At 29.3% G+C, this 72,089-nt stretch overlaps 2 protein-coding genes across 2 annotated transcripts; both read left to right on the top strand.

Moving 5' to 3' along the window:
- Nucleotides 1-53,311: 53,311 nt before the first annotated feature.
- LOC122503626 lies at nt 53,312-55,407 on the top strand. Its single transcript, XM_043614244.1, has 7 exons — nt 53,312-53,435; nt 53,522-53,735; nt 53,824-54,032; nt 54,113-54,294; nt 54,374-54,536; nt 54,839-54,978; nt 55,049-55,407. Exons 1-7 carry the CDS (start codon nt 53,348-53,350, stop codon nt 55,391-55,393), a joined length of 1,341 nt encoding a protein of 446 aa, XP_043470179.1. The 5' UTR covers nt 53,312-53,347; the 3' UTR covers nt 55,394-55,407.
- A 224-nt stretch (nt 55,408-55,631) lies between these two features.
- On the top strand, nt 55,632-57,165 carry LOC122503625. Its single transcript, XM_043614243.1, has 2 exons — nt 55,632-57,026; nt 57,059-57,165. Exons 1-2 carry the CDS (start codon nt 55,632-55,634, stop codon nt 57,083-57,085), a joined length of 1,422 nt encoding a protein of 473 aa, XP_043470178.1. The 3' UTR covers nt 57,086-57,165.
- Nucleotides 57,166-72,089: the final 14,924 nt, after the last annotated feature.

The following is a 72,089-nucleotide window of genomic DNA, read 5'->3' as shown; positions in this document are numbered from 1 at the left end:
TTTTCACAAGTACCAATAGGTCAAAAATTTAACTACATTTTTTTAAAACCTTTATCTTACAGTGGTACAAATTTCAACAAATTGGTAATGTTAATTCTATTTGCGAAAGAACCTCCTTATCATCTTGAAGAAGATCTGTAATTGCCTTAACGTTTTATAAACATTTTACAAAATAGAATAGTTTATACGAGTTTAAAAAAAGGCATCTTTTGTAACTGACTTTCAAATTTTTTTCGCTGATAACGAATTCTTGAAATAATACAGTTTTCCAGAAAACTGACAAAATAAGGTCTTGAGTATCATAAGATAGAAACAGAAATATCGTGCGCGTAGCTCTGCTAGTTATAAAATAAAATTCATTTTCTACTTAGGGGAGTTTGCTGCGAGTTGGTCACTACTGCGAGTTGGACACCCCTTGATATTTCGAGAATACATATATTATATATATATATAATATATATATATATATAAATATGGCAATTTATTATTATTAATATTATATATTATATATTATATATTATATTATTATTATTATATATATATATATATTATATATATATATATATATATATATATATATATATATATTCCTTGAAGGGCTTTAAGCCCTAGGAATTCTTCTACATTAACATTCGCGTTGATAAATCCGATAATATTCAAGGGCGAGAAATTGATTCCCGCGTACGACCCGCTGTTATGACACTTACTCAATTCATAATTATAAAAATTGCGAAAATACACATTTTCTTTTAATAACGAAATCGGACAACCGTTGTCGATTAAATCTTCAAAAAAATACTTATTATGTGACTCGTTGTTCAGGAGGACTGTATATATTCGTGGTACTCGGCTCGTTCAGCGCTTGACGTTTTATTGATGATTGACACTGAATTTTCTCTGGAACTCGTAGTTGATTATCTCTCATTACTTCCCGGTGGTCTCAATGTTTCCCTAGACACCCTCTGGCTTGGTGACCCGTCTACCCACATTTGAAACATGCGGCCCTTTCCTTTGCTGGATTCTTGCACTCCGTAGACACATGCCCAAACTCATAACAATTATAACACCTTATTCGTGGTGTCGTATATTTCTGGTCATCAGTATTGTCACTCCATTTCGATTGTCTCGATGATGAAGGAAAAGATCTATTCGGTTTTGGACCCATTCCTTTCTTGATATCCATTCTCGGTTCATTTCGTGTTATCCGCTGCATTCCATCTAGGAGATCAACTAAATTTCGATAGTTTCCCGCACGCGCGTGTGATTCAGTTAACGTTTTCCCCACTAACCCGAGGGTATTGTTATACCAGTCAATAGCACGTTTTTTAGTCGACGCTTTAGGATTGCATTTTGATCATAGTATCAGAAACAGCGTATGCTTCTCCAATCTCATCCACTCGACGGATCCTATTTCACTTGGACTAGCATTGTTGTTCGTAATTGGTACTGCTTCATATATGTTTTCTCGATGTTCTCTATTAGCGTTTGTCTTGTCATCTAACCTCATTGTAATCTAACCTTCTTGTATATCCACCACAATTGCTACTCGATGAGTTCTATTCGCATCATCTGAGCCGGCATCACTGATATGGTCGTCATCCCCTAGATCTTGAACTACACTATTGTTTTCATGATCACCTCCATTCAGATTATTAGCGTCGAGTCCTCGGTGATTTCCCACGCCATCACATACACCGTTAGCCATTTTACACTCCCCGAAATCTTCCAATAGAAATCTTCACACAACGCGGATTGAATTCACAGTTTACTTGGTAACACTGCACTCAAATAGACGCTTACCTGATTTCTCAGAAATGGTCCCACGCAGCGACGCTTCTGGAAATTTCGTTAACAATTTTTCTCGAGAAATATCACACGAAGCGTTTCCCTTGCTTCGCAAACCTTTATCAATTTGGAGATTTGTCTTGTAATTTTCTCTTTATCAACTCGCGACCCGTATCTTCAGTTCCCTTATCCCACTTCTATAACTGTAAGAAATTCACAGAAGGGAAAAAGAGATAATTTCTAGAAATTTGTAAAGACTAAATAATATGTGTTTATTCAGTGGCGGTTCTTTACAGACTGTCCTTACGACAACGCACCGTGCTTCGAAGGGTTAAGACCAGCCTCCTTTTGGGTTAGAATATTTAGATGCTCAGGTGATTTTTTTGAATTATTTGTATCAATGTCTACAAAACTGTTCTCGACGACACTATCGGCACACATTAGACCCATCTTCCTGATGACTTAATCATAATCACCTTCAAATATAAATATTTAAAGTTATAATATAATAACAAATAATCACAACTAAGAAGTTTGGTATTGGTATTTTTTTGAGACTGAAAACTTTATTTAAGAGGTACTTACAAGCTTCTTTAATGACTTCAATATGCAATTCTTTCCATGTAGACTCGGGGGTACTTTCTTTTTTATCCACTCTTCCAATTGGAGATAATTTTTCTCATCCGGTTATTTACATATTTTTCTATCTTCTGAAGCCCAAGAAATATGAATAACGTCAACGCATGTTTTCAAAGGACGTTTTTATTTCTTTTTTATGGTCTGCATAGAATTCGATTAGTAAAAACCTTGCTTTTAATTTTATTTTTTCTGTCATCTAAAAACATTTTAATTGATGAAAATCAGCCAATTCAATATATGTCGTCAATATCGTTGCTGACTGATTTTGAAAAAATACGATATTTTGTAAGAATGATTTAATATGTTTCTAAAATACAATGAAGTAAAATAATTTAAAAAAATTGTTGCCAGTTTTACAAAAATTATTTTAATGCATTTTCAACATATTTAAAGATAATTAAAATCTATTCAGAAATTTGTTTTCTAAAATGAAACTTTCGATCAATTATATTTGAATGAAAATATGTAAGTGGGCTTTTAAAAAAAAATTTATTTCTATTACAGAAAAATAAAATTTTCTTCAATTTTTAAAATAATTTAATAGTAATTAATAATAAATCATCTAAATAATTTGTTTTAAAAACTTAGTATTTCACATTTAATCTTGCTGAAAAAGAGCCAAAATTTGCCCATGAGGAAATTGAAAACCATATTAGTTCCTAATAGTTTGAACCCTGCTGAAACCGAAAATAATACACGGTGGGCTTAGACTAACTTTAACCTAAAAGTATTGGCCCATCTCTGTTCTTTTCAGATAATTATTCTACTCTATTTTCTGAGTAAATTAACCCCAAAATGAAAAAAATCGGTAGAGGGGTATTCGAACAAACTCGATTTTTGTGAATCTTGCTTCTTTATAAGGATGCTTTGCATTCCTCACAATTTTGAATTTTTCAAAAGAAGGTTATGTTGACTCATTTTTATATAAAATACATATAGGTATGTGAAGTATTGAACAAATGTCCCGATCTTTTTTATATCCAACAAATTTTTAATACAAAATTTGAAAAATTGTTTTCGTATTTTTTAAAATAACTTTTTTTTATTTAGAAATTGTAACTAATTTTTGTTGTTCATTTCGTGATCATTTAACTTCTTCATTATGATAAATAAATTTCTTCTTGAGAAAGAAAATATTACACAGCCACACAAAAAAAAAGTTCTGATCTAGGGGTCTCACTATGTAGACTTTATGTTTTTTGGGTCGCTGAATCCGAATCCGAGGTCCATTTAACCTCATCAGATCAGGATTTTGACATAACCTCAAAAAACCAATATGGCGGACACATTTTTGAAAAGTTCATTGGATTCGCTTGAAATTCGTTACTCGGGGGTTTTTGGGGTCGCTGATTACGAATTTGAAGTCTGATTTCAAAAATTCAAAATGGCGGATCCAATATGGCGGACACGTTTTTGAAAAATTCATCGGATTCGCTTGAAATTCGTTACTCTGGGGTTTTTGGGGTCGCTGATTACGAATCTGATGTCGGTTTTTCAAAATTCAAAATGGCGGATCCAATATGGCTGACACAGACATATTGGATCCGCCATTTTGAATTTTTGAAATCTGACTTCAAATTCGTAATCAGCGACCCCAAAAACCCCAGAGTAACGAATTTCAAGCGAATCCGATGAATTTTTCAAAAACGTGTCTGCCATATTGGATCCGCCATTTTGAATTTTTGAAATCAGACTTCAAATTCGTAATCAGCGACCCCAAAAACCCCCGAGTAACGAATTTCAAGCGAATCCAATGAACTTTTCAAAAATGTGTCCGCCATATTGGTTTTTTGAGGTTATGTCAAAATCCTGATCTGATGAGGTTAAATGGACCTCGGATTCGGATTCAGCGACCCAAAAAACATAAAGTCTACATAGTGAGACCCCTAGATCAGAACTTTTTTTTTTGTGTGGCTGTGTTATTCATGAAATGATTATAATTTTTAAATTGTTGTATGAATATATGGTAAAATTTAAACTTTTTATATGACAACTGCATAATCTTTTATTGTAGAATAATTATTTCAAATTGTTAATAAGATAAGTTTTTAAAATTTCAAAATTTTAATTTTTTTTCAATATAAAATAGCTATTCAACTATATAAATATTGGTAAACTGTCTACTTTATGTAACCAATCGACTTTTTTTGTAGCAGGAATATAATTCTGACAAAAATTAGTTACAATTTCTGAAAAGGAAAAAGTTATTTCAAAAAATACAAAAAACAATTTTTCAAATTTTGAAAAATTTATAAAAAAATTTTGTGGATATATTTAGAAATTCTTCTGTTAGATTCTAGATATTTACTGACAAAAGAGTATAAAATTTTAAAACAATCTGTAAAAACGTGTCAGATAATTTGTACACAACATTTTATGACACACACACACAAACACATGCATAGATCTGGACATTTGATCAGAACTTCACATGCCTAGAGTAGAGGGAGGTAATGTAGTATAGGGGGTAATGTAGTGAACTGGCCTTACCGACTAAACGAATGAATTGAATTACCTGCGGTTGGTATGGTAGGTTTAAAGTATCAAAATATATTAATGTATACCATTTTGGCTTGATTGTGCTTCTTCTAAAAGAAGTTGTGGCGTCACTTCAAAAACACTAGATTAAGAAACCATACTTCCGTTTTTTAGTGAATTAAAGAAAATGTAAGGTTCGTTAAAAAAATATCAGGAAAGTGATTTTTCCATGTAAAATTTACTTCTGAACACAAATTTAGTATTGTTTTGACGCTTAATTTTGTTTTTATTGAGATATTGAAGTCAACGTGAAGAAAGTGCTTGGGGGCATTGTAATGCACAGGGTTGGGGGCAATGTAGTGCAATTATACAGAGTACCGTAAATATGTATTATTTAACCATGTTTTCTTTCTGTAAATTTTTGCAGTTTTCTTTTAGTTTTATTTAACAGAGGACCAAAGAAATCTCTAGTTTATAGTTCTGTTTACGAGACGAGATGATACCATGCAAAGTCTCAATCTCGTCTCGGTTTTTACATGCAAAGTCTCGTCTTGTGGGCATCACTACTAGTTTATAGTTTTTTAAGTTTCTTATGTTCCTAATATTATATCTAATAAAATAAAATCGTTTATAATACATTCTCTGCTTTTTATTTCACTAATAAAGTGGTGCACCACATTGCCCCACAAATTTTAGAATGTCGAAAAAAGTGCCTTCAGTTTTTTGGATATAGAAAAGCTCTATCTACATCAACAAAAAAATAATGTACACCATAAATGTAGCTAAAAGCATTGTCTTTCCAACGAGTCCTGATTGATCAAAATTGGTTGAAAATTGCGACCACAGGAGTCTTCGAAAGAAATGTGCACTACATTACCCCCTTCTACTCTATATGTATTTTAGATCAAAATAAGTCGATATAACCTTCTTTTTAAAAATTCAAAATTGTCAGGAATGCAAAGCATCTTTATGAAAAGCAAGATTCACAAAAATCGAGTTTGTTCAAAAATCCCTCTACCGATTTTTTTTTATTTTGGGCTCAAATTACTCAGAAAATAGAGTAGAATAATTTTCTGAAGAGAACCCAAATGGGCCAAAACTTTTAGGGGATAAAAACTACACCTAAGTCTGCAATTCCAATAATTCATGAAAATTAATAACATTATAAAAATAAACCAAAAGATTCCAGGTCATTTCTCCGAATACAATTTTCCGAATAGACAGTTTTCCGAAGAAACTTTCTTCCGAAAGACAGAGTTCCGATTTCAAATTTCCGAATTTATTTTACCGAATGTTATTCTTTCCGAATTAAAAAAAATTTTTAATTAAAAATCTTACATCAAATGACAATATTGTCTCTTGATCGAATGTTTAAGAATTTCCGCATCTGCTTCTTCCCGATTCGGTGGATGAGAATGAGGAGACTTTTCAGGACCTTTTACAACAACTATATCTTCTCTATCATATATGGTGATAGCTCGCGCTTTACATTCTTTATTTGTGGACGTCGGAAAAAACCATTCGGAAAAAGACTTTCGGAAAAAAAGCTTTTCGGATAATAAACATATTCGGAAATTTTAATTCGGAAAATTGTTTTCGGAAAAATGTCTGGGAACCAAACCAAAATCGATTAAAACTTGTTACTCGGAGGTTTTCGGGGTCTCTGATTACAAATTGATATTAGTTTTTCAAAATTCAAAATGGCGGATCCAATATGGCGGACGACGTTTTTAAAAAATAATGGAATTCGCCTAAAAGTTGTTATTCGGGGGTTTTCTGGGTCGCTGATTACGAATTTGACGTTAGTTTTGAAAAATTAAGGATGGCGGGTCAGATATGTAAAAAAATTAAAGCGAATCCATTTGTTTTTAAAAATAGACTGTTATGTTCGATCAGCCATTTTGAATTTTTGAAAACTATCATATCGGATTCGTGATCAAGTAAGAAATCTCCCAACACGGTGGTCTTCAAGCACTTTTAGGTTTACCTAAAATGAGTCAAAATTGTGATAACGCAGTTTTATCTGGAATCGGTCCAAGATTCCAAATTTTCATTTCCGAAAATCCTAGCTCATTCTTTTTTCGAAAAAAACCAAAAAAACATATATACATATAAATATATATGGGCAATTCCACGAAAGATTTTAGTCGACCTGTTAAAATCGGCCAAAAATATTTTTTTTCTATTCTGTATCGAAAAAAAACAGATACGTATTCTAATTGTAGACCTATATTTTGTAGCTTATAAGTCCGAAAATATTGAGTTTAGAAAAAAGTTGTCAAAGAATTAAAGTTTTAGTTTTCTTTCGACTTTCAAAAAATGTTAACAAAAATTTTTTTAAAATTTTTTATTAAAAAAAATCTTTTTTAAAAATAAATTAATTTTTTTTAACTTTGGCCAGGATATTTTTATTTTTTTCAAATTTATTTATTCCTTATAATATAGAGAAGATTTTTTAAAAAATCCCGAGGTGGGACTGATGTGTTAAATGAGTTTTAAAACATTTTCAAAAATCGTAAAAGATGTTATTTAGTTTTTTTAAAAAATCAATCCACATTTATTCAAACAATTATTTATGTCAAATGTGAAGCTTTTCGTCCATCGACGATGGACCTCTTCAGACAATATATGGAAAGTGCAAATTATTATTATTTAAATTATTTTATTATTTTATTTTTGAATTATTTTATTTTTATTATATTTAAATTATTATTTAAATATATTTATTTTCAAAAATCACTTGCAAGCATCACAGTGGGATTTTTTTACAATTAACTTCTAAATCTGTCTATAGCGTAGATCCTTTGATTTAAAAAAATGACCACTCAAATAGATTAAAAATTATACGCTGTAGACAGTTTTAGAAGTTAATTGTAAACAAAATCCCACTGTGATACTTGCAAGTGATTTTTGAAAATGTTTTAGAACTCATTCAGCACATCAGTTTCACCACGTGATTTTTTTGGAAAATCTTCTCTATATTATAAGGAATAAATAAATTTCAAAAAAATATAAAAAATCCAAAGGTTTAAAAAAAATAATTTGTTTATAAAAAAAAATTTTTAAACAAATTTTTTGTTTACATTTCTTGAAAGTCTAAAGAAAACTAAAACTTTCATTCTCTGACAACTTTTTCCTAAACTCAATATTTTCGGTCTTATATGAGGCATTATTCCTGAACTGCCCCAAAAAGAAAAAAAAGTTCTTGGATTTCCTTTATACTTTGGAAATATGTTACCCTAGTAGGTACAAGTTACTACACCAATTTACAGGTCCAACCCCCCACCCCAATCAAAAGGGTGGGGGGTTGAAATTTCAGCTTCAACTCGAACATGCATTCTTTAAACATTTGTAGTTTCTACTTAAATTATTCAATTAAAAAAAGTAAGTAGTGTTTTAGAAAGGTTTTTTTGTGTACTTTTAAAATATTTTATTTATATAATAAAAAAATTTTTTTTAAATAAATAGTTTTTTGCAATTTTGTGCAAGTTCGGTAGTTTTTATTTTCTTTTTAATAATCTCAAATGAAAGCTTGGGAATTCCCCTAAAAGAAGATATAAGTCTGAAAATGGGCCGAAAGAATTTGCCAAAGATATAGTGTAATAAGTAAAATTTGTCCGTCCGCTCGCGCACTCCAGCGCGATGAACAGTGGGATTTTTTTTCAACTTACTATTGAAAATTGTCTAGAAACTACAAATTTTATCGGATGTTGATGTTCTTGATTTAAAATTACTAAGAGATCCATCAAAGTCGATTTTTCAATTTTTAATTGTTTATTTTTTTCTTGTTACTCAAAAATTTGACAAATTACAATATTTTTAGAAAAAATCATGTTAGTTTTTTTATTTTTCCATTACACATGATCGAAATCAATTTAAATTAGTCTAGTATGACCACCGGACAATTAATAAAGCATAATACAATTTATTTAAATTGTTGCAAACAATGTTAATTAACAAATAGATTACTTCGGACCTTCTTCATAAAAAAAAATTGGTTTTTTTGCAGACAAGTTTAAATTTATGTCTAATTTAGTAAAAAACTATTTTACAGTTAAAAATTATCATTAATATTAACAATTATATAAACAATAATCAACTTCCTTTTGTATTTGTAAACATTTTCGTCATTTTTCAAACTTTAAATATTTATATCATATGTACATTCTTTCAAAAACTTAAAAAATTTATTTGCTTAAACAATTACATTTGTTATAAACAAATTTTTCATTTTTAAACAAATAATTAGCTTTTTTCATCGAACAAAATTTTTCCTTTTTTATATTTACTATCATAAAAAAGAACCCCTTAATGAAATGGGAATACTATAAATTATTCATTTAATTCTAACGAACATTATAAGTTAACAAATATTTAACTTTGTTCCTTTTTCACAGAAAAAATATATTTTATTATAAATTTTATTTTATTATAATTTTTATTTTATTATATTATTTTTTTATATTTTATACATTATAAGTTAACAAATATTTAACTTTGTTCTTTTTTCACAGAAAAAAGATATTTATTTATAATAAATATATTTATTATAAATAAATATATTTTTTCTGTGAAAAAAGAACAAAGTTAAATATTTGTTAACTTATAATGTTCGTTAGAATTAAATGAATAATTTATAGTATTCCCATTTCATTAAGGGGTTCTTTTTTATGATAGTAAATATAAAAAAGGAAAAATTTTGTTTGATGAAAAAAGCTAATTATTTGTTTAAAAATGAAAAATTTGTTTATAACAAATGTAATTGTTTAAGCAAATAAATTTTTTAATTATAATTTTTTTTTAATTATAATTTAAAATACGAAAACTTGATAGAAAAATTAATATTAATCACCTATAAACAACAAAAATTTAGATGACTTGAAATTTCACCGGTTCCTTCCCTTAAGTTAGTAAAACGTGCATAATGCAGCGCGCGTATAACTTCCACGCCAAAATAAAAATTTATTTTAACCATCAAATTAACATTTTGAAAACTATTTTTATCATTGCCAGCTATGTTTTTCTTTAAAAAAATTTTTTTTTAAATTTCCAAATTAAAAAAAAATTAAATTGTTTATAAATTTTTTTTATTTTTTCAAGAAAACTTAAAAAAAAATTTTTTTAACAGAATTTAAAAGTTGAACAAAAACTGAACGTTTTTTGTCGAAACAAAATTTTTGTAAATTCAATAATTTTCAAGTTGTAGGCCATTTAAAAAATGTCTACTTTTTAAAAGTCAAATTTTCAAAAATTCGTAACTCGGAAATTTGGCCACCAAAAAAAAATAAAAAAATATGTATCCATTTTTTTCACTAAAGAATGAAAAAAAATTGTTTTGGCCAAATTTAAAATGTGAACTGAAATCTGACCTGGAATTGCCCATATATATATATATAAGGGGCGAAATTTCTGAAGTGGACCACTTTAAAAAAAAGTTGTGGGATTGATTTGGTATTTCAGTAATTTGTTCTCCTATATAAGAGCAACAAATTCCCAAAATATTTGAAAAAAAATTGTAGAAAGTAGGGGGGGGGGGTAAAACTTTCACATTTTAGAGAACATTGACATTTTGAAATCCCTATAAGTTGGATAAAACTTTATGGATTTTAATTTGTTAATAACGGATTTTAAAGCATTTTTCATGCAACTTCTGATGCTTTCAATAAAATTTTCAAAAAAAAATTTTTAACTTCTTTTTTTTTCAAAAATAATTTTGATTTTTGATTTTTGACTGCTTTAGGTATTTTTTTAAAATAATTTCATCGGAAAGCTGAGATTTTTTCCAATGAGCAATGTAATTTTCAGAGTGGGATAGAAAATAGTTTAAAAGAAATTTAATAACATTGTAGACGTTGCGCGCGCGCGGCACGCGCTTTTGGTGCACCCGTCAGACCTGCGGGTTCTGACTGCACCTAAGTAAATTCTGTAATAGCTCTCTGCATTCTTCAGGGTTGAGACTGTCATTATACAATAATGCCTGCATTACTGTTACTGAAAAAAATTTAGAATAACCTGTTTTGAAAATTGATTAAAATTAAAAATTATTACACTATTACTAGCCGAAAAATACTTTTTTATTTAATTGTTACGAGGAAAGATTCAATAATAAATTTCTAATAGAAATAAATAAATATATAGAAATATTTACGGTGAATTTAAGTAATATTCCATACTAAAAATTTTCATGTGAGTACAAAAAAATAAATAATTTTAAAAGTTTTATGCTTTTGGTTTTTTCTTCCAAAAAGAATAAGAAAATTTTCTACAAAAATTGTAATTATAAAATAGGAATTAGCCAAATATTTTTCTCCAACAATTTTTAACAAACTTTTTTTTATTCAAAAGAAATTAAATAAATTTGTCTATATGTTAATTGTTGTTTATACTCATCTATATGTTAATTACAATTTTTGTTACAAAATTTTAATTTGTTTTTTAAAAAGGAAAAAAGTAATAATATTTTGTTTTTAGTAAAATAATAATTAGAAATTCAAATGAACATTTTTTTATTTACATAATTATTAATTATAATAATCGTGGTATTCTCTCTTTCTGTCTACATCTGAAGTTGTAGTTTGTGAATATTTTTGTTTGTCGTTAAGCTTTTATAGATTATATTATAATTATTTTATAGTAAATTAAAAAAAATTTTTTAATCGCTTGAAAAAAATATTTATTGAATTTATTTTTTAATTATTATTTTACTAAAACCAAAATATTATTAATTTTTTCCTTTTTAAGAAACCAATTAAAATTTTGTAACAAAAATTGTAATTAACATATAGATGAGTTAATACAAATTTATTTCATTTCCTTTGAATAAAAAAAAGTTTTGTTAAAAATTATTGAAGAAAAATATTTGCATAATTCTTATTTTATAATCACAATTTTTGTAGAAAATTTTCTTATTCTTCTTGGAAGAAAAAACCAAAAGCATAAAACTTTCAAAATTATTTATTATCTTTTTGTACTCACATGAAAATTTTTAGTATGGAATATTACTTAAATTCACCGTAAATATTTCTTTATATTTATTTATTTCTATTAGAAATTTATTATTGAATCTTTCCTCGTGACAAAAAAAAATAAAAAAAAATATATAATAATAATAATAATAATAATAATAATTTTCAAAACAGGTTATTCTAAGTTTTTTTTAGTAACAGTAATGCAGGCATTATTGTATAATAACAGTCTCAACCCTGAAGAATGCAGAGAGCTATTACTAAATTATTTAGGTGCAGTCAGAACCCGCAGGTCTGACGGGTGCACCAAAAGCGCGCGCAACGTTTACATTGTTATTAAATTTTTTTAAAACTATTTTCTGTCCCACTCTGAAAATTACATGGCTTATTAAAAAACCTCAGAAAGAACATGAAAAATGCTTTAAAATCCGTTATTCACAAATTAAAATCCATAAGTGGTCAGAGCAGTCTACCGGCAATAGAAAGGTCGTGGGCTCGTATCCCACCATGCTACCGTTTTTTTCTGGAATCTTTGATAATTTTGAAATTATTAATTAATTTCGAAAATATTTTTCAGATTAAGCAGGTTTCTGTATTCGGGCAGCTGTGCTGTCCTCCGGGCAAACACTGCCTAATACCTTCTTGCGATAATTTAGTCATGAGAAATTTGTTATCTCGGTGTGGGATTTGATAAATAGGAGAAAAGTTGTTACATTTTGTAAATGCAGAATAAGGATGCCACCATCCTCACATTTTCATATTGTGCTCTAGGTGTGAAAGCAACGTCATCTGCGAGGAAGTTTTGTCAAATTAATAGAATATCAATTCTCAAAATACAAATAAATTATCGTTGTCATCCTGATCTTTTCCTTTTGTATTTTAGGTTAGAAATAAACGTCATCTTCGAAGAATTTTTATTGAAGTACAATAATTTTACACTTTTAAGTGGAAATTAATTATCACCGTCATTCCGACCACTTTCGATGGTGTTCTAGGTTAGACAACAACGTCATCTTCAAGGAAATTTTTGTAAAATAAGAAAATTTTACCCCTTCAACTGCAAATAATACAAAAAATTTGTATAAATAGAAAATGATTATTATTAATTTTTGCAAATGTTGTGTAATAAACATAATATTTAAAAGTTTTTGTTTAACAATTACAAAACGTTGAATAAATCTAAATTACTTTATAAAAGAGTTTTTTATTTATTTGAAATTTTACTTTGTTTAATTTTTTATACATATACACGGAAAAAACTGAATTGTCATACTTATTAGATGGAATTAAGAAATATAAGGTTATTTTTCATTTTTAAATAGGTATTAAAATGATTTGTGGTTTATATAACGATAACCAAGATTTTGCGGTGAAAAGGATGTAAATTCTCTAAACTTCCCCAAAGATGGCGTTTTCTAACCAAAATCACCATAGTAAGTGATCAGGATGACGGCGACCTTTTGCTTTTATTTGGAGTTGTAAGATTCTGTTATTTTATACAAAGTTTTTCGAAGATGACGTTGTTTTCTAACCTAGAGCGCAATAAAAAGCGGTCAGGATGACGACAATCATCTACTTACTCTTAAAAGGGTATAATTCTCTTAATTTGACAAAACTTCTTTGTAGATGACGTTGTTTTTATACCTAGAGCACAATACGAAAAGGTTAGAATGTGGCATCCTCATTTTGTATTTTCAAACGGTAAAAATTATTCTTATTATTAAAACCCTTTCAGAGATAATACCTTTTAAGTGAACAAATTATGGTAAGAATGGGTTAATATTTTTCCCGGAGGTTAGAAATTACACAAATTTTTTCATTATAATAATTAAATTAATAAACATAATATTATTTTACCTCTTAAATATTAATAATAGTATTATTTACGCTCTCGGTTATGTTTCCTATAACAACCAGACAACCAAGGCGGCGAATAAGGACGCCGAGTAATGTTTGGATAAATAATTATTAAATTTGTAATCGTCAGGAAAAAGTGCGGCGCAAGGTTTCAAAACTCAGATGGGACATGAATGGCTTTCACATATGGCCCATGGGCATTCTTCTTCAATTGAAGAAAATTGCTATGTTCATTGTCGTCGAAGAAATAATAATAAAGCGTATAAACGACCAAATGGATTTACTGTTGATAATTCTATTGTTGTTCCGTATTGCCCTAAACTTTCAGAAATATTTAATTGCCATATTAATGTAGAAATAGTTTCGAGTATCAAGTCTGTTAAATATTTATATAAATATATTCTCAAAGGGCATGATGCGTTAATCGCTTACTCATACATTTGCCAAATGAACAGAATGTTATTATTCGAGAAGAAAAAGATAGTAACGGCATTTCTTTCGACTTAAATAAAAATACAAAACTTCTGGATTATTTTAAACTTAACCAACGAGATAGTAATGCTCAAAAGTAATATTATTCAGAAATACCAGAGCATTATACATAGGTAACAAAATCTTTTGAATGGAAACTAGAGCTGTGCAAAATTCGAACCGAACCGAGTTTTGTTCGGTTTTGAGGCGCCGAAATGTCGAATGTCGAAAATTCGACATTCGAACTGGGCTAGTTCGGATGTCGAATATTCGAAATTCGAACTAGGCTAACTCGAATGTCGAAATTCGACATTCGAACTAAGCGAAAAAATTCGAACAGTTCGGTTCGAATTGTTTTGCACAGCTCTAATGGAAACAAAGAATTCGTAAAGAAAAAGTATTGGGAAGAATGTATTTAGTTAATCCACGTCAATTGGAATTATTTCACCTTAGATTAATGTTGCTTACAGTAAAAGGAGCAACTTCTTTTGAAAGTTTGAGAACTGTTAATGGATTTCTTTATGAATCTTTTACAACTGCTTGTTTGGCATTAGGACTTGTAGAAGATGATAGTGAGTGGATTAGGACAATGGAAGAAGCTGCATTATGGATGATGCCTCATTCACTTCGCCAATTATTCACAAGAATTTTAATTCATTGTCATCCTGTACATTCGAATAAACTATGGGAACAATTTAAGGGTCAAATGTCAGAAGATTATTAAAAAATTGACGACATTGAAGCTGAACAAAGGGCTTATAGAAATATTAAAACAATGTTATTTAACGAAGGATATAATTTAACTGACTTTCAGGGCTTATTAGATATACAAGATAAAATGTTTACGGAACAAGTTAATGATACAAATATTGCAGAATATATTAACATAGGAGAACAGAATTATGCTAAATTAAATGTAAAACAAAAACTTGTAGTAGATTATGTACTTGATGCCCTAAAGGATTCTTCTGTTGATGGTTCTAAGTGTTTATATGTTGATGGTTTTGGAGGATCTAGAAAAACATTTTTATACATTACGCTATGGCATTTGTTAAGAAATAGAGGAATAAATGTTTGCAACATGGCATTTACAGGTATAGCTGCGACTTTGCTTCCTAATGGAAAAACTGTTCATAAAGTTTTAGACTTACCCATTCCATTATACAGTGATTCATCTTCAGACATGAAAGTTTAATCTAAAGAAGGCCTCTTTTTAAAAAATATAGATGTTTTTATTTGGGATGAAGCACCAATGGCTCCAAAATATGCTTTAGAAATTATGGATTATCTATTAAGAGATATAATGATTTCCAACGAACCTTTTGGTGGTAAAATTGTAATTCTAGGCGGAGATTTTCGACAAACTTTACCCATTAAAGAACAGGGTACTAGATCAGAAATAGTAAATTTATCAATAAAAAAAAGTAAACTATGGAAATATTTCAAAAAATACACATTAACAAATAATATGAGAGCTTTACCACAAGAAACAGAATTTGTAGATTTTTTACTTAAAGTTGGCAATGGTGAATTAAATGATGCAGATGATAATGTTATATTAGGTACCAGAACATATTATTCAAAAAGGGAATAGGTATACACAAAACAAAATTTTATCCTTTAAAGACAATTTAGGTATACCAAATTTAAAACAAAATTTAATTCTTTAAAGATGAAATGTTTTTAATAACTATGTGTGTATCTTTAGAGTAACATTAGAAACTTTTCGGTGTAAAAACATTTCCATTTTTAATAGCAGTAAAAAAGGGGGCGTGCGTAGCGCGCAAAATAAGTGACTAGTATGGATGATATTGATAAGCACCCCCCTCAAAACCACCTCTATTTCATAACAAGATTCAGGCGAATCTAATAAATTTCTTTTGTCCGCCATATTGGATCCGCCATTTTGAATTTTTAAAAACTGACATCGGATTCGTAATAAGCGACCCCAAAAGCCCCCGAGAAACAAATTTTAGGCGAATTTAGTAGATTTTTAAATTTATCGTCCGCCATGTTGGATCCGCCATTTTGAATTTTTGAAAACTGACATCGGATTTGTAATCAGCGACTCCAATATGACAGATGACAAATGTAAAAATTTATTGGATTGTCACGAAACTTGTTCCTCGGAGGTTGTTGCAGTCCCTGCTTACCAATCTTCAGTCTATTTTTAAATTTCGATTGTGAATTAATAATTGGCAGAGAAATTTTAAAAATTAATAAACTAGAATATGTTTATTAAAAAACTCCCACTAATTTTACAACAAAAATTTCTAATTAGTCAGCAACTCAGTTTTTTCAATTATCCAATTGATCTTCGATTTTTAAAAAGCATTAACTCTTGAAAGTAAATATCAAGCAAATCTGAATGAATTTTGAAAAATCTCATCAATCATATTGCAAACTTTATTTTGAATTTGAAAAAACTACCACCGAATTTGTAATCAGTGACCGGGGTTCAACCGAGAACCAACTTTTTGGTCAATTGGATCAATTTTGTAAAAAGTCATCCGCCATTTTTAATTTTTAAAAACTAATATCAGATTCGTCATCAGCGATCCCTAAAACCCCCGAGTGACAAGTTTTAGGTAAATCTAAACAATTTTTAAAAAATCATCCGCGATATTGGGTCCGCTGTTTTGAATTTTTAAATACTAACATCAGATTCGTAATCAGCGACCATAGAAACCCCCGAGTAAACATTTTCAAGCAAATACGATTAATTAAAAAAAATTGTCCGCCATATTGAATCCGACATTTTGAATTTTTAAAAACTAACTTCAAATTCGTAATCAGCGACCCCAAAAATATTAAGACATAAGATGTAAAAAAATCCGTTTATATGAATAATGTGCCCCTCAAAGGGTTAACAAATTTTCTTCAGACGACTACAAATTTCTTGATCAATAAGCTTCGTTTTCCTTATATAATTATACACCATTATGTATATCAATCCAAAAAGAACAATTAACCATTTTTTTGTAACCCCGCGCTCTCCTTGAAAAGATTGAGCTAGCGTAATTTTAATTAATTAATTAGTTTGGATATTTTTCCATAAAATATCTCTGGCGTTCGGGCAATAAATTCTTTCTACATAAATAACGTGTGTTTTCTGTAATTTATTAATTCTAAATTAGATAAAATTAAATTCTTGAATAAAATAATATTATTATTGGACTGGAGAAGAATGACCTTTCTTCTTATATAACTATTTTCGATCGAGTAATAAATTCATACTTATAAAGATATAATTATTAGGTACCTACTATTTTCTTTATTTTTTAGGCACATTGACACTTTTAGAACCCTGGATAATTAAAACGTTTAATTTAAATTACAATTCTTTAGGCTTCTATATGGTTATATGAGGCATTATTCCTGAACTGCCCCAAAAATAAAAAAAAGTTCTTGGATTTCCTTTATACTTTGGAAATATGTTACCCTAGTAGGTACAAGTTACTACACCAATTTACAGGTCCAACCCCCCACCCCAATCAAAAGGGTGGGGGGTTGAAATTTCAGCTTCAACTCGAACATGCATTCTTTAAACATTTGTAGTTTCTACTTAAATTATTCAATTAAAAAAAGTAAGTAGTGTTTTAGAAAGGTTTTTTTGTGTACTTTTAAAATATTTTATTTATATAATAAAAAAAAAAAATTTTTTGCAAAAATTTTTTAAAATAAATAGTTTTTTGCAATTTTGTGCAAGTTCGGTAGTTTTTATTTTCTTTTTAATAATCTCAAATGAAAGCTTATGAATTCCCCTAAAAGAAGATATAAGTCTGAAAATGGGCCGAAACAATTTGCCAAAGATATAGTGTAATAATTAAAATTTGTCCGTCCGCTCGCGCACTCCAGCGCGATGAACAGTGGGATTTTTTTTCAACTTACTATTGAAAATTGTCTAGAAACTACAAATTTTATCGGATGTTGATGTTCTTGATTTAAAATTACTAAGAGATCCATCAAAGTCGATTTTTGAATTTTTAATTGTTTATTTTTTTCTTGTTACTCAAAAATTTGACAAATTACAATATTTTTAGAAAAAATCATGTTAGTTTTTTTATTTTTCCATTACACATGATCGAAATCAATTTAAATTAGTCTAGTATGACCACCGGACAATTAATAAAGCATAATACAATTTATTTAAATTGTTGCAAACAATGTTAATTAACAAATAGATTACTTCGGACCTTCTTCATAGAAAAAATTGGTTTTTTTGCAGACAAGTTTAAATTTATGTCTAATTTAGTAAAAAACTATTTTACAGTTAAAAATTATCATTAATATTAACAATTATATAAACAATAATCAACTTCCTTTTGTATTTGTAAACATTTTCGTCATTTTTCATACTTTAAATATTTATATCATATGTACATTCTTTCAAAAACATAAAAACTTTATTAGCTTAAACAATTACATTTGTTATAAACAAACTTTTCATTTTTAAACAAATAAGTAGCTTTTTTCATCAAACAAAATTTTTTCCTTTTTTTTATATTTACTATCATAAAAAAGAACTCCTTAATGAAATGGGAATACTGTAAATTATTCATTTAATTCTAACGAACATTATAAGTTAAGAAATATTTATATTTTTAATGAAGTAAACCATTATTCAGTTAAAACAGTTTACATTTAAATGCATATAAATAAATATATTTTTTCTGTGAATAAAGAACGAAGTTAAATATTTGTTAACTTATAATGTTTATTAAAATTAAATGAATAATTTATAGTATTCCCATTTCATTAAGGAGTTCTTTTTTATGATAGTAAATATAAAAAAGGGAAAAATTTTGTTTAATGAAAAAAGCTAATTATTTGTTTAAAAATGAAAAATTTGTTTATAACAAATGTAATTGTTTAAGCAAATAAATTTTTTAAGTTTTTGAAAGAATGTACATATGATATAAATATTTAAAGTTTGAAAAATGACGAAAATGTTTACAAATACAAAAGGAAGTTGATTATTGTTTATATAATTGTTAATATTAATGATAATTTTTAACTGTAAAATAGTTTTTTACTAAATTAGACATAAATTTAAACTTGTCTGCAAAAAAACCAATTTTTTTTATGAAGAAGTTCCGAAGTAATCTATTTGTTAATTAACATTGTTTGCAACAATTTAAATAAATTATATTATGCTTTATTAATTGTCCGGTGGTCATACTAGACTAATTTAAATTGATTTCGATCATGTGTAATAGAAAAATAAAAAAACTAACATGATTTTTTCTAAAAATATTGTAATTTGTCAAATTTTTGAGTAACAAGAAAAAAATAAACAATTAAAAATTCAAAAATCGACTTTGATGGATCTCTTAGTAATTTTAAATCAAGAACATCAACATCAGATAAAATTTGTAGTTTCTAGACAATTTTCAATAGTAAGTTGAAAAAAAATCCCACTGTTCATCGCGCTGGAGTGCGCGAGCGGACGGACAAATTTTACTTATTACACTATATCTTTGGCAAATTGTTTCGGCCTATTTTCAGACTTATATCTTCTTTTAGGGGAATTCCCAAGCTTTCATTTGAGATTATTAAAAAGAAAATAAAAACTACCGAACTTGCACAAAATTGCAAAAAACTATTTATTTTAAAAAATTTTTGCAACAAAAAATTTTTTTTTATTATATAAATAAAATATTTTGAAAGTACACAAAAAAACCTTTCTAAAACACTACTTACTTTTTTTAATTGAATAATTTAAGTAGAAACTACAAATGTTTAAAGAATGCATGTTCGAGTTGAAGCTGAAATTTCAACCCCCCACCCTTTCGATTGGGGTGGGGGGTTGGACCTGTAAATTGGTGTAGTAACTTGTACCTACTAGGGTAACATATTTCCAAAGTATAAAGGAAATCCAAGAACTTTTTTTTATTTTTGGGGCAGTTCAGGAATAATGCCTCATATATGGGTGATTTGCACGTAACTGTAATATTTGGCGGCGTCACAGAAAACACATTCAAAATAAAAAATTTTTGCTTGGGTATGGATACATTTCACATGTATATATAAAACCTATTCGTAACTACAAATATGTACAAATAGATATTATATTTTTTGATAAATTGTGGAATTCCCTCCAAAATTTCAGCTCCGTCGCGTGTCCGTTTTTTAAAATTTTAAGTTAAAATTCAGAAATTTTATTGAAAACGCCGAAACTGAAAACGAGAATTTTTGTAATATGAATTGTGTATATAGGTGAACAATTTTTACATATAATGCATCTTCTAATACTTCTTATAAAATTATAAAATGTAAAATAGTTTTGTCCACAAATTTTTTCAATTTTGTAATAAGATTTTTTCCCCTATAATTTAACTTTTTATTTTGCTCAAATCATGATTTATTCAAAATTAACAACCTTTCTTCAAATTTTATATTACTCAGAAAATAAATAACACTTTTTCCTTTTAAAAAAACATTTTACAATAATACATTATGATAATTATAAAACTATCATTTAAACACATGTAAATAACTTTGAATCATCATTTTAATAGGAGCTTTTTTAAACGTTTTGAATATGATATTTTTCAAAAACTTGAAATTAATATTTTAAGGTTAAATGGATAACAATATAATATGTAATACACTTTTCAAGTTATTAGAGAAACGAGAGAAATAGTTTTAAAACTAATTTGAAAAACTTATAAATATCAATTAAAGTTAATTTTTTGCCGTTATGTTGCTCACCGGTTGAAGTTTTAAGGATTTTAATTAACTTATTTATGGTTCTTTGACAAAGAGGTACTTTTTAATAATTTTATTTATTAAATACCTCGCGTACATAAAATAGCCCCAGTTGAGCAGTATATAGTTCAATGCATAGGGTGGTCCTGGTCAGCTCCGTGGCAATAATATAACAATAATATAAATAATATAACAATCCATATAACAATAATTTAAATGGATTTTAACTAATATAAGATTTCAAATCTTGTACGTGTACTTTAAATCGTTTAGTAGAGTCAAAATTTATGATTTCGTAAACAGTAGTAGACAATATTTTAGAAATTTTATATGGACCAACAAATTTTTGTATTTAATTTATGTGATATAGTTCTACTGTTTTTGAAATGCTTTATTTAAATTGTTAATGATCAAGTCTTTCATTGTTTGTATTTCTCGCAATTCGTTCGTTGCATAATTCAACAGATTTGTCTTTTACATTTAAATCTAAGTCAGTTTTAATTTTGCGCAACATATTTGTAAGTTTCGGATGTCGGCCTAAATTAATAAGAGATGGAGTAGTTTTAATAGAAGAGTGGTGTACCATGTTATAGGCGAATCTAAAATCGGATAAGTGTTCATTTTAAGTTCAACGGTCGTTATTTATGAAGGTAACTATAATGGTTTTCAAATCCCTATTAAAGGGTTAGGCCACTGTAGAAGGTTACAAAATTAACGTATATTTGCGATTTTTTTTGTAAAAAGAAAAGTTGGAGAGTAATAACATTTAAGGATTTTTTTAGGCATCTCTTAAAGTTTCCAAAAAAATTTTTTTTATTAAAAAATAATGCAAAATAGTGCTCTGAGAGATGTTCGCGTAAAACACTTTTTCCTTTAGGACCTTAATTGCACGCAGTCTACGCTTTCAAAGATAAAATTCAAATTTTCGACCAAAAAATGGGTACTTATTTGTATGCCAAAAATAGAAATTTTAGCTTATCGAAAATCGGCTACGTATTTCTCTGCGGAATCTTATTCTCAAAAAGTGATAAAAATTTAAAGTAAAAAAATGAAAATTGTACGAGTTATGCTGCGTGCAGATTTCAAAAATCGTCTTTTGAGAAATACGTGTTTAAAGTTTTGAGATATATACAACATACCTACGAAAAAATGAAAAAAAATTTCCTTTAAAAAATTTTTTACCATTAATCTGTAATTAAAGCATCATATAGACTTCTTTCTGTATTTGTATCATCATCATCTGAGCAGTTTCTGCCCAACAGGTACTCATCAGACGCAGGTAGTCGTTGCGGAACGGTCCGGCGCGCTTAGTAAAAAAGCTCGAAATTTCAATTAAATCAATTTCAGACACATATAAAACCTTTTGCTCTATATTCTACAAGGTTCAAAGAATTTTTTCAGTTAATAAAAAAAATTATGTTTTGAAAATTCTACAGTGGCCTTAACCCTTAACCCTTTCGACAGGGCTTTCCTGAGAACGGTATGGAGGAGAGATTGTATGGACTATATTTAATTCTGCTGTTAATGACCTAAGTATACCTAACTATGTCAATGGTCTAAGTATAATCAGTTCCGTTGTCCGTGTGCAAGGCTTGAGGGGTGCCCCTGAATTAATTATAAGTTCTTAAAATGACACTTTGATCTTCTTACCTGTTGCAGTCAGCCAAACAATTCCTAATTAAAATCAGGTGTCAAAAGAATGGGTCAATTTATTAAACATTGATTGAAATTATTAAACAAAAAATTTTAAAGATCAGTCCATTACCAACGTTGTTTTTCATACAGAAGAATATTCAAGGGGCCGTAATAGAAGCGAAATTTTGGATGAACCTTCTTTATCAACTAGTCATTCCTAAGAATTTCCTAAGTTCTTTAAATTTTTTCGGAGCAGGATAGTTCATTATTGGTTCAGTTTTATCAAGGTCTACTAATAACACAGGCACAAAAAAAAAATAAAAAAGTCAAAACCCAGAGGTCACACCCCCCTATCCCCATGTTTTTGGGGTCGCTGAAACCGAATATGACCATAACAAATTTTTTTCATCGTCCATTTTTCAGCTACCACCCCCTTACACCTGCTCCCGGAGGTTGGAATTTTAGTTTAAAAAAAGTGGAGTAGGGTGTCTAGTCCTATGTTTTTTGGGTCGCTTGAACCAAAAAAGACTACCAAAATTAAATTCTTCCCTCCCTTAACCCCCTACAACCCCCTTTACACCCGAAAGGTGGGGGGTCGAAATTCGAATTTTCACGTAAAGTCGATTAAGGTGTCTAAACCTACGTTTTTTGGGTCGCTGAAACCAAAAAAGACTACCAAAATCAAATCCTTTCTACCCTCGACCCCCTACAACCCCCTTTACACCCGAAAGGTGGGGGGTCGAAATTCGAATTTTCACGAAAAGTCGATTAAGGTGTCTAAACCTACGTTTTTTGGGTCGCTGAAACCAAAAAAGACTACCAAAATCAAATCCTTTCTACCCTCGACCCCCTACAACCCCCTGCAATAATTTTTGATAATTAATATTTAATTTTCAATTTCCAAAAAATCGGTTCGTTTTATTTGAAAAACATTATTGCAGGGGGTTGTAGGGGGTCGGGGGTGGAAAGGATTTGATTTTAATAGTCTTTTTTGGTTTCATCGACCCAAAAAACGTAGGTTTAGACACCGTAATCGACTTTTCGTGAAAATTCGAATTTCGACCCCTCACCCCGGGGTTGTTAAGGGGGTTGTAGGGGGTTAAGGGAGGGAAGAATTTGTTTTTGGTAGTCTTTTTTTATTTTAGCGACCCAAAAAACATAGGAATAGACACCCTACTCCGCTTTCTTTTAAACTGAAATTCTAACTCCTGGGAGCAGGTAGCGGGAAAATGGCCGATGAAAAAAATTTTTCATGGTCATATTCGGTTCCAGCGACCCCAAAAACATGGGGATAGGGGGGTGAATATTCAATATTAAGTCGTTTGATGGTCTTGAATACGCATCAAAGAGCCTTCGAACAGTCCTAAACTATTTTCTCAAATTTCTGAAAATGAATTTTAATTCTTCACAGTTTTACCTGCTTTTGTTGTTCAAAAATAATTATTTATAAATATCTTTTATAAATAATTGAAGAGTAATAAAAAAAATATTTTTATTCAATATTAAGTCGTTCTATGGTCTTCAATATGCATCGAATGGCCATCGAACAAACACAAACCTATTTTCTCCAATTTCTAAAATTAAATTGTAATTCTTCACATATCAAACTGCTTTTATTGTTCAAAAATTATTTTTTATAAATATCTTTTATAAATAATCGAAGAGTAATAAAAAAAATATTTTTATTGAATATTAAGTCGTTCAATGGTCTTCAATATGCATCGAATGGCCTTTGAAAAGTCAATAAACTATTTTCTCCAATTTCTAAAATTAAATTGTAATTCTTTACATATTCAACAGCTTTTATACCTCAAAAATAATTGTTTATAAATATCTTTTATAAGTAATTGAAGAGTAATAAAAAAAAAAAATTTAATGAAAATTAAGTCGTTCGATGGTCTTCGATACGTATAAGACACCCTTTAAACACTCTCCAAAGTATTTTCTACAATTTCTAATATTAAATTGTAATTCTTCACATATTCAACAGCTTTTATTGTTCAAAAATAATTGTTTATAAATATCTTTTATAAATAATTGAAGAGTAATAAAAAAAGATTTTTTTAATTAAATATTAAGTCGTTCGATGGTCTTCAATATGCATTGAATGGCCTTTGAATAGTCACAAAACTATTTTCTCCAATTTCTAAATTTAAATTGTAATTCTTCACATATTAAACTGCTTTTATTGTTTAAAAATAATTGTTTATAAATATCTTTTATAAATAATTGAAGAGTAATAAAAAAAGACTTTTTTATTGAATATTAAATCGTTCAATGGTCTTCAATATGCACCGAATGGCCTTTGAACAGTCACTAAACTATTTTCTTTAATTTCTAAAATTGAATTTTAATTCTTGACAATTTCACCTGCTTTTATTGTTCAAAAATAATTGTTTATAAATATCTTTTATAAATAATTAAAGAGTAATAAAAAAAGATTTTTTTTATTGAATATTAAGTCGTTCGATGGTCTTCAATATGCATTGAATGGCCACTGAACAGTCACAAACCTATTTTCTCCAATTTCTAAAATTAAATTAATTCTTCACATATCAAACTGCTTCTATTGTTTAAAAATAATTGTTTATAAATATCTTTTATAAATAATTGAACAGTAATAAAAAAAATTATTGTTATTGAATACCCAGGTGCGATTTTTTGGTCGGCCCATAGTTGGGCCAACTTTTACAAAGTCGGTCCAACTTCTCGTGCCAGAGGTTGGGCCAACCATACAGATGATAACAGCGACCGTCTAATAGCGACGATGGTTGGCCCGACAACTCATAAGGAAGTTGGCCCAACTTACAATGCATATGTTGTGCCAACTATACATTTCAATGGTTGGTCCAAAGACTGACGCCAAAGTTGGCACAACTTTAGATGCGTAAGTTGGGCCAACCACAATTTCAAAGTTTGGCCAACTTCAACAGCCAAAGGTAAAAAATTATTAAAAAACTACATTATTTAAACAATTAACACGTTATTATTAGCAAGAACATCAGATATAACCTTTACCTATTATTATTAAACACAATCTCATACATACATTTTCGAAAATATCTATCGCTCGCTGGGATCGAACTCCTAACCTAACGCACCGAAGACTTATACACTGACCACTACGCTACGCTCACATGGGAGTGCATAACGCAAAATCTATATTTAAGCTGCAACAGTCGGGCCAACCGTGGCCCAGAGTTCGGCCAACCAAGAAAGTTTAAGTCATTTAAACCGCATTTGACAAAGTTTTGCCAACCGTTGGGCCAACCGTGGCCCAGAGTTCGGCCAACCAAGAAAAATCGAGTCAATTAAACTGCGTTTCACAAAGTTTTGCCCACCGTCGGGCCAACCGTGGCCCAAAGTTCGGCCGACCAAGAAAGTTTAAGTCAATGAAACTGCGTTTCTAGAGTTTTGCCAACCGTTGGGCCAACCGTGGCCCAGAGTTCGGACAACCATGAAAGTTTAAGTCAATTAAACTGTTTCACAAAGTTTTGCCCACCGTCGGGCCAACCGTGGCCCAAAGTTCGGCCAACCAAGAAAGTTTAAGTCAATTAAACTGTGTTTCACATAGTTTTGCCAACCGTTGGGCCAACCGTGGCCCAGAATTCGGCCAACCAAGAAAGTTTAAGTCATTTAAACTGCGTTTCTAGAGTTTTGCCAACCGTTGGGCCAACCGTTGCCCAGAGTTCGGCCAACCAAGAAAAATCAAGTCAATTAAACTGCGTTTCACAGAGTTTTGCCAACCGTTGGGCCAACCGTTGCCCAGAGTTCGGCCAACCAAGAAAGTTTAAGTCAATTAAACTGCGTTTCACATAGTTTTGCCGACCGTTGGGCCAACCGTGGCCCTGAGTTCGGCCAACCAAGAAAGTTTAAGTCATTTAAACTGCGTTTCTAGAGTTTTGCCAACCGTTGGGCCAACTGTTGCCCAGAGTTCGGCCAACCAAGAAAAATCAAGTCAATTAAACTGCGTTTCACAGAGTTTTGCCAACCGTTGGGCCAACCGTGGCCCAGAGTTCGGTCAACCAAGAAAGTTTAAGTCAATTAAACTGCGTTTCACATAGTTTTGCCAACCGTCGGGCAAACCGTGGCCCAGAGTTCGGTCAACCAAAATAATTTAAGTCAATTAAACTGTGTTTCACATAGTTTTGCCAACCGTTGGGCCAACCGTGGCCCAGAGTTCGGCCAACCGAAACTGAAAGTCTTTTAAACTACGTTTGGATAAGTTGTGCCAACCTTTGTCGCCAAAGTTGGCCCGACGGTTGGTTAAACTCTGCATTTAATGGTTGGCTTGCAAAGTCGGGCCAACTGTGGGCACAAGTACTTGCCAAAATTGGGCAAACTCTGGCAACCAAAACTTTGCTTGCCAAAGTTAGGCCAACCTTGGGCCAACCTTCAAACTCTGGCGGCTAACCTAAATTCGCACCTGGGTAGTAAGTCGTTTGATGGTCTTCGATACGTATAAATCACTCTTCGAACACTCTCCAATGTATTTCCTTTAATTTCTAAAATTAAATTGTAATTCTTCACATATTCAACTGCTTTTATTGTTCAAAAATAATTGTTTATAAATATCTTTTATAAATAATTGAAGAGTAATAAAAAAAGATTTTTTTTTATTGAATATTAAGACGTTCGATGGCCTTCAATATGCATTAAATGGCCTTTGAATAGTCACAAAACTATTTTCTCCAATTTCTAAATTTAAATTGTAATTCTTCACATATTAAACTGCTTTTATTGTTTAAAAATAATTGTTTATAAATATCTTTTATAAATAATTGAAGAGTAATAAAAAAAAATTTTTTTATTGAATATTAAGTCGTTCAATGGTCTTCAATATGCATCGAATGGCCTTTGAACAGTCACTAAACTATTTTCTTTAATTTCTAAAATTGAATTTTAATTCTTGACAATTTCACCTGCTTTTATTGTTCAAAAATAATTGTTTATAAATATCTTTTATAAATAATTGAAGAGTAATAAAAAAAGATTTTTTTAATTGAATATTAAGTCGTTCGATGGTCTTCAATATGCATCGAATGGCCATCGAACAAACACAAACCTATTTTCTCTAATTTCTAAAATTAAATTGTAATTCTTCACAATTTCACCTGCTTTTATTGTTCAAAAATAATTGTTTATAAATATCTTTTATAAATAATTGAAGAGTAATAAAAAAAGATTTTTTTTATTGAATATTAAGTCGTTCTATGGTCTTCAATATGCATCGAATGGCCTTTGAACAGTCAATAAACTATTTTCTCCAATTTCTAAAATTAAATTGTAATTCTTTACATATTCAACAGCTTTTATTGTTCAAAAATAATTGTTTATAAATATCTTTTATAAATAATTGAAGAGTAATAAAAAAAGATTTTTTTTATTGAATATTAAGTCGTTCTATGGTCTTCAATATGCATCGAATGGCCTTTGAACAGTCAATAAACTATTTTCTCCAATTTCTAAAATTAAATTGTAATTCTTTACATATTCAACAGCTTTTATTTCTCAAAAATAATTGTTTATAAATATCTTTTATAAATAATTAAAGAGTAATAAAAAAAAATTATTTTTATTGAATATTAAGTCGTTGGATGGTCTTCGATACGTATAAGACACCCTTTAAACACTCTCCAATGTATTTTCTACAATTTCTAATATTAAATTGTAATTCTTCACATATTTTTTTTTTTTTTTTTTTTTTTTATTGTTTATACTCCTGCCCTATTGGCCTTACGCACTTCGACAAGAGTCCCCGAGAAATACTTTTTTGGATTAAGCATAACCATTCTACTTTAGAAATTTTCTATATATATATATTAACCTAATTTTGCGTCTACAGCCGACTTTATTAGGAGTACTCGCATTACGCCTGGACCACCCGTCAATGGGTTTTCTCGCCAGAGAAGAGGGAAACTGTAGAAAACCTCTCTGAGTACAACCGGTTTATCGACAGTCGAGTTCTAATGGTGTGTACCGGACAATAATCGACGGTGCACATCATTATACCTCGACGTCAAACCTCCCGCTCAGATTGTCTCACGTGCCGGAAAAATACCAAGCCAAGTGGGCGCGAACCAAGGGTACTTATACCCTTGGTCCTTAAACGACCACCAACGCCAGGCATCTATCCGACTGAGCCAATCTGTCGGTCAATTCTTCACATATTTAACAGCTTTTATTGTTCAAAAATAATTGTTTATAAATATCTTTTATAAATAATTGAAGAGTAATAAAAAAAGATTTTTTTTTATTGAATATTAAGTCGTTCGATGGCCTTCAATATGCATTGAATGGCCTTTGAATAGTCACAAAACTATTTTCTCCAATTTCTAAATTTAAATTGTAATTCTTCACATATTAAACTGCTTTTATTGTTTAAAAATAATTGTTTATAAATATCTTTTATAAATAATTGAAGAGTAATAAAAAAAGATTTTTTTTATTGAATATTAAGTCGTTCGATGGTCTTCAATATGCATCGAATGGCCATCGAACAAACACAAACCTATTTTCTCCAATTTCTAAAATTAAATTGTAATTCTTCACAATTTCACCTCCTTTTATTGTTCAAAAATAATTGTTTATAAATATCTTTTATAAATAATTGAAGAGTAATAAAAAAAGATTTTTTTTATTGAATATTAAGTCGTTCAATGGTCTTCAATATGCATCGAATGGCCTTTGAGCAGTCAGTAAACTATTTTCTTTAATTTCTAAAATCGAATTCTAATTCTTGACAATTTCACCTGCTTTTATTGTTCAACAATAATTGTTTATAAATATCTTTTATAAATAATTTAAGAGTAATAAAAAAAGATTTTTTTTATTGAATATTAAGTCGTTTGATGGTCTTCAATATGCATTGAATGGCCTTCGAACGGTCACAAAACTATTTTCTCTAATTTTTAAAATTAAATTGTAATTCTTCACATATCAAACTGCTTTTATTGTTCAAAAATAATTGTTTATAAATAACTTTTATAAATAATTGAAGAGTAATAAAAAAATTATTTTTATTGAATATCAAGTCGTTTAATTGTTTTTCATAGGCATTGAACAACCTGTAAACTCTTTCAAATGTACTTTCTGTAATTTATAACAATAAATTTTAATTCTTCAGATACTAAACTGCTTTTTTTATTTAAAAATAATTGTTTTTTAATATATTTTATAAATAATTAATTTTAATTTTTGTTTTGTACATTGATTTTTATAAAATTGTAAATTTAATTAATTATTTAAAGGTTTAAATAAAAGCTTAATTTTTGAAATACGAATGAACATATTTTTTTAAATTTTGTTTTTAATAATTTATTTAATTTGTAAAATAAAATATTTTTTATTTATTACATAAATATGTATATACTATATTTCATTGCTTTATGATTGCATAAAAAGAGTAGTAGCATTTGATATTGTCTAACTGTATATGAAGTCACACAGACTATAAAAACATATAAAAGATTATGAAAGTGTTAATATCACAGTAAAGGACAAAGTTGCTTACTCAAGGAGATAATTAAAATACTTTGTTTCTTCCTTAAAAGAAAATGTAAAACCGAATGTTCCTGCATCGCATGCAGAAAGTATTGATTGTACGTAGGTAAAATAATCAATAGAAACTCATGTTATTCATACATCCGTCTTATATATTATGTGCTATTTTTTTTCCCACTTTCTTCTTTTCTTATCTTCAAAACCGCTGAAAAATAAATTTTGTTTTTAATTTATAAACAATAATCGTTTTAGACGAAGTCTAAAAGTTGTAATGTATTTTTTTTTTAATATTTACGTTGTGTTTTTGGGAATGTCATGATTGAAATTATTTTCGGCTTCTTGTTAATGGCTGGAATTACTTCTGTTGTTGATAGTGAATCATGAGAGACTGTTTGTGATGTTACTGTTTACGTTGCCGCTGTGAAAAATGAGGAAACATTATTTATTTTTATTAATTGTTTAGATTGCATTAACCCGTCAGCACTCGCGCTATAGAGAAAAAGTCTCACGCAACACTACTCAACCTATAGGGAACTCTTGGAGTGCAAGTGAGACACTAAAAAAAGCGATAGTGCTGACGGGTTAATTAAAATTCGATTAATTTATACCTTTTTGGTTTTGCAACCGTCTTACAGCTGCCCACTCTTCAGCTTTTCTCTTAGCCTTTCTTGTTCCCGGAGGTAGCTTTCTTTTTGTTACATCTACAGAAAGTCATATGTAATATATTAGTTAAAAAAAATTGATAGGATAAACTTTTTTATAAAAGTTATTATTTCTTACTTGGTTTTCCAGCAGGTGGATATGCATTGTACCTTCCTTTAGCTATGATTATAATGCAAAAATTATTATTATAGTAATTCAAAATTATATTATTATATTATTACCTGTCTTTCTTTGAGGTTTTCGACGAACCAATGTTGCCGATGGGTTTACCTCTTTTGTAACTACTGAAGTTGATGATGCTACTGGATCATCTGTTGATGTCGACATTACGTACGTCTTTTTTTCTGCTATTGAGGAAAGACAAAGTTTATTATTCCACAAATAATTCATTTGGATGCATGCTTAATTGTTACTTGAGTAAACAATGTCAATTCTTTCTTACCAGTTTTTCTTGAAACATTGGCATTAGCTGATGTTGATGGATTTTTCGATTCCTTTAGATTTAACACTACAATAATTTTAACGTTTCTTCATTAATAATTTGCAATAAGACTTACAAGTAAAATAGAAATATTATGAAATAGATGATTTTTTAAAAGAAGGCATAAAAAATAAAATATTTTAAGTAAAGTAAATTTAGATTCTTTCAAAAAAGGTAAGTAAACCAAGTTTTTTGTATGTAATAAAAGTGAGAAAAGAAACTAAAACATTAATTTACAAAAACTTTTATGAAGGTTCATATTTAAATTTGTAAATAAAATTTTTACTGGTCAACACTAGTAAAAAAAGTAGATTTAAAAAAAATAATTTTAATTTGTTACTTTCAAATTTGTTATTATTATTTCAGTATATATGTTACGGTAAATTCACACTCTGATAAAAGTGCACATTTACCTGGTAAATGTGCACATTGACCAGGCTGTTTGCTAAAAGAGAATAATCCCGTATACAATGAAGAAATTATTTACATTTGCCAATAGCAAATTGGTAAATGTTCACAATATCTATCGTAGATCGGTAAATGTGAATATTTTGTTTTGTATCGATCTTTAATTTATATGAATCAAACTTATACACCGAAATTAAAAAAGTGAAAAATAAACAAATTTTCGATTTATAATTTTAGGTAGGATCAGTTGGGGTAAATAGAAACAAGGGTTTAATCGGAATAGTAGTTATTTTAGTTAAATAAAATTTTTTTAAAATAATTAATACCTTAAACCTTGAACCTTAGATCACCCCCAACAAGTTCTAAGTATTTCCCCGTTTTTCGTTTGTTAATTAACAGCAGTATATTAAAAAATATTTCCTATTGCATAAAGAAATGAAAATGAAAAAAGACACCTTTTCACTTTTGTGTCTCGCATTTAAAAAAAATAAACTAAAAATTTATAATTATTTCCTATCAATGCTACAACAAAAATATCAACTTTGATTTTTTCATTTTGCAAACTTTAATTAAAAATAGGAGACTGCTTCTATGTACTCCTAAAAAATAGAAATTCGGGGTAAAGAGAAACAGAATAATTTCAACAATATTTCTTATAATATAAAGAAAGAAATTATTTTTCTAAAAACGTTTCGTGTGAAAATTCAAAACTGATCGGTTTGCTTTACCCAGTACAAAAAAACTAATTCAAACGGATTGAAATGAATTAAGGTTTTTGGTGGAAAGCGGGATTCATTCAAGCTCTTTGCATATTCCATTCGATTCGATTCAATTTTCCTGAAATTGTGCAAACGAATTCGCATTCGTAAGAAATGACCAAGGCATGCATTGAATTCGTGCTGACGAATTGAAAAAAATTAAAGGCCGCAAAACTTGTCCATTTAGTTAGTATGAATAGAAGGTTTAAAAGTTCAATACAGTTTTACGAATTCATGAAAATTGCAACATAGCTCCAATTCGTATTTGTCACAAAGCGGGATTTACTGAAACTCTTTGTGAATTCTTTTTAATTTATTTCAATTAGTTTTTGTTTAGTGGGATATAATTTCTTTTTTTTAAACATTCAGACTATCTTCACGGAAAAAAAGAAATTAGCTGCCGCAGTAAACAAATGTTTGCTGTGAAATCTCTTAAAATTAGCTACCACAGCTAAGAAGTTTGCAGCGGCAGCGAACAATGTTAGCTGTGACAACAAACATTAGTAAAAATTTATGCGAGTTTGCTGTCATAGCGAACTTGTTTGATCTCACAGCGAACTTTTTCGCTGTCCCTATTTCAACGAACAAGGTTTGCTGTGACAGCAAAATGTTCGCTGCCACAGCAAACCCTTTCTATGCGTGTTTCTTACTTTTGGCTTTTAATTCATTTCTAACTTTTACCAAACAGACTTGGTAAATGTGTACATTAACTGGTAAAAGTGAACAGATAACTAAACAGTTCATTAATTTTATACACTCAAATCTCGCTATAACGACCTTCTCTATAACGAGCGCTCTCTATAACGAGGGCTCTGTCTCTCGGTGTAGCGAGAAAAATTTCCTTCCTATTACCCCCACTATTTATAAACAAATGCACATTCTGTTGACTTAAATTTGGTTAAAATCAATTTCATTTATATCATAATGAGCATAAAAAGTCACTTCTTTTTTTAAATTATATCAATGAGTCGAACATCTTCAAAATTTTAGCTTATATAAATTTTCTGTATGCTGAAGTTTAAATTAAACCAGGTTACATTTGTAGTTTTGACATTACGTAAATTGTAAACACAAAAAAAATGAATGAAGAATCTTAAAAGTGGGGATTTTTCATTTTTCCTCTTGCGCTCGTAATAGAGGGAGACTTGACTCCCGAACTAGTCGTTATAGCGAGATTCGAGTGTACTCACATTTACCAACCTACAAACGTCTACTTTGGTAAATGTGCTCATTTACCAATTATTTACATTCACCGTAACATATATGAATAAAAGTTTTCAAAAAAATTAATTTCAATACATACAACAATCTGCATGATCTGGCTTAATGTTGTATACAACTCCGCACTGGTCGCAGTGCTGAAGTGCGTGAGTCGACTTTATGTGGTAATAATAGAATTTTTCATTTTGCATTTCTTCGTCGCAAATCGGACATTTCCAATCAATTTCGTCAAATTGTACTCTGCTGGTCCACGGAGTGCTTCTGACAACATTGCATGTGTCAGCAATGTTTGGTATTATTGATTCATCTTCTGTAAATTAATTTAATTATAATTAGGTTCAAAAATATGCAGTTATTTTTTTTATTCCTGAGTCCTTTGTCGTTTATGATTTTGAAGTTATCGATGTTCCTTACTAGTTAAATGTATAAATTTGTACACCATTAAATATTCTTTTCGAGAATATTAATTATTTTTGGTCGCGGTGACAGAGAGACTCTACGCCCAAAAAATTTAATTTTAAGATATTAATGCCATTTTATCGACTTAAAGAATCTACACTGAATGTTATCAATATCTCAAAATTAATTTTATTTAAAGAAAGGCCCCCTTTAACCGCGTCAGGATAAATATAATAACGAAAATATTATGTACAATATTATTACAATTAATAAATCAAAAACAAATTTTATTGAAAATTTATAATTACACAAAATCCTTTGTATCTGTACTTACCTCCAGTGATGAGCGATTTATTTAGTTCTTTGAATTTGTACTTGATAGTTACACACAGGGACCGTCTCGAAAGTTTAGTTTCGTTTTAGTGTTTGAGTTGACACGAAACTAAATTAACAAAGTGACTTTAGTTTCAAGTCGACACGAAACTAAATTAACAAACTGAGTTTAGTTTCGTGTCGACCCGAAACTAAATTAACAAATTAGATTTAGTTTCGTGACGACTCAAAACAAAAGATTGAAAAACATAATTATTTAGTGTCAATCATAGAAAAATTGTTTCCCCTGACTTACGTAACTAGAGCAACGTAAGTAATTAATGTAAGTTATGTAACCAGAGTAAATTACGTAACTATAGTAATTTACATAATGAAAGGAAGTTACGTAACTAGAATAACTTACGCAATTAATCAAACTCACGTAAGTTACGAAACTAGAATAACTGTGATTGACACTAAATAATTATGTGTTTCAGTCTTTTGTTTTGAGTCGACACGAAACTAATAAACTCAGTTTGTTAATTTAGTTTCGTGTCGACTTGAAACTAAAGTCACTTTGTTAATTTAGTTTCGTGTCAACTCAAACACTAAAACGAAAGTAATTTCTATTTAGTTTCGTTTTAGAAGCGGTCCCTGGTTACACAACGTTGTAGAAACTGCAGCATTACTATTCTGCGTTGACGGCTACTAAGGTCTTTGAATTTTTTTATTTTCTCCCAACCATCTTTTATTATTCCTTCTGTTCGTTTGTCTTCTTTTGATTATTTGCGCATAGGAACTGCGTTCCTGCACCTCTCTGTATGATCCAACTGAGTATCCTTAATGAAGAGAACTAAATTATCTGTAAAGAAAAGTATCATAATCTATATATTAATAAACGTTGTATACCGTAATTTGTTTGCAAAATGAAGTTATTTGCTGTTTGTTTTTTTTGGTTCCTAATTTTCAAAAAAATTTCCCTTTTTAAATGTTTTCAAATTTAAAATTAATGTTCTAGAAATCATTAAATTCTTGCAAAAAGTATCTATCAATAAATTTGAAAATAATTAAATTTATTTTAAAAATTTTATTAACATTTCTTTTAATAATTGAATTATTTCCAGAAAATGTAATTAAAATTATTATACTTATTCAAAATAATTTCATTCTGGGTAAGATTGTTATTAAAATTGTTTTAAAGTAATTTAATTCTTTTAAATAATTTATTTCAATTTTCTTAGAAATAATGGCCATTTTTAAATAATTTTTATTCAAAATTTTGAAAGTATGTAATTGATTTTATGAATATTTTCTTTAAGGTTTTAAAACAATAGTGTTTATTTTCATTTGTAATTAATAATTTTCCTATTAAAAATTATGTTAAAATTATTTATAGAAAAAAAAAACAATTTATTGTTTTAAATACAATTTCATTAAAGTGTAAATAACAAATAATGTTATAAAATTATAAATATTAATAATAAAAATAATGTTATTTTTTTAACCCTTTAACGACCAAATGAGCTGATTTTTAATTTCTACTTCAAGCTCTTAATATCCCTAGTAAAAATGTCGGACTAATTCCGGATTAAATACGGACAGATTAGTACGGATTAGTCCGAAAATTGTAAGAAAAAGGTTCGAAAATAATCCGCGCTAGTCTGATATCAATCCGAACGAAAACCTGACTCAGAAAATACTCCGGAGTAATCCTGAATGCCTACGAATTCAGTCCATAATTAGTCCGCAACAATCCAAGTTTAATCTAGTTAAAAAAAATTGGATAAGTGCGAGTTGTACTCGCACTGCAATGGCGGGTTCCGTACACAAATATTAAAACAATACTTGCAACATTTATCGGTAATTAGTAGAATTAAAATAAACAATTAAAAAAATATATTAAAATCATTTGATAAAAAAGAATAACTAAAAAAATTAAAGTATTGTATATATCTAATAATGTAAACAATAATAAGCAGAGGAACTATAATTTTGAAAATTTTGTTCCTCTGCTTATTATTGTTTACAATATTAGATATACAATACTTTAATTTTTTTAGTTATTTCCTCTTATCAAATGATTTTAATATATTTTTTCAATTGTTTATTTTAATTCTACTAATTACCGATAAATGTTGCAAGTATTGTTTTAATATTTGTGTACGGAACCCGCCATTGCAGTGCGAGTACAACCCGCACTTGTCCAATTTTTTTTTATTTTTAGTTAAGAAATTAAAGTCAGAAAACAATCTCTCATTTATTCTCTTAAAATTTCACTCTTCCTTAAAATATTTAATGCCACGTGTTTAAACTAAAAAAAATTTAAAAAAATTTTTTTTTTGAAAAAAAAAATTAAAAAAAATATTTTTTTAAAAAGTTTCTTAAATAAATTTTTTGTCGTCAGACTGTAATAATACACCAGGATACCAATTTCCAGCTCATTAGGTCAAATAATGTAACAGTTAGGAAAAACAAATTTTTTTTTTAATTTTTTAGTTTTTCCTTGACAACGCTATGGCCATCATTACATATCAAGTTCTCTATATTTTTCCTGTAATATTCGGGTAAAAATACACCAGCATGCAAAATTTCAGCTCTCCGTGTCGAATAGTTTAGAAGTTAAGGGGGGGGAATGGTCACTTTTTATGCATTTTTGGCCAAAAATCTTGTTATTTCCTTGACAACGCTATGCCCATCACGTCCAATCACATTCGCTATATTTTTCCTGTAATCTACGAGTGAAAATACATATCTGGACCAAATTTGAGCTCTTTAGGTCAAATAGTTTAGTCGCTAGGGGGGGGGACATTATTTGGCTACGGACAACAGAGTCTCACCAATAGGGTTCCGCCGATACACCGTAGGTGTACGGAACCCTAAAAACTTAATCCGCAAAATGTCTGGATCAATCCGAACTCTGTAAGTAAGAAATCTGGTATTAGTCCGCAACAATTTGAAATTAAGCGTGGCAAAATCTTATTCCGAAAGTAGTACGAAACAATCTGAAAGATGTATGCAACGCATTCGAAAATTGTCTGCAACAATTGGGATTTAATCCAATTAAAAGACATAATCCGAAATCTGTATGCTAAGAATCCGAAAATAGTCGGCCACCTGAATTTAGACTAATCCGGACGTATTAGTGTGGATTAGTACGATAATTGTACGAAAAATGTCCGAAAATTATCCGCGTTATAACCTAACATCAATCTGAGCGAAATTATGAATCCTAAATCAGTCTGGAGTAATCATGAATGTCTATGAATTAAGTCCGTAATTATTACACAACAATCCGAAATTATGCTCGTTATAAAATTCATCTAAAATAAATAAGGAATAATGCGAAATCAATATGTAAAGAATACGAAATCAGTCGGCAATAATCTGAATTTAATCCAGTTAAAAAATTTAATCCCAAACAAGTATGGAACAATCAAAAATCTGCATGCAAAGAATCCGGTAATAGTCAGCGGCAATCCGAATAATATCCGATCAAAACACCCCAGTCCAAAAATAAGTCTTATAATAATATGGAATTTGTAAATATATACAATCCACAGACAGTCAAAAACAATCCATATTTAATCCAATTCAAAGACTTAATAAGTAAACTAAATAGAATAATAAATATATAATTATAATTTCGTATTACAAAAACCTGACCATGACTAGATTATAATTCCAGACTTACTAGGACTAATTTTACATTTGCAAGTTGCGGGAAAAACAACTTTTCCGCCCGCTAAGGTCATGGAGGCGGGCGAAAAAGTAGTTTTCCCCCTCGCTGTTGGTAGTCGGCCGGCAAAACCTAACTTTCCGCCCGCTGTGGATGCACGGAAAGTCGAGTTTATCGCGAATATAGGACAATAAATATTTAATTATGCAGTCAATTTGTTTTTAAAATTTACAAGTATTATTAGTTATCTTTTTTAATATTATAATTAACACTGATGTGTTAGTTTTTATCATTTCTTTTCGTGGTACTTCATAAATTCTGTTATGAATTTGAACTCCCATGCGAGCATGGTATTGTGGTTAGTATATTTGATTTCAGTGCGTTATAATGTTAGATAGGTGTTGGTTTGAATCCTCAACCGTTAGAAATTTTAAGTTAATGTTAATAAAATTGCGATAGGTAAATAGAAAAATATGTTTAATGTACCATAAAGTAATAATAATTAATATGTGTAACTTGTATAATTATTTTCTTATTAACATTCACTAAATTGTTCTGTCCAATTTTTTGGACTAATTCCAGATTCACTAGTTGTATACAAAAAGTATTGATTTCTGATTTATCCGGAATAATTTCAGATAACAAAAAAATTGACAAAAAATCTCACTGTTTCGGATATATTTCGTATTAGTCTGAAATCTGTCAAGTTTTTTAACCATGGAACTAATCAATTATAAGAAAATTTCGAATTTCGTACCAAATTCAAGCGAATTACGAACGGATTTATTTTGGAAAATTTTTATAAAATTCTGATCTAAAATTTGTATGGAAATTTCGCCGAAAATTTTTGATGGAATTTTTAGTTGACATTTCGTTCGGAAAATTTTCCAAAATAAATCCGTTCGAAATTGGCTCGAATTTAATACGAAATTCGTAAGGAAATTTGGAAAAAAAATATTTGAAGAAATTGGCAAAAGAATTTCCGGTCGAATTGTCATAGGAATTTTAGAACAAACATTTTTTTTAAAATGCATTTTAAAAAATGCGGGTACTATTCTCATGAATATTCGTGCGAATTATTGAAGTTTGCGATCTGTAAAAAGTATTGTGTAACTTACCAATGAATCTCACAAAATTTGGATGACTACCTATAAAATCATTCCACGTTCTATTCTTTCTTTCTGTGTCGTTGTTTGTTCTTCTTTCTTCATCATATACTGAAAATACCATTGGTGTCGTTATCTTTAACCAATATCGTCTATAATAAACTATCAATGGATCTAGCAATTCTCTCGCTGACACGAAATCGTAATTGTTGTTTAGCAAAGGAATATCTTTTGCAGTTGGCAGTTCTTGCACAAGGTAGTCGAACATGTCTTTGATGTCTTCGGCTGGTAGAAATGCCAAATATTTTATCTTTTCCGTGAAGCATAAAATAATAGTATTATTATTTACATATGGCCGCAGTCCAAGGATGTTAACTTCTTTGTCAATATTCTGCATAGAGAAAGTTGTAATTATTATTTAATAAAATTATTTGGAAGTAATCATTTTTGATCATTTTAAATGTTACACATATTGGTTTTCAATTTGTTACAAAATTTTTGGAGTCACTGATAATAAAAATATAACATATTTTCAAAATTTAAAAATTACGGATTCAACATATAAAAAAATTGTTTTTAAAAATTGATTACATTCATTAAACGTAACCCTTAGTGTAATTATTTTTTCTGTCATATTAGGTCCGCCATGTTTAATTTTTGATAATGTGATGCTATATTGGTATTCAGCATCCCCAAAATAATTATTAAATAATTTTTTGAACTTATAATAATTGTAATATATTTTCGAGACTTTGTCAATATAAAAAAAACCTACATAGCAAAAATGAAAAAAGCATCCAATAACTTTTAGAATTCCTAGGAAATGTATTTTGAAAGCATTTCTTAAAGCGATTTCGAAATCACAGGTTAGTTTATCCATGTCCAAAGATGGGGCTAATTGTCTAATTTTCTTTACGACTAGATCGTAAGCGCGGAATGATTTCGAGCTCATCACTACGAAGAACAATGGCGTAATCTAAAAAAAATTAAAATTATTAAAAAATAATCAGCTCACAACTTTGTTCAAATGTATTCAATGAATCTTATTATTATTATTATTCCTTTATTAAGACAAATCAGTCTATTACATAAAAAAAGAGTCATTATACAATTCTTACATACAAACATCCCTTCGCTAGTATTCGCGTGTCTCTGACAAATTTAATATTTCCATAATCATTTTTACAAAGTTTTTACAATCTGATATGTTCGTAGATGACAATATTTTTAACCAAAAACTTCCCTGCTCTTCGCACAATTCTGAGTCTGGAAAAAATTTTTTTTTAATTTCACCATATTTAGGACATACATTTAGGACATGGTTCAGGTCCACACAACGCGCCATACAAAACACACACTGTTCCCGGTTAAAGATTTTAAATCTCGCTCCATTAATATATACATACTTCGAGTAAATGTTAGCTAAACGAAACTGGGCTATACCTCTTTTGTACAAAAGGCCCAATCGACCAGAGAGGTACGGCTGAGCACCCGGAGTAACTGCCAATTGGGGCCAGACCTGCAGGCTTCCAGAGCGAGCTCTTGCTTCCCTGTCCCTTGACATGGTGGAGTTAGTATAACAAGACAAGAGTCTGCCAGAGTTTTTAACCAACTCTGCCAGGCCATCGCTTTCCCAAATATACTCCAATTCAGCTGCAGCAAAATATGGCCTCAAATGTGAGAACCAATTACCGCACCTGCCGACCGAACCCGACCGCGATAGTTCCATTAGTCTCTCCAGACAGAGCCTTGGGTAACGTGAAGAGTCCATTAATGAAATTTTTTCGATCCAAGACAATGTCTTTGCGAGAACTGAACACGAAAGTGGTAATCTACCAGTTTCCTGTCTGACCGCGTAGTTCGGCGTACAGCGCGGCAGATACAGTAGTGACTTCCAAAAGCCCAGCTGCACTCTCTCTATGGACTCCTGGCATGTCTGCCCCCAAACCTGGATACCATAAAACATTGTGCTAGTGACCAGACTCTCAAACAATCTCTCACACGCCCGCCAGTGATCCGGTTTAAGGCCGTTGATAATATTTATCGTTGAGCTCGCCGCCGCTTTTGCAGAGCATACAAATTTATTCGTAGCTTCCTCGAAATTACATTTTCTATCAAAAATGACTCCCAGATACTCATAAGCGCTCGTCACTTCTATTTTTTCTTCGCCCAATTTAAAGCTTTTTATAGATTTGATTTTGCTGTCCGTGCCATTTTCGAAAATTACTATTTTAGTTTTACTGAAATTAATCTTCAAGCCATTTTCATTACAATAAAGATCCAGAGCCAAAAGTTTTTTATTCAATTCTACTGGCGAGTCCGACAGCAAAACCAGATCGTCCGCATAAGCCAGTAACAGAACTTCAATCATGCTATTAATTGCTAGGCCCCTACAACCCTGATCGAGAAGAAATTTTTCCATGTCGCTTAAATAAAGAGAAAACAGGGTAGGGCTTAATACTTCTCCCTGTAACAGGCCCATCGTTACCCGGACAAAGTCGGTGTTACCCTTATCAGTGCGCACGCAGGCAAAAGCATTCTCGTAGAAATTTTTTACAATATTTATAAATTTTGAACTAACTCCCAATTTGAATAATTTTTTCCATAGCCGGTCATGTGGGACCGAGGGAAAAGCGCCCTTGAAATCCACAAAGGTTGCATAGACTATCCCCCTCGAATGTCTCAAGTGAATTTGAATTAACGCGAGAAGAGTAAAGAGGTTGTCCATGCAACCCCTACCCCTTCTGAATCCCGACTGGAATTCCGGAATCGCGCCACGAGAATCGCACCATGTGTTCAATCTATCCGCTAGTATTTGGGTAAAGATCTTCGCGATGTTATTTAAAAGTGTGATCGGTCTATAATTGTCTGGGTTCGTTATATCTCCCTTCTTATGAAACATTAGAGTAGTCAATTTACCCCATGAAGACGGAACCCTTTCAGTTTCCATTATTCTATTATACAAATACTCCAAATAGCAAAGCCAATTTTCCGGCAAACATTTAAAAAAACTGTAATTCACCATATCATCTCCCGGAGCCTTATTTGCTTTACATTTTTTGAGACTTAATTGCAGATCTTGTAGCGAAATATATCCGTCTAGAAGAGGGTGTGATTGTTTATCTATAATAACATAATTATTCGACAAATCCGGAAACCAGTTCAGGAGGCAAAGGTACCACGTATCCCTATCAATCGAGTTAAAGTTAAAAGGCTTTGCTCGTTTTGTATTCATTATCTCCCAAAATTCCGACGAATTATGTGCACGAGCAATCCTATCTACAAGACCCTTTTCATACGCTATTCTCTTTTCCCGTAAAAGTACATAGTATTTCTTTCTTGCTTCTGTGTAAATCAAGCGGTTGCTCTCCCCATCGCTCCCTTCTACCGACCTCTTGAAGGCGGAGATAACCTCCCACCTACCGTCCCGACACTCTCCATCGAACCAGGGTTTGCTTTTCCTACTTATTGCCGAATTTTCTCGCACTGTCTGAACCATGTCTAACTCTCTTGCTGTATCTACTATCGTAGCTATTATATTGTCGTTTAGACCATCTATTCCATCGTCATCGCACGCAATCTCATCTCTCCATCTCATTCTATTTACGTAATCCGTAAATTTATCCTTGCAAAGTAAAAGTCTTGGAGCTGTCAATCGAGTATTTACAATTTCGTGGTAATTATTAACTATTTTACATGTAAGAGCAATAGGTAAATGGTCTGACAATGTCAGCGTTGTTAAAATATACAAATCATGTAAGAAGAAAAAACTATTTGGAGTCACCCACACAAGGTCGATTACGCTAGAGCCTATAGTCTGGCGAAAAGTCATTTGTGCAGGAGAATCCCCTTTTGCTCTACCATTCAAAACACACAGCCCATTGTCACCCATAAATGATTCTAATCTTTTTCCCTTGTAACTTAAAAAATTATCTATCGAAGATCTCTGTGCGAAAAAATTATTACAATTTAAAAATATACTATCGTCCATCTGATTCAAATCTCCTATTCTACAATTAAAATCACCTCCTATTATCAAAGGTAGATGAGAAAATAAATCCTTAATTGACATTAGTGCTCTTTCTAAATCGTCCAAAAATAAAAAAATATTTGAAAGAGGTGAAACGTATACAGTTCCCAAAATATATTCAAGAGATCCAGTTCTCACCCTTATAAAAATAAAATTGCGATTAGTAAACAAAAGATTAGCAGAATAAATACCCTTGTTTAACGCTATGAGGATACCCCCACTCGCTCTCCCCTTAGATGCCTCCCTCCACGCCAAATTGTAGAAGAGCTGAATATCCCTGGAGAAACTTCGCAGGTACATATTGGGATCCTCCACCCACGTCTCGTATATACATAGGATGTCCAATTGCCCAATCGTTTTTTTAAGATCCACCAGATTCGCCAAGCCATGGACATTCCAAAAAACTATGTTACAGAGAAGAGACTGAGGGGATCCTTCCAAGGTCTTAATAAAGGATTCGTTTTCCTAGGCGGGCTTCTTCTGATCACGTTGTTGTGAGTTTTCACCACCTTGACCGTCTGCATCCTTTGAAAGAAAATCCTTCATACTCAGATTGTTCTTATCCAGCATCAGAAGATCCCGATTCGAAAGTCGTCCCTTTTTAGACTTTGATAAGCTATTTGCTGCATCTTGAGAATCCTCAAACTCCTCGTGAACTTTCCGCTTCTTCCTAGCAGCCAATAATGAATCAATTTCCTCAAGGGCAATCTCCTTTTCTCCAATATAGATTCTGTTTCTAATAATTCTGGTTTGATACCCCACCTCCTTCAACTTTCCTTCTTGGGCTCTTAATTCTCTCCTCGCCTCCCTCTCTTGTCTAGAACGATCGTTTGCTATTACTATATTCAGTCCCTTTAATTCGGTAACCTTGGTGAACACGTGTTTGACCCAACGAGGCGCAATGAACTTGACCATGATCGGGCAATTATTTTTGTTTTTGCCTAGTTTAAACACATCAGCAACCGCTATTTCTGGGATGTCCAATTCAACTTTTCTGAACAGAGACATGATGAAGCTTATCAAGTCCAAACGACCTTCCTCAATCTTCGCACCAAAAATAATAATATTATTGGCTCTCTCCTTGTGAAATATTCTTTCCAAATTCGATTCCAAGTCTTTAACTTTAAGAGAGAACTTTCCCATTTCAGCCTTGATATCTTTAGAAATTCCACAGGATTCACGCACCTCCGCTCTTGTGTCGTTTTGTGAGCTTTTCAGCTCCTCCACAGTTCTCAATAACTTGTCTAACAAGGACTTCATTTTCAAGTCAGACATATTTACACATGTGAAAAACAATGTATATCACAAATCCAGCAAGAGAATGGATGCACTGAACTGTTAGTCAATCACAAAACACCAATGCACCTCACTGAAGGGTATCGAAAATGAATAATCACGTGGGGAATGCAAAACAGCAGAATTATAGCAATTTCAATTATAAAATTTATCACCGTAGGCAACATGAGCTACGAAAACACGTGCGTTCGGTTTGACTGCCAAGCAGAGACTCTTCAATGAATCTTATTAAAATAAAGAATAATATATAAAATACAACGTTCTATAAAAACTATACATTCAATTTGAATAATTAATTTTTTTCTTTTCCTTATTAAAAAGTAAAACCTGTTTAATGGAACATATAACAAGGGAACTAAATGAGAAAACGAGAATGAAATAAACTTTATTTAATTAAAAGTAGTTTTAAAATACGTATTTAAAATAAATTTAAAATAATACCTTGTCAAATGAGAAAACCGAGACAATTAGAAGTTGCGAAGCTCCTTTTAACCATGGAACGGTTCTAAAAGTTCCATCCGCTGAGGCGGCTGATACGTCTATTTCCAATACTTTCGATAGGAAATCAGGTGAGTAGAAAATATTGTGACAGAAATTATCTGCATCTGTAACACTTTCTACCAAAACCTGATGTTCCTTCTCATTAATGTCATATTTCATTCGCTCTTTCCAAACAGTACTGTTCAAAACTTCTGCAACGTCAACTACGTGTCTTGGAACAGCTGGACAACCACCTCGTAGCCAACGTTGCAGTGATTTTTGCAGATACTCATATGGAGGACTACATGTCCATTGCGTGTTCCTTAAATAAAAAAAATTGTATGTTAATATTATAATTGAGGAGCTGAATCGAAGAGCCGGTTCTTAGACCCAGCTCCTCAATTACATAAAATCGGGTCCTAAAGTAAAATTGCGATTTCGAAACTTGGAATTCAAGCGAGTATCATTTTATTGAAGAAAAAAATGTTTCATGATTTAACAGCTGTACAATATTAAGTACACATTCCGTTTTTAATTTTAGATCAAAATTAGTTACATATATTTTAAGTATTTTTTTAAAATTCTATAAACATAACTTCTACAACTGTACTCTCTAAAATCTAAATTAGCTAAAGTTTAATCAATTTACCACGTTTTTGAAAAATATAGAACCTCTTGATTGTATATGAAATTTAAGGTAATACAAATGCTTAACGAAAATTCCAGTGAGAAGTTTCATGATATTTTCAGGGGGTATTTTGATGGAAATTTTCAACGTTGGAAATAAATAAAAAAAATTAATAAAATAATATTAATTATTAATAATGAATAAAAATAATAATCCTAATAAAATAATTACACGATTTTTTTGGAAAAAAGTACGTAACCTTAAAAAAATTTTAATTTCATTCAATTCTCGAATAGAATATTCCGTTAGGTTTACCTTAACCCTTAAACCGCACCCTGGGTGTGCGACACCCATATTCTAGCTTTTTACTCTAATATTTAGGTTAAATTCGTAAAAATTGAACATCTGTTGATATTGGACGGTACATTTTGTACTTAAATTTATGTTTCGTGAGTGACATTAGTCTGCCAAGTGTCTTTGTGTATTTGATAACTTTATGAAGTTTTCGGCGAAAAATTTCTGCTTGTCTGATACCCAGTTTTTGGTTTAAGGTAATTTTAGTAGTTTTAAAAAACTCTTTTTTAATTATAAAAATTAAATAAATCATTATGAAACCTATTTTCCTTTAAAATAGATGTACCGAGCTATATAAGATAATTTTTCCAAAAGATAATATCCTATTTCAGCTTGGAGAACACACTCTGGGGGTCCCCGGGTGTCGCACACCCAGTGTGCGGTTTAAGGATGGATTTGGCAGTGTGCGGTTTAAGGGTTAAGTTAAGTTTCAATATTTCAAACAAGCTTTGCATGAATGTATAATGGATGGGCATACTCTTTTTTTACTTACTCTCTTCTCACTTCTTTAAAAACTTTTAAAGGGTTGTTCGGATTTGATAGACTTCTATTTAAGAGAGCACTTCTCTGTTGTGCGGCATCTTTATTAAACTCACAGTCTTCGAAATAGTTTTTCGTCAAATAAACATATTCCGGTTCATCGTCATAAAGCAATGCTCTCCCAGGACATTTGGTTTTGTATTGCTGAGCACATCTCATATAGCTAAAGTTATGACATAAATATTAAAACAAACGTCATTCTATTTTGAATCAAATTACACGGATTTACATTTAGAGAGTAAGTGGTTTGTTATCGAAGCATATAATTAAATTATCAAAAGCACAATTAAAAAAAATTAATAATATATAACAAAGTAAATTAGTTGAAAAAAAATAAGTTAAAATTAAAATATTTTTATTATACCTAAAATCGTGTCGCAATTTCTTATACGGTTTTACATGATAATCCATATGGTTTCCTGAAAGTGTACTTTTACATGCTCTCTAAAACTTAATCAGTGGAATTTGACTGAGAATCAGTGACAAAAATGAAATTGCACTATGAAGATCAGTTAAAAATGATTGAAATTTCAGTTATTTTTAATTGTTTCAGTGCAATTCTATTGATTCCAATCACGAGAATAGAGTCATTGATTCTCAAAAAAATTTCACTAATTTTCAGTGGAATTTCACTGATTCAGATTTTGAGAGTGGTTTTTGATATAGGGTCTAATGTAGATTCCCATGTGAGAATCGAAGACGTGTAATAGTTTTATTTGTTTTTCAAAAAATTGTTTTTTTCTTGAATTTTTATTGATATTAATATTTTCATTTGTAAAAATTAACCCTCTGCCTACGCTAACTTATCCCCACTCTAGCGCTTTTGAATGTAATTCCCATAGTCTCAACCAAGCGACCAAATTGTCGTTTTTTGTCGATAACGGTCACTTGCGTAGGCAGAGTTTAAAGCCCTACTTTAAACGTAAGGGAGATTGGAGAATTGTGGGCCACACTTATTTTTAGCTTAATATCTCACACAAAAATTTTTTTTTCAAATTTTTTATGCCAGTAGGAGGTATAAACTAACTTTTATCACAGTCAGTTTCCCAAAATTATCATTTACCTTAAAGAAATTTCCGTTTTACTAATGCGAGTCTAATTTCATGATTTTCAAAAATGTTAGGGAATTGTGGACCACTGCCAAAATTGAGTTTAAAATCAAAAATAACTATGAAATAAATTTATGAAATGGTTAGAAATATTAAAAATGTTGTAAATGTTTAATTATTAGTTTAAAATTAAAAAAGTAAAAAAAAATTATTCGGAATCACAATTTGAACAAGTCAAGTATATATAGGCTCCATTAATAACAAATTTTTAAATTAACAGCTTTATCACATGAATTAAATTGTTTTTGTTAAATTACTATACCTATGAGTGATTTTAATAATGTGTACCTTCATTGCGCAATTAAATCGCCAAAAACAAGCAATAAACACTTCCCTAAAAAAAGTTGGGCTACAATAATAATAAATAATAAAAACATGAAGGCCTAAAATAAATATTTGAATAAAACATAGCACAATAATTTTCTGCAAATTTGCGGCAAGTTTTCAAAGCAAAATTTGAAAACTTGCCTGGAAAATTTGCAGCAAACTTGTGGTAAATACAAAAGTGTCCGTTTGGTGGCAAGTTTGCAGAGCAAATTTGCAAAAAACTTGCGTGGCAAAATTGCAGATAATTTTGTAGCAAACTTGAGGAAAATTTGCAGCAAACTTTCAAAAAACCTAAAAATTTCAGAAAAAATCTTTTTGTATTCAAAATGTATGTATTTGGATAAACGTTGCCTTCCCTTATAGGGAAGGTTACATAAATGTAGTGCGCAGCTCTAGTTGTGATAGAAAACTACTGCGCATGCATTTAACATTAACTTTGCCATGCAAATTTTCTGCAAATTTGCTCTGCAAACTTGAAATCAAACGGACATTTTGGTATTTACCGCAAGTTTGCTGAAAATTTGCCAAGCAATAAGTTTTCGAATTTGGCTTTGAAAACTTGCCGCAAATTTGAAGAAAATTATTGTGCTATGTGGGCAAAGACGGGTATGACAGCTAGTATAGATTATAAGTATTATTGTGGCTTGAAATAGATTAAATTGAGGCCTTTTGGATCCAATAACTCGCCCGACGTTTGGAGAAACGCGCAACTGCCAGTCAGTGAGCAGTGAGCGCCTCTTATGTTTACCTCATAAACAGATGTTTCTAATTCCTGATTAACAAGAAGAGACTCGTCTGGATCACGTACAGGTGCGATTTCCTCCTGAAGCCAGTAATCGTTTTTACGGGCGTAATCGTGATCCCAATTTTGTTCGAAAGTTTTTCCTTGCGAAGACTTGTACTCGTTTTCCAGAACTACATAGATGAGTATATACCGAAATTGAGCAAATGTTAAAAATTAAACTTTAAATTGTTTCTAAACCATAAAAATGTTTTCAATTTAGCGTTAAAAAATGTTCTACAATCGAATCTTGCTGCTATAACAACGTTTGATATAACGTGAGTATGTTAAAAGTTCAATATTACTCCTCCTTAAAATTCTTATACATGATCATGTACAAGAAATTGTACAATAATTTGTACTAAATCTTATACAAGTTTAGATACGGGAAAATGTACATAAAATTAAAACAAGTTATTGTATCTCAATTTGTGAAAGAAAATAGGCTGGTACAAGAAATTATGCGTAATAAAACCTATAGATAACAAGTTATTGTACAATTTCTTATGTTCTTATATATACATGTTCACCTATGTATAAACAAAATTTTGCAAGATGCGAAATATTTTTTTTAAAACTTTACAGCTACATTGTATTCTTTAGCTATCACAAGTGAAGATTTTTTTTATAATTGTTAAAAAAATAATTATTGTTATGTACTAAGTTTTTCCTAATTGCACCTAAAAAAATACAGCTTCTTCTAATTTTGCAATTACATAATACTTATAACAACCAATGAAAGTTGAATGTCTAATCGCTATTTTAATAATAATTGTTGAAATAAAAAACTTATCTTGTAATGATTAGGTTTTTATTTGCTGGGAATTCGCTCGCCGGATGGAGTCCGGGTTCCCTTAAATATTAATCAAATAAATAATTATCCACAGATAATGGCGTGAAACGCCATCTTTGAATTATTTCTCTGTAATTTCGAGGAGAGGTGTAGTCAATAACGAGACAATTAATTAAACCTTCGTAAGAAATATATATTGTAACAAATAAAAGAATTAAAAGGTTTAAAACATAATTAACAATATAAAATGAAATAAGAAATAAAATGAATAATAAACAAAATAATAACGAAGCCTAAATTATAAAGAATATAAAACAAAATAATAACGTAGCCTAAAACTAATAAAGAATATAAAAGCAAAGAAAATAAACTAGAATTACTAAAACAATAATTCGAAGAAGATTAAAAAAAAACTAAGTAAACTCGCTTTAGAAAAAAGTGTCCCGCCTCATGTCGCTATACGGCAGGTGGTACTCCAAGATTCTCACGTCTGAAAATAATACCATTAAATAAGAACTACCTATTTAGCTACGCGTGAAAAAGTGAGATTCTTTTACGCTGGGTTATTCTAGAATTTACCCCATCGCTCTACGAGGCGAACGCGACTAGTACGTGCACTCTGAGAAGTGGCTTGACTACTATGAAAATGACCACCCAAATGTCGGTACGCTGCCGACACTCCTGCTCGACGCGTAGAGTTGCGTAACGGAATACTCAACGGGCGATTTCTTATCCAGGGTGCCCCCTGAGGGAAGAAATCGTCTCCGTAGCTTAGCCTCAGGTACAGCAAGGGCTCCTGTATGCACCTGGGGGGCAGAGTTTCAGGTAGATAGTATGACCTTCACCACTAGATCCTCCCATGAGAGCTCCCACAGGGAAGTCCAGGTGGAAAAGTAGAATGGTCTCTGCATCCTCTCGTGAGAGCTCCCGCAGGGAAGTCACAGAGACCAGGAGGTTAAGAGAATGACGGAGTTCTCTTGGCATAGGAGCTCCTGGAACCAAGAGTACTTAGCATTGCTTGTCGATAAATTCACCAAGAGCTCCTTGAGTGAAAGTATCAATCTATTTGGAGAGCGAGTTCGTAGCCTCTTGCCCGGAGTGCTCCCCGTGGCGTCGAGCCACGAACTGAAATTCTGAAATCGTGCAACGAGAGATATAGAGAGACGGCCAGCGAGAGAATGTAGACGGCGCGGGAAGGGGAGTCAGCGACGCAAGACTTGTGCGCGTACGTGTCTCTCCCTCACGCTGCCGAGTGCATTGGTAACGCTGCATTCAATTCGATGCGCGTACGCTATCGTTACAATCTTTATTAACTTTTTTACTATTATACATACACGGAAAAAAAAGTGTGCTAAATTTACATGAAGCGTTGATGTACTTTTCGCTAAACACTATTTGATGTAAAAATCGTTCTTATAGCAAGAGATTCTTTCATGAAAACATGTATTCATTACATGAATTTACTTGTTGCAAGAATAGAAAAAGATATATACTAATTTTGTTCGATCATTATACTAAAAACGTTCAAAAGACATGAAAGAAATGCTCCTTACATTCAGATGTAAAATTTGCTCGAAATCTATGCGCTTTTCGGATGGATTTCTTGTAAATGGGACTGGGACCCGAGACGCATGCGCATCTAGATGCAGCTATATTATCGCCATAGTGTATATATATATATATATATATACCGCTATAAATCGCAGCTCGTGTCGTGTGATAATTTCCAGTTCTAAAGTGAATTAGAATTTCTTTTAGAATTTTTTTCCAGTGTGCGAAATATATTCTACTTTTGCTAATTCTGTAAGTAAAATATTTTATTTTGTGTGTTTAGCTGTGCTCTTATTTTGCTTTCTCAAAAAACAAGCATGGTTTGAAGTTTAAGGTTATGTTTCAATATTTATGTTCTTTTACCTATAATTCAATGTCTTTCAAATACACCTATAAAAGTTTACTATCAGTAATGTTGAATGATTAGAGATAAGATAAATTGCTAAATAAACGTAGAAAGTTTTTAAAAATTATAAATTAAAAGAAAGAATATGTGAAATTTAATTTGTGAGCTTTTTATTTTCGTCTATATATACTCATGTCTATATTTTTGACTTTTGTTAAATAATAACTGAAAGATTGTATCAATTGCATGAAATGTTTGTTAAAATATTATAAAATAACTTGCTTTTCAAAACATTAATCGTAAAATAACGTTCTCTTGTGACTGTAGCATAAATAATTCACAAAATAATTTCAAACACATGTTTTTAATGTAATCTTTATATATAAGCTATGTTCAAGTATAAATAATAACGAAATATAGAAATACTATTGTTTTATTAATAAATGAATGATTTAAGTTAAAAGTACAAGTTATTAAAACTTTTAACCCTCTGTATGTAGTTTTTTCTCTAAAATATAATCTGTGGTAAAGAAATTTAAAAATAGAAAAAAATTAATTCTTTTCTCTTGGTACGTTAAAATTCTTTCGGAACAACTAACAAACTCTTTATTTGAAAACCAGATTGAAGTATAGTTATTAAATTTACTGCAAATATAAAATGTTCAGTAACATTTCATTGATTCAAAGAGACTGTTTTTCTTGTAAAAATGTAAAAATTTATTCACATTTTCATTAAGTTTCTGGTTAAATTGTAAAAATTTATTCACATTTTCATTAAGTTTCTGGTTAAATGTCTACCTATTTGTGAATGTTTATGCATGTTTATCTATTAATTTATGTTTATTAACGTATGTGACAGGCAGATGGCGAGATTTTAGTGGCGGGTCTATTTTTCAATTCAAAAGATTTAGTTTTCAAACTTCACAGCTTTATGAATATGGAGAAAAGTAGTTTCACTAATCATAATAATTCACTTCAAGTTGAACGTCAAGATTACCATTACTTCATATCATTAATTATTAGTTTCATGTCATCAAATAATGGTTGTAAAAATATTAGAAAATAATGCTAATTCTATATCTTATTTAAATTATTGCAGAGCCTCAACAAGCAGATTTTAGCTTAAATAAATCTAATTCGTCAGTTGTCAATCTAAATATTTCGGAAGAACAAGTTTCTGGTGGATGCATCTTATTTGATGGTGCACTACAGTACCGTCCGCAATTGTCAGTCCACCCATTTTTAAAGGAATGACAAAAATTTTTTATCATAAAATTCATGAAAACTAAAATTTTTTTTGGTTTATATTTTAAAAGACGATAAAATTTTGAAAAGAATAAGACCTTACAGAAGTCATTTGGCCAAAATTTGTAGAAGATATTCCTAAAAATCGTCATTTTCCATGTTTTACAAAAATTTAAATAACTTCTAAAATAATGAACGCTTTTTAATAATCTTAGGCTTATTTTAAAGGTCTTTTTCTACGGAATAAGAATTACTTATAGGCATCAACCTGTCATTTTTAACTTGGAAAAAGCATGACGTCAAAATTAGACAAAAAAGTTGGAAAAATTTGAAATCAATTTTTTGTACTAAAAACTATTCTAGAACATATATAAAACATGATATGGTGTAGATTTTTCAAGAAAATTCAATAAAAATATATGTTTGAGTTTCAAAAATTATTTTTCTTTTAATAATATTATTTCAAATTTTTTGAATTTTTTTGTCCAACTTTGACGTCATGCTTATTCCAAGTTAAAAATTACAGGTTAATGCCTATAAGTAATTCTTATTCTGTAGAAAATGGTCTTTAAAATAAGCCTAAGATTATTAAAAAGCGTCCATTATTTTAGAAGTTATTCAAATTTTTGTAAAACATTGAAAATGACGATTTTTAAGAATATCTTCTACAAATTTTGGCCAAATGACTTCTGTAAGGTCTTATTCTTTTCAAAATTTTATTGTCTTTTAAAATATAAACCAAAAAAAATTTTACTTTTTATGAATTTTATGTTAAAAAATTTTTGTCATTCCTTTGAAAATGGGTGGACTGACAATTTCGGACGGTACTGTATCTGTACTCTCCCAAGAAAATTCACTAAGTACACCACAGGACAATAATGCTGAAGGTGAATTAAATTTTGTTTATTAAAATGTTTCAAAGACATAATTATTATTTTACGGTTGAGAAAAATTCAGCTTTAAATTTTTTTAGAATCAGCTAATCAAAATTTAAGAAAGGAAAACTACATTTATCAGATTTTAAACTCAACCTACGAAGAAAGTTTTTTGCTTGCAGCTTATGATTTTGAACAAGATGAGGAGAAGGTAGCTAAATTACTTGAAACAAAAAAATCAACATATTTTTCGAAGAATAAAGTGGCAAAATTAATCATAAATAATGAGTTTTGGCGAACAAATTCTTATAAGTAATTATTTTTTCTTATTGGACATATATATGCACAAAAATATTTTAATGCGATGAATATAAAATAAATTTTCTATTTTTGTTTACAGTATATCAAGTGATCGTTTAGAAGCGCTAGCCGAAGCTACATGTGAATTATTTCCGGATTTTTTAAAGGAAAGTTTTTATACCAGACCGTCAAATACAAAAGCTGCTGGAGGTGCCTTCCAAACCTATTATTCGAAGCAACGGGAAAAGGAGATTGCTATAGGACGACTAAAAATAAACTTTTTGGAGAGAAGAAAAAGAACTTATCAAGGTAAATATTTATAAAAAATTTTTTTAATTTTTATAAAATCATGGTTTAATTTATAAATATGCTTAAAATTTTAATTTTAGAAAATCAAGAATCTGATGATTTCGTAAAATTAAAACAGCCAGTTCACATTATCGATGAAGACTTCAAACAATTATGGTGCAATTCTGCTTTGAAAGAAAGAATATCTTTCTACGAGAAGACGGATGTTCGAACGATTTTCGAAACATTTTGTAATCTTAAACATTCTGTAGGATATTATCTGGTAAGCATATGCATTTATATGGATTTTTAATTTTAATAGTTATTGAGAACTACTTAATATCACACATATTAACTTGTAGGTTCAGGTCGATTTTGAAAAGAACTTCAATATACAGAGCAACATTTTTGCAGAAAATTGGCCTTCAATTGGGGATAAAGTTATTAAAATAGCAAAGAAGAAAAAATCTACAGACGAACTGATCAAACAAATATTTCGGGAAAATGCATTAATTAAAGATGATGGTAAATGTTTTAAAAATAAAAGCCGCATCGCACCTTTCTGTTCTGTCCTCTTTTTTCACAAGTTTTCTTCTGTCTTTCGTTTATGTCACTTTTTTCTAACCTCTTTTGTTTTGGGTACTCTTATTTACTTTGTGCTCTCCTCCTTGACGATCTCTTCTTTCCTCCGATTTTTTTTGTCTTAACTATACTCATCCACTTTCTGTCTTTGGTCCTTTTATGACTTCTCTAATCACTTTTTTATGTTCTCTTCTGACTTTAGTTCTCAATAATTAAGTTTACATTTTCTATTTTCTACTTTTCAGATCATAAAAACACTCTAGCGTTGATTTTATTACCATTAATCTTCAAAAGAATAGCTAAGCAGACTACAAAGTCTAAAACTAAAACTCACTGGAACCCACACAAAGAAGAAATATTAAAATCTTTTATTGTTCACATTAAGGTATGTACTTTACTGATTTATATCAATATATTTTAATAATAAAATTCTGATAAATAATCTTAAATTTCAGGAAACCGTAAATTTCAAAGATGAACTACAAGCTGTGGAAAATAATCTGCTCGAAATGCACAACGATCACAAAATAAAGTTGCAACCGTATGTAATTATCAATGGTCCATCACTGAATGACGTAAAATCAGCGTTTGTGGTACTTGATAATTATAAATACCAAGTATCTTCTCCTGTCGTAGCAGTTGATATTTGTTTTCAGTGTATGAAAGTGTTTGGAGAAAAATATTCGTCAGTTTGCAATCACGTGTGGCAATTTATAGAAAGAGAAGTATATAAGTTTGAGGTCAAAGATTTGTATACGGCAGTAGCATCTGTGATTGAAAATATGAGAAAAGTTCATTAATTCGCTTGTTAACAATTACGTTTTCACTGTTGTGCGGTACTTACAATTGATATTGGAAATATCCAAGATTGTAATAATTTGTTTCTTAGAAATTACATTTGTCAGCAATTGTTAGAGTTACAACTGTGAATTTGAAGTAAATTGTTTCTATGTGGCAGTAACAACTGCAATTAAAAGCGTGCAAAAACTGTAATAATTATATCCATTGATTAACTGAAACATTGTGTTTTTATTCAAAATGGATTTTCAAAATCAATTGAGAGAAAACATTGGTTCAAAAAAAGAAATATTAGACAGAGAAATGTTAAAATTTACGCTTAAATTGTACAATAATCCATTACTTTCCAGAAAAGCAGTCGGGGAGATAATTGAAACATTTGACGATTTCATATCAGAACTATTTATTCCATTTCTTCAAAGTGAAATAAAGAGCAACTTAGCACATTTACAGCATGAACAATCTTTCAAGCAAGTACAATTTATTTTGGAAAACAATAAGCATACTTTTAATGAATTTTCTACTGAACACCGGAGATTCAAACTTTATAAAGATCAGAGTTTCTATATTGAACCAGAAGAGATTGAAATTGGGGAAGAAGCTATTCATGTCATTAAGGATCCAGAAAACATTGAGGTTAAAATGAAGAAAGTCTACGCAGCTCATGTTCCCTTAAAGAAAACGTTGGAAAATTTTTTTAAAATACCAGGAATGTTTGAAGAAACGAATGAACATTATAAAAAACTGATGGCAGAAAAGGATGTTATATCTAACTTTGTGCAAGGAGATCTCTGGCGCAAAAAATATTGCTTGCAAAATGAAGAAAAAATTGTATTCCCTATTGGACTTTACTTTGATGAATTTCAGACTGGAAATGTGTTGGGGAGCCACGCCCTTGAACAAAAATTTGGAGGAGTTTACATATCAATCTTGTGCTTACCACCTCATTTAATTGCGAAATTGGAAAACATCTTTGTTTTAACCATTTTTTACTCAAAGCATTTGCAAGAATTTGGAAATAAAAATATATTCTCAAGAATTATTCAAGATTTAAATCTAGTATCTGATGAAGGTATTAAAATCAATGTAAATGGAAAGCATTTACAAGTTTATTTTGAATGTGCCCAAATATTTGGAGATAATTTAGGATTAAATTATATATGTGGTTTCCAGAAAAGTTTCATAGCATTACATTATTGCAGAATTTGCAAAGCTTCTTCCAAGCAATGCCAAGAGATGCTTGTCGAAAATAAAAAATTGATTAGAACAATCGAATCATACGAAAAAGATTTGTCAACAGACGATTCAAAATCAACTGGTATCGTTGAAGAGTGTGTTTTTCACATGGTAAACAAATTCAACATCACGGAAAATGTATCTGTTGATTTTGCTCATGATCTGGAGGAAGGGGTCGCTGTTTATTCTCTTAGTGGAGTTCTGGAACAATTAATTAAGGATAAGGAAATAACACTTGATCAAATTAACAACCGAATCGAAACGTTTCCTTATTCAGATGCAGAAAAACCGAATAAGCCTAGACCGTTGTTTTTTTCTCCTGACAAGAACGGCCGATTTAAATTAAAAATTAAGCAATCAGCTTCAGAGATGCTCTGTCTTGTCAGGTATTTAGGTTTGATGATCGGGGATTTGATTTCAGCAAATAATAGACACTGGAAATTGTATATCATACTTAGAAAGTTAGTTAGTGTTCTAACGTCTCCAAGGCTGACTAGGGGTGAAATCGAAAACGTCAGGGAAATTATTCAAAAGCATAATGCACTTTATATTAGTCTTTTTGGAGCACTGAAGCCAAAAATGCATTTTCTGATTCACTATGTAACAGTCATGTTGTTAAATGGTCCAGTGATCCATTATTCCACCTTAAAATTCGAAAGGAAAAATAAATCTTTAAAAGAAGCGACACGTAGTACCGCGAGCAATGTAAACCTGCCACTAACAATTGCCATTAGGCATCAACTGCAACAGTGTTACAACTTGGAGTGTTGTCAAAATGTTAAAAGTGACCTTTCGCTTGGACCGATAAAAAATCGAAATGAATTGCTTGAAACAAGAGATCTAATTACAAACATACCAGAAAACTCAATTGTAACAACATTAAAATCTGTAGATATTTTGGGAAAAAGTTTTTCTGATGGGACGTTCCTAGTAACCAAAATCACGGAGGAAAACCCCAAGTTTGGCGTGATTAAGAAGATTTTTATTTGGAATAATAATACTTACTTTCAAATCAATGAATTTGAAACCCTCTATTTCAATCACTATTACCATTCTTATCAAGTAAAATCAAATCAGAGTAATTGTGATACTATTGTTAATATAAATCTGCTCCCTAAATTACCGCCGTGTTTATATATTAAAAAAAAAGCTATGAGTTAATCGCAACAAGATTTGATTTGTAAATACGAAACACAAAGTGTTTGCATATTTTTGCATTTTATAGTGTATTATTAATCTATTTGTATCTTTAAGAATTCATAATGTAAGTTTTGTAATATAAATTTATATTTCTGTGAAATAAATTTCGTCTCTAATTTTCTATTTTTTATCAACATATAAAATCTCAAAATTAAAAAGATTGCACAACGAGGGTAGCCACATGTCAGTAAAGTCAGGGAAATGTCCAAAATTGCTACTTTTCGACTTTTCTTCCAAATATTGCAACGAAATACAATAATTTTTAGTAAAAAAATGCAATTTATTTTAACTTTTATAATGCGAAAAATTACCATAAACAAATCTTTCAAAAATTGTTTTTGAATCATTTTTTAAGATAATTAAATTTTTAAAATATATATAATAAAAATCTTTTTAAATAATTGAAATTTTATACAATTCAATTGAAAATAATAAATTTTTTTTAACTATTTTGTCAAAATTTTTGAGAATCAACTTTTAAAGAATTTTCATTGAAAATTTTGCAAATAATTGAATTATCAAAAAAGTTAATGAAAAACGTATACATTTAAAAACGAAAATTTGCTTCTAATTTTTAAAAATTTGTTTAAATATAATATTTTCAGTGTTTTTAATTACTTATTTTCAAAAATTCAAATACATACAAAAAGAATAACATTTTAGAATTATTTTTAACATTTTGAAGAAAAAAATTATTTTCAAAATTTTTAATTATAATTTATTAAAAATTAATTAGTTATTTTAAATTATTCAAATTTTTTTTATGAAATTCAATTATTTTCGAAAAATTACATTAAAATATTTTCAAAACCAAATTTTTAGAATTGTTTAATCTTTAATCGGAATTTTTTAAGATTCAATTATCTTTGAACAAAGTAAATAAAAATTTATGGAAATTTACTTTTTTAGATTTATTATAATTTCGGTGAAATCATGTTCGTATTGATAATTAAAATTCTTCAAAAATTAAATTATTTTTATTTACATTTTTCAAAAATTCAATTATTTTTAAAAGATTAATCAAATTTCAATTGTTTGGAAATTTTTCAATTGTAATATAATTAAAAAGTTATTATCTTTCAAAAATTATTTTACAATATTGACATTTACAATTATTAAAAGATATTGAGTTTTTGTACTTAAATAATTGAATTTTAAAAGAAACTTACATGAAGAAAATTATTTAAAATAAAGATAAAGTTTAGTTAAAAATTGTAGAAAATAATTGAATGTAAGTAGGGCTATAATTGTGATTTTTATGAATTTTACTTATTTTCCGTAAACATTCATATTTTTCCTATAAAAAGAATTTGTTCAGGGAAATTGATAAACTGAAACTTGTGACCACCCTGACAAGTCTAAATTTAGACCCTCTTTTAATACTATTATTACTTTTTTTATGAATATTGTTTCGTCCTCTCTTTTTGGAAGTGGTTTTTGAATTTTTATAAAGTTAACCTTCTTTTAATTCCTATAATTCTTCCTATAATTTCATTGAACTGGCTAAAAAACAAATATTATTTATACATTCAACAGATCAATAAAAAATAACTATCTATAAAAGAAAAAATATGTTTAATTATATTTGAAAAATAAAAAAATTGATTAAATATATAACGTTTCCTTAATTTAAATTTAATAAATCATTGGTTTTGTTATTTATGTAGAAAATATATGTGATGAATTAATAATTATAATTGAAAACATTATAACAAATTTTTAAAAAACGCAATGTTCAAATTAAAACTATTTAAATATAAAATATCTTATCAAATTTAATACAATGACGGTAATAAAAAAATTTAATGACTTGAAAATTAATAAATAGATATTCACTTAGAGGTTTATAATTTTGAAATAAATAATACTAATAATAATATAATTTTTATGTTTCTTAATATGATTTATATATATATATATATATATATATATATATATATATATATGTATAACTGGGTACAACTTTCGCGCATGCGCACTTTATTAGTATCTCATTTGCAAGAGGTCCATCCGAAAAGCGCATGGATTTCGAGCAAATTTCATATTGAGTGGTGGGGAGCATTTATAGCATAGTTTTAAGGAAATCGTGGTATATGTTCTAACCTTTTTTCACATTAAAGTAAGTGATACTAGAAGCGCATGAATTTGTCCTTTAAAAGCACGTATCACATGATGCAATTTTCGGACGACATATGCTTGTGTGATATTAGCACACTTTTTTTTTCCGTGTACACCTAGAAAATTTTTTTTTTTAATTTTGCAATTTTTTGATCCACTTATAATAACCGATAAATATAAACTGTAAAATCGCTAATTAATAAATAATAATTATTTCTTTAAACAATTGTTAAAATATAGTGATTTGACATTTAAAGTGGCGTTTTTTTTTAATTTGAATTCCCGATAATTTCCAGGTCAAACTTTTATTGACAATTAAAACAATATTGTTGTACATTATTTTAAATTATCAAGAATGAAAACGAAAAAGCATGCAGACAAACAAAGACGTTTAGATTAAATTATTATCAATTCTACTATTTTTAATAGAATGCTAAAAGCACCTAGATGTTGTTGAAGTGTTATATTGAACAACATCCTGAAGGATAGGAAATTTTATTTTAACTTTTAAGCGCTTTTCATTGCGATAGCAGACACAAACGAATGTCAGTAAAAGAATATAATCGTCATAAAAAGATGTTTAAGTTTAATTGTTTTCAATCATCAAGAGGAGCAGGAATTTTTCCCAAAAAACATGATTACCCGACCACCGGGTAAAATGTTATTTGATATAGAATAGCCATGTGATCGAAAAGTCATTTGATATAATGGTCATTAGATAGAATAGTTATTTAATCGAAAAGTCATTTGATATAAAAGTCACTAAATACGAGTACTCCTAAAGACGTAAATGCAGTAAATACAAAATCAGGGTGTTCATCTACCTTGAATTCGATTTGTTAAAAAGTTTTTAATAAAATTCTTTAACAAAATTTAATTATTTTCAGTTGAATTTCACAAAAATTTTATTAAATCGAAATTTTTTAAAAATTTATGAGTCATTCCATTATATTTCGACTAAAGTCGTTGCCGACTAATTTTAAAAAATTGTAATATTTTGCAGGAATAATTTTAAAGATATTAGGATCACCGAACAAAAAGAATTTTTTAAATATTTTTTATATTTATTGTAAAATAAGCATCTAAAGTATATGAAGTCGTAAAAACTGACACTTTTTCATCTAATAGAAAATATTAACGAAAACACATAATTTACTATAAAAACGTAAAAAAATTATTAGAATTTATTAAGAATGAATTATTTTATTATTATAAATTGATAGAAACAATTATTAATAAGAAATATTAAATAAAAAGTAATTTTAAAGTTTACATGGAAAATAACCTATTTTTGCAAATTTCATTCACTAAATATGAGAAAGAGAAATCATTAAATTGGATAAAACCTTATGAAATATAAAGTACCTGTGATTAACTTTCAGTTTTTCTTATCACTTTCTTCCTGTTTTCTTCACAAATATTAAAAAATAAGCAATTAAAATTGGCACTTTGCTTATTTTCACGATTTTCAAATGTAAATAACTTTTGCCTAGAAAAATGAAAAATTACGAAAATTGGGCAATAATTAATTCATCACTAGATACACTCACTGGAAAAAGATTTTCTTTGGTCCCGAAGCTATTTCTCGAATTAATTAACTTTAAACTTTTGACTATTTTTATCAGGTTAATACATGTGTTTTTTAAAGGACGAAGTTAGCTCTTCTTGTTTAATCGTTTTGAACCAACTTCAGTTTTAAAGAAAACAGGAAGAAAGTGATAAGAAAAACTGAAAGTTAATCACAGGTACTTTATATTTCATAAGGTTTTATCCAATTTAATGATTTCTCTTTCTCATATTTAGTGAATGAAATTTGCAAAAATAGGTTATTTTCCATGTAAACTTTAAAATTACTTTTTATTTAATATTTCTTATTAATAATTGTTTCTATCAATTTATAATAATAAAATAATTCATTCTTAATAAATTCTAATAATTTTTTTACGTTTTTATAGTAAATTATGTGTTTTCTTTAATATTTTCTATTAGATGAAAAAGTGTCAGTTTTTACGACTTCATATACTTTAGATGCTTATTTTACAATAAATATAAAAAATATTTAAAAAATTCTTTTTGTTCGGTGATCCTAATATCTTTAAAATTATTCCTGCAAAATATTACAATTTTTTAAAATTAGTCGGCAACGACTTTAGTCGAAATATAATGGAATGACTCTTATTTAACTAAATTTGAGTCAGTGACTGATTTTACACTATCAAATTAATTATTTTAAACAAATTCAAATTTAGAGAACAGTACAAATATCTGAAGAAATTAAAATAAAAAGCAATTTATTGAAAAGAAATTAAAATAATATAATTTTTTTAATTTGGTGGGAAAATTCCCCGTTTGGCATGAAATTCCTGGTTTATTCAGAGTTTTTCCTGGTCAAATTATATTCCCGACTACTTCCCGGTTTTCCCAGTTAGTAGAGACTCTGGCGGGCCACCTTGATAATTTAACATTTATCGGTTATTATAAGTATAGGTACGAAAATTGTAAAATTATAAAGAAACAGCATCTTTTTATGTATAATGTAAAAAACATTAATATATAACAACGAATAATTCTTTAAACAATGTTAAATAATATCCATCGAAGATTGAATTACATATTTTATTTAATATATCAATTTAACATTAAATAATACCGCAACAAAATCTGGCAAATTTATAGAAATTGGCTTTTTTATTTTTCTTTTAGAATTGTTATAAATTATCAATAATAAATTGTTTGCACTTTAAAGAAATTAAAAGTTTATTGTAATAATTATAAAAAAAAATTATTTAACCTTATTGAGCAATAATAGTAAAGTAATTTCAGCGTACATATATTGACAACAGTTATAAATAAACAGTAAAAAGTGTGAAATAAAATTTCTTTTATTATTTTTTGATTTGTTACTCTATCTATAGAGCAATTATTAAACATTATACAGTTAAATTCGGCATTACCAATTCGAATTATAGAAGAATGAATATATTACATATATTATAGGGTAAATTTTACCCTAATAATATAATTAAAATTAAAAATTCCAATTATTCATGCCTGGTTTTAGAGATGAAGTATCCATGCTTACAAACAGAACATATCCCTTTTTCCATTCGAACCTATTTGCAAATATTCAATCATTCAATAAAGATAAAAAAAATTATTTCTATATAACAAATTTCGTGCAGACACAGATTTCATCGAATGCTTTTCATTATTAACGAATAACGAATAATTTATTCTCTTATCCTCATTAATATACTTATTTATATTTTATACAATATTCAATATTGTTATATATAAAAGCTGAAAATATTTGTTACATATTAACACGTGCTGCACATACATAAACTCCGTCGAGTGGTTACCACTATGAAGGACAAATTTACTTTTCATCTCCTTTTTATTCATATTTCAGTTTTGTAGTTTGTATGATTCTTAATTAAACTAATTTATTTACCTGAATTATTTCTACAAGAAGTAATAGAACCTTTCTTTAATCAATTTATGATCGGAAATAAATCGTTTCACATGCAAAAAAAGTCACTTTATATCACCATTTCTTTTGTTGTAAACTCCTAGCTTCCGTTTCCAAGAAACAGAATACTTCCGTTAAAAGGTTCATCCGCTTCCGTTCTTTCAAATTTTCCGCTATGCTTAAGAGTTTGAGATTAAGTACATTTGTTTACGAAAACTAGTTTTTTTATGATTTATATAATAAACATTTTAAAAACGTTACGCAAAAACAATATAATTTAATTGTTTTCTAAAATTAAAATTGTTGGGTCAGTCCATTATATTTCACCTGAAGCCATTGCGGCCTATTTTTAAAAAAATCTCATAATTTGTAAAAGTGATGTTTAATATCCATAGAATTCATTTTTGAGAATTCTTTTATAAAATTTTTTGAATTAAACTTAGAATTTTTATTTTTAAGTTGAGTTGCACAGTAAAAAGGTTAGATTGACAGTTATGAAAATTTAATAAAAAAGCATGGAAATAATTTAGATAATACAAATTTCTTGATTAATATTTGTTAAAAATGAGCTAATTTACTTGTATAAATAGATTATTATGTAAACATACCTAAAATAATAGATAAAAATTGATTTTAAAATTTACCTATGAAATGCCAAAAGTCACTACACTTTATTTACACTTTTCTAAAAAGTTTATAAATATTAATAAATTTATTACTATTTAATGTAGAGTATTTTTAATGTACTTTCATAATATGTGCTAACTTTTTAATTTTATAATATAGAAATATAAAAAATTTTACGTTTAATATTGAGTGTTTCATGATTTTCAGTGATTTTAATCACTTATTTCTTCTCACCCAATTAGAAATGTCCGGAGTTAGGACGGAGTTAAACACCGACATGGTACTGACTCAGTACTGACCGTCGGTACTGACTTTCGGAACCCGATCAGTACTGGGAGTATACTGACTCCAAAACCGAATCAGTACTATGTCGGAGTTAGAAAAGTTCTAAAATCAGTACTGGCAGAAAACTGGCTTTACACTAAATCAGTACTGCGAAGGAGTTAAAAAAACAATCAAAATTTGTTATAATGTAATTAAACATTAAACATCGTTTGATTTATTAACAATTAAAATATTTGCAAAGATTTGTAAAAACATTATTCATCAACAATAATATCAAACATTTTATTAATTTATTATTAACTAATAGATATATTTTAATAATATAATAATAAATTATTATTAATTAATTATTTTTAGAATTATTACGTATTATTAATAATAAAAAAAATTTTATTTTTTAAAGCTGTATATATATTTTTATTTATTTATTTAACAAAAATTTTTCTTAAATAATTTTTTTTTATTATTATTTTAATAAATAATTAGATTATAAATAATAAATAAATAATTATATTAATAATTTTTACCATATTATTATGATGTATCTATTAATTACTACATAATGACTTGATAAAATGTATATAAAGATATATGTATAATAATTTTTCTTGAAATAAATATAATATGCAGTGGATTTATTATTAAAGCACTATATATATCGGTCCCACAATTCAAAAGGAAGTTTATGCGAGATAACTCCCGAGCTTGCGTGGCTATGCGGTATGTGTATTCGACTTGCGTCCTCGAGGTCTAGGGTTCGGTCCCCCGTGCGTGCGATATTTTTCCGTCTTAGTTTTAAGTGTTTTGTGTATAATTCTTAACAGTGTTACATACAGTATAAGTTTAAATAATTAATAACCAGTAATAATAATAATTTAGTCATTAATCTAAATAAATAAGATTTAAATAAATAATGAAAAAATAAGAAAAATATTTTTTTTAAACTTATTTTAATAAAAGGAATTCTAATAATTAATTAATAATAATTAATACTAATAATAATTATTAGTATTCAATAAATTACTCCCCATGCTTTAATAATTAAATAAGGAGCTTATACTGACCGCCGGTAAAAATCAGTACTGGACAGCGTTACCAGCCAGGGTTTTCCCAGTACTGACTTAGTACTGGAGTCAGTACTGCAATACTGGTAGTCAGTACAAGATCAGTACTATGCCAGTATTACATTTCTACTTGGGCAGGTGCAAGACCAAAAAATCCCATTTTTGTCTTAATATTAAAGTTTGATCTTCTTTTCCATTCTATTAAATTTTGGTGATGGAGAACAAATTACTTTTCAGTTTAAAAAATCTGCTGAAAAAACGAATTTGTTGGTTAAAATGCAAGTAGATTTTTGCAAAACTATTGAGATAGCCAACTTCAGTGTTATAAAATTACCTGCATTTTAACCAACAAACTCGCTTTTGGAAGCAGATTTTTTAAACATGAATAAAACTACAAAGTAGCTCGTTCTCCATCACCAAAATTTAATAGAATGGAAAAGAAGGTCAAACTTAAATATTAAGACAAAAATGGGATTTTTTGGTCTTGCACCTGAGAAGAAATAAGTGATTAAAATCACTGAAAATCATGAAACATTCAATATTAAAGGTAAAATTTTTCATATTTCTTTATTATAAAATTAAAAAGTTAGCACATAATATGAAAGTATATTGAAAGTACTTTACATTATGTAGTAATACATTTTTTAATATTTATAAACTTTTTAGAAAAGTGTAAATAAAATGTAGTGACTTTTGACATTTTATAGTTAAGTTTTAAAATCAATTTTTATCTATTATTTTGGGTATGTTTACATAATAATCTATTTATACAAGTAAATTAGCTCATTTTTAACAAATCGTCGGGTTAGCGCAATATCAGACTTATTCGACAAACAAAGCAAGAACATACTTATTCAGAAAAAAGGCAAGAACATGCTTATTCAAAATATAAAGGAAAAACAAACGAATTCGCAAATTAACCTTTTTAGTCAGATTTTTAATTTTGTACAATTGTTTTACGAATAATAACTTTTATTTAGTTCCATTGAGAATAATTTTTTTAATATTTTGTTTTTCTAATATGAAAAGTATTATTGAAATAAAATTATAATATTCTTGATAATTTAAAGTCAGACTAAAAAGGTTAATTTGCGAATTCGTTTGTTTTTACTTTATATTTTGAATAAGCATGTTCTTGCCTCTTTTCTGAATAAGTATGTTCTTGCCTTGTTTATTGAATAAGTATGATATTGCGCTAACCCGACGAAATATTAATCAAGAAATTTGTATTATCTAAATTATTTCCATGCTTTTTTATTAAATTTTCAGAACTGTCAATCTATCCTTTTTACTGTGCAACTCAACTTAAAAATTAAAATTCTAAGTATAATTCAAACAATTTTATAAAAGAATTCTCAAAAATGAATTCTATGAATATTAAACATCATTTTTACAAATTATGAGATTTTTTTAAAAATAGGCCGCAACGGCTTCAGGTGAAATATAATGGACTGACCCTGTTATAAAATGAAATTAACAATAAGACAGTTTTTATCGAAGTAGAGTTGCCAATGGTTACACAGAAAAAAAGTGAATCGTAAAAACAACCGCATATGTTTAGTTAGAAAAAAAGTAGTTAAAACTACCACATATGCGTAATTGAAATAACTAACAGATTGTTTTAAATGACTTATAACAATAGTATACAGTTGTAAAAACTACAGTTAAAAATAGTTACTAATTTCACGAACGACACGCCACGAGATAAAAAAGGACACAAATATATATCTCTGTCCTTTTCTAACCTATGCATTGCGTTTGCGAACGAATTTCGTAAACTAATTGTAGTCTATATACATGCTATATCTAATAATAAAAAATAAAATTATTTCTTGTAATAAAAAACAATTAAAATTGCTATAAATAAGATGTAACGTAAAAACAATAGTAAACGACAAAATGAGACGAAAAACATTAACGAAGGAAGGAAGGATGAAAGATAAAAACAAAGACGATAGTATGGGGTCTTACAGCCCCGCCTGGCGGGAGATATTTCAAAATTTTACTTTTTCTATATTTTATTAACAATTATCTTTAGTTTTTCGATTACTACACTAAAGTCTCCAAAAAAATTATAAACTATGCAATAAATTGAGAAAGATAAAAGAAATTTCAATTGCAAATAGTAGTTTAAACATTTCATTTACCAAACTATACTATTCAATTTTTATTTTTTAATTGAATACGTAAAATTTCTTTAAAAAATTTAATGTCAAAATTAAATTATGTACATTAAATTAAATTATAAAAAAGTAGTTACCTTTAGAATAAATGCGATAGTTGAAGAGTTAAAAATTGAATTAAACACATATGATAATATAGAACATAACCATTGAAACACATCATAACACATTGCAAAATTTGACATTTAAAAATATAAAAAATGCCAATACTTAACCCACAAAAATTAATTTTCAAAACAAACAAATGAATGCAGATAATTTGCTAACGGAAAGGAAACTTACGATTATTATAATGTATTAATTACTCTATCGGAAGAGAATTAAGGTATCACACACATATATGTCACAAATATTTAATAATGTGTATAAAATTAAAAGAAAAAGGTTTGGAGCAGTGTTTTAATATATGAGGCATTCTATTTCAAATCGTTCCACCGACAAAAAACAATCGCAAGGAGAGCGATTTTCTAATAAATATAATTATTAAAAAATTTAATTATTTGTAACATATTATACACTGAATCAAAAGAGAATTTCATGAACTTTATAATGCTATTTTTATTTTTTTAAATTTTTCTCAATTTCGTAGAGAAATTCCTGTTTGAAAGTTTAAACTCTTAATATCTCAAAACACCCCACCGTCGATTTTTATCAAAATTATATGAAAATAAAGCTTAACTTTTCTAGTTTCCATTCCCGTATAATATATTATGGACATTTAATGGGATTAATAGAAAAAAAATTGTTTAAAAAATATGTTTTTAAAAAATTTGACAAATGGTACGAAGTTGAATCCTAACTAACCTTCAACTTCGTACCATTTGTCAAATTTTTCAAAAACACATTTTTTAAACAATTTTTTTTCTATTAATCCCATTAAATGTCCATAATATATTATACGGGAATGGAAACTAGAAAAGTTAAGCTTTATTTTCATATAATTTTGATAAAAATCGACGGGGGGGTGTTTTGAGATATTAAGAGTTTAAACTTTCAAACAGGAATTTCTCTACGATATTGAGAAAAATTTAAAAAAATAAAAATAGCATTATAAAGTTCATGAAATTTTCTTTCGATTCAGTGTATAATATGTTACAAATAATTAAATTTTTAAATAATTATATTTATTAGAAAATCGCTCTCCTTGCGATTGTTTTTTGTCGGTGGAACGATTTGAAATGGAATGCCCCATATGAAAATATGACAGTTGATAGATAATTTAAAATTATTCTTTAACAATGATAGTAAATAATAAAAAATAATAATGAGTGACAATATACACTAATTTTTAGAATGCTGTATAAATAATATGTGACGCGATCTGAAGAAAGGGACCTTAGAAGCAAATTACTTTAAGGTTATGTTAGTTTTACTTTTTTCTTGATTGAAAATTTTCTTTTACTTATTGCAAATTAAAATCAGTGTTTATTAAATATTTTAGTTCAAATGAAGACTTAAACATTAATCCATTTTTTGTATTTTCATTTCAAACATTACAAACATAACCTATAGTTTTTTGCTTCTAAGGTCCCTTTCTTCAGATTGCGTCACATATGTGAATAAAAGAGGTTAAGTCTAATGTTTTTATGTAGAACAATTGTTGGATAATAAATTTTTTTTAATAATTGTTATAAAAAAATAATAAACAATACAAAGTGACATTAGACAGTAAGTTTTAGTGGGAACTAGAAAATCCTGTAAATCCCTGTATAAGATCTTGTACAAGAAAATGCACACGTTCAGCAGCTGAACTTGTAACAACAAAATGTACAATTTCTTGTACAAGGATTTGAAACAAGTTCTTGTATTAGAACTTGTACAAGAAAATATACAAGTACTTGTACAAGAAAAAAAACTAGTACAAGAAAATGTATATGATCTTGTACGGTTTCATGTACAAGTACTTGTACATGAACACGCACAAGTACTCGTACATTTTCTCTACACATTATTTTTAAGTTGCAAAAATGATAAACATTAAAGACTGCGCAGTAGTTTTTATAAGCCTTTAGAGCTGCACAATAGTTTTTAGCTTGCCTAAAGTAAAGAGTCTTAACGATTGTAAGTTATTAAAATGACAATTTCAAAAAAAAAATATTTATAAATTTAGTAGTAAAGCTAGGCCGGTTCTGCCCCAGGTTCTGATCTCGGCTAAGTACCCTCGGTCGGTAATGCAGATTTCTACTTTATCAGTGGTTGGTAGGGATGTTCTACCTTACCGACCGAGTGTAGTTCAAACTTTCGAGTGGCTTAGAAGGGGCTCTCTGTTTTACCAACCGATTTTTTAGTTCTGGCTGCCGCTGACAGATGGCGCCACCATCGAATTCAAACCTGCTTGGCGGGAAATTTAAAAATTTAATTTCAAACTTTCGAGTGGCTTAGAAGGGGTTCTCTGTTTTACCGACCGATTTTTTAGTGCCAGCTGCCGCCGATGGATGGCGCCACTAGCGAATTCAAACTTGCTTGGCGGAAAATTTAAAAATTTATTTGATAAATTCAAACCGCTTGAACAGAGAGCCGCCATTTTGTTTTACCGACCGAGTGCGGTTTGAGTGTTGTCCCGAGAGATGGCGCCACAACTTAGTCGTTTAAATTTTTGTATTTCGCGGGCAAAGATGACGCCATATTGTTTACACTAATAAGATTATTAAAATTTTAATAGATGGCGCTTGTAAAAGTTGTTGAAATCTATTATATTAAACATAACCTTAAAATATATTATATTAAACATAACCGTAAAATATATTGTATTAAACATAACCTTAAAATCTATTTCATTAAACATAACCTTAAAATGTAAACCTTATTATCTAAAGTAATACTAATGAAGGTATTTAATTAAATACAGTATTAATAACAGTTCATACATTTATTATATTCAATATATAATATTTACACTTGTTTTATTTTAAATTCAATATGGTTGTATGGACTACCAATATACTTCAGCCGTAATTGTCCAGAACTAATAGCTTCTTGCATCTGATCCAAGCATATCGAGTCATCAGTGAACATTGGTACAAATCTTGAAGGTAGGAATGTATTGAACTTTTTATCCACCTCAACGACGACCTTGACTCCATACCTGGTGTTGACAACCTGGATCTTTGTTATAGGATACTTATGTCCAGGAGTCAGCTCGGAAAGCGGCTTCGTAGGTAGGAAAGCATCCATGCGACCAATTGCGTTAATTTTGGTTAGATCCATCTTTTCTTAGAGATAATACTTTGTGAAGTTACAAAACAGAATGACTAAATCAGCTTAGATGCCTCTATTTATACCCAAATATCACGCATTATCCCCACCATTACTATTACGCATGCGCAGTACCCCTACCACTATTTTACGCATGCGCAATAGCTTTTTATGTTTGTAAAATACCCCAACTTTTTATTATTGAGCAACACCCACTTTGTGACGTCATAAGACAAGTCTAGACTAGTTTTAACATGTTTAATAGTTTTACACATGTCTAATAAAGATAATAGGATAGGGAAGGGTTAATTAAAGTAAACATTAATAGACATTTAATACATTTATTCATTATATAGGAAATTTTCACAATCATTATAAAAATCTTTCAATGTACAATCATTGTCAACTTCATCATTATTTTCTATATTATTTCGTAGTACATTCGATGGTTGTATCAATCAATTTCGTAGATTACATACATTTTTCACAGCACAGTTGCTAAAGCTACGTGTGTGATTTGTACATGTAGATGAACTATCTACACTTAAACTTTTTAGCGACGGACATTTAAAATCATCAAATTAAACACATGTAATGTATATTTTTCTAACCATTTTTGTTTTTCTAAACCTTTTACATAAACCGTAGGTGTACCTATTAGTACTTCTTTTATTATAGGTTGTAATTCTTCATAAGATACGTCACCAGCAGCCCAATCGATACCATGATAATTATTTGTAAGCCATCGATTCTCACATTTGTATCTTGCAGGCAATCGAATCCAGGCATATGGCGGCTCGAAGAGGTAGACCAATGGATGAGCATCTTGTTGAAGTGGTAAAATCGCCAACTCTTTGATGACAAACTCGTTGTATGGTCTCTTGAAGCACTGAATATCTACGACGTACGCCATGGTATCTGAAATAGAATAATAACTCAAGCCTTAGAGAGACGCTCTCTTTATAACCTTTCCCCCACCACTTCAAATACCCTAACTACCAATGTCGTCTATGATTGGTCATTATTTCCACCAATCACGTTACTTTTTTAACAACGCTGCTGATTGGTGTATACTGTATAATGCGGTCGTGAATTATAAGGCAATATGCAGCTGTATTGGCTGGAAAATTTTCATTTGCTTCAAATTCCAATCGAACATCTACAGATGCTTGTTTTTGAAATTCGTTTTGTTTTAAGCAATCAATAACAGCCAATGGTGCATAATCTTTAAAGTTATTTCTAGTTAATAAAGGTTCAGATTCTTTTCCATAGTAGGATGGTTGAAAATTACAATACATTTCATATAGTATGGAAAATT

The sequence above is a fragment of the Leptopilina heterotoma genome, unplaced genomic scaffold (assembly GCF_015476425.1).
Source record: "Leptopilina heterotoma isolate Lh14 unplaced genomic scaffold, ASM1547642v1 Lhet_267, whole genome shotgun sequence".
Classification (NCBI taxonomy): Eukaryota; Metazoa; Arthropoda; class Insecta; order Hymenoptera; family Figitidae; genus Leptopilina; species Leptopilina heterotoma.
Note: the sequence above shows the minus strand (reverse complement) of the source record. Positions and strands in the feature narration are given on the sequence as shown.

Bases quoted from the DNA above. Each gene is read 5' to 3' on its own strand.
- LOC122503625 (XM_043614243.1), top strand. From the start codon at position 55,632: ATGGATTTTCAAAATCAATTGAGAGAAAACATTGGTTCAAAAAAAGAA. The intron at 57,027-57,058 runs ATGATCGGGGAT...AGCAAATAATAG, and splicing joins TTGTCAGGTATTTAGGTTTG to ACACTGGAAATTGTATATCA.
- LOC122503626 (XM_043614244.1), top strand. From the start codon at position 53,348: ATGGGTGGACTGACAATTTCGGACGGTACTGTATCTGTACTCTCCCAA. The intron at 54,033-54,112 runs GTAAATATTTAT...TTTTAATTTTAG, and splicing joins AAGAAAAAGAACTTATCAAG to AAAATCAAGAATCTGATGAT. The intron at 54,295-54,373 runs GTAAGCATATGC...ATTAACTTGTAG, and splicing joins ATTCTGTAGGATATTATCTG to GTTCAGGTCGATTTTGAAAA.